At 42.5% G+C, this 57,255-nt stretch overlaps 1 protein-coding gene across 1 annotated transcript; it reads right to left on the reverse strand.

Annotated features, from left to right (window-relative positions):
- Positions 1-400: 400 nt before the first annotated feature.
- On the reverse strand, positions 401-31,008 carry FAM189A2 (family with sequence similarity 189 member A2). The gene is made up of 11 exons (XM_040541491.1): positions 30,589-31,008; positions 29,280-29,336; positions 17,037-17,147; positions 15,126-15,254; positions 14,313-14,420; positions 14,057-14,190; positions 9,517-9,646; positions 8,928-9,003; positions 4,866-5,015; positions 2,710-2,999; positions 401-1,594 (listed from the first exon to the last, which is right to left on the reverse strand). Exons 1-11 carry the CDS (start codon positions 30,991-30,993, stop codon positions 1,388-1,390), a joined length of 1,797 nt encoding a protein of 598 aa, XP_040397425.1. The 5' UTR covers positions 30,994-31,008; the 3' UTR covers positions 401-1,387.
- Positions 31,009-57,255: the final 26,247 nt, after the last annotated feature.

The raw sequence follows: 57,255 nt of genomic DNA on the forward strand, positions 1-57,255 counted from the left end.
TAACACCAGGGTAAGAGCTGTTAAGAGCTGCTGGAAGGAAAATGTGCGTTGATGGAGCATGTAACTCTCTCTTATTCCACAACCTGCTTTTGGAAGGGGAATGTTAACTGGGAAAAGGAAGCTGATACTGAGGCTCCGAAAGAACTCCCACATCAGGTGATGCATATAGGAAGAAAAGTTAGAGTTCTAAATGTAATGGAAATGCAAAATATTTAATACAAGTAAGGTAAAAGCCAGCATGTTCTTGTGATGCTTGCTTTCCTCTACAAGACATGATCCCTCAATTTTGACTTGCTGTGCTCTTATTTCTGAGAGCAAAATGTACCAATAAGCCAGTGATCCAGCAATCCTCAGAGCCCTATTGTATTTCCTCTACCAGACAGTAAAAATAAAACACCAATTCGAGAGTAGAGATGAGCATTTTATTTTACTCAACTTATCTTTCATAAGTGAAACTGCACAGTTTCCACTTCTGAACAAGCTTAATTAAAACTCACTGTAAAGCTTTTTGGTTTTCAGTATGAAAGCTGTTTAATAATTGTTAAATGAAGCATTAACATTAAAATAGCAGCAGGAGTATTTATTCATCCTGCTGAGACACAGAAGGCTGCAACTAGCCTTGCAAATCAAAATTTTGTGCCTGATCCCAGCCTCTGGAAACACTTAGTGTATTCCCAGTTAGCAGCATAGATATAGAACAGAGCTTGACAAACTATCTGCAGTCAACAGCTTGAGCCAACTGGCTTCTACATTCGTTTATTAGCTAAAGAGTGTAAACTCAGGGGTCACTGTGGCCTAGTGGTTAAGGCTGCCAAAACAATATTAGGTAGTCACCTGCAGATCTGCAGAGGATTTGAGATGGCTGCGTAAATGCTTTCAGCATATATGTCAGCTGATACATAAAAAGCACCTCTACGAGGAAGTAAGTTGGAACAGGCCAGCTAAAAATCAATGGAGCTATGGTAATTTACACCAGATAAACACAGGCATTGGCTCTGCCCTGTGTTCTTCACCGAGACATAAAGTGCACACACACGGTAACTGTCCTTGCCTCAGCCCAACGAACCAAGGCACAAAGCTCTTCTGCCGCATCTAAGTTGAGGAAAAAACCAACTCTGTCCTAAGTGGCAGTAGACTACAGAGGTGCAACAGAAGAGTGCTGTTTCACAAACACTAGTTGCACCTGAACAGCCCAATTTGCAGGTCAGCTCACAATCTGCCTCAGAGGGTTTGTAGAAAGAGCTTCCCACTGGGAGTCTGAGCATGAGGGTATAAAAAATAGGCTGGCGACACCCTCTTCCACCTACTTGTCAGAGATGGTTTTCGTGTGCAGCATGAATGCCTGACAGAAACGCTCTCCCGAGGAACAGAGAAGAGAGAAACCACCTCAAAGTACAGTTTCCCTGACAACTCCAATAAGACTGTGAGGCCGCTCGTGCTCTGCTCTCTGGATCCTCCTCTCAGCTGACTGACCTTCACCTGCTGTGAAAGTACTCAGGTCACCACAGCTCTCCAGGTGCAGCAATCCAGGACACTGCCTGAAAGGGAGCACGTGGGCCCGCAGTGACATGGCTTCCTGGGCAGGCGCCATCACCTTTGAAAAGAAAAAAACGTAAATCAGGTTTGTTTTCAGGCTGTTCTTCCATTAAGATGGTTTCTTACCCAACTAGGAAGAAATTGTAGTGTTGCCTGTTTTCAAAAAAAAAAAAAAATTAAAAAAAATATATATATCTGAGAGTGAAACTGGTATTTGTACAAGAGAGACAGGAAAAGTCCCACTGAGAAAAGGTGTGTGTTGTCATCCCTCAACTGTTTTCCGACCCCCCCCCTTTTTTTTTTTTTGTGAAAGCTGCACAAGAATTAGCTCATCCCAAACTATGTCACATCAGGTAGAGTTAATAGGAATCTAAGTGTTACTTCCTGCTGAAGCCACTGGACTGTAACAAGCTCTAGGCCAGTATGAAAAATAAAATTCTCCCAAGTAAAATACTTTTCAGCTCTTTTGTGTCAAATCTGTTGAGGCTTCTGTTGCCTGTAGGCTGCAGTGGGAAAATCTCACTGTATTTCCACAGCCTAAATTAAAATTTTTGAAGTGTTTTGCATGACAATTCAAACCAAAACTAGTTATCACAGCAAATCACTCATGCTGTGCTTGAATCAACTCTTTTTTCCAACTGCTGTATAAGCTGCCGAAACATTTGTTTGATGATGTCTGCAATGTCTGAAATGGCTCAATATTCATTCCACTGATGTAAGCATATCTCTTCTACTTTTTTTCATTTAGTACTAGGTCTTATATTTATTCAGGCCTTATTATGGCAACGAATCACAAAAAGTTGCTGCCAGTGGATTTACATCAAAATTTTCTTGTCATCCTCCATTCATGCCAGTTGCTTCTTTTCCCTCTCACCTGCCACCTTCACTATAAAACATTGCCATGTCATTTACTGTTCATGATTCTACTACAAAAGACCATCGCCTTCAGCTTTACAAAATACAGTGTTCAGCCTTCTGACCTGCCTTGCTCTGTCAACCACAAGGCCAGAGACATCACACATGCACAGCCTTACCACTTTTCGTACATTCCCAATATGAAGCTAAAATACCACAGAATTTAAATTGCGTTCAAAAATTTTGACACACAAAGCAGAGTTGCAAGTGTAAACCTAGACTCCCAAACCAAGGCCAGCTTATACATAACAAAAGTACCTGCTCAAGGAAGGTGGCACTGGTGATAGCTTCAGCCATATGTTCCTCATCTGATTTTAAAACAGACTTGATGTTTTCCACCAATTCATGTATGTCGGGTGTCATGCTGCAGGAGGACTGCTCTAGGAACCGTGCCACGAGCATCTTAGTGTCTATGTAAGACTTGTAGTCTATCAAAGATCGGGGTCTTGATCTCAAAGGTCTTGCTCTCAAGCTCTTCCGCAACGTGACAGTGTCAACTTGTGGTTTTATTTCAGTCTGAGTTGCAGCCTCACAGCTGAGCACTGGGCCTGAAGACAAAGATCAACAGAGCAAACAATGTACTTGCTTCACAGTACTTTTCAACAAGTGTCTTGTGAGATTTCAATACTGATTCAGTGACGATGCAGTGCACAGTTTAACCAACAGTTTAACAGTCTGGCACGGCCAGAATGGCATGCAAGGTTCACCCTGCATTGAATTTACATCGCAGAAAATGCTTGTAAAATAGAGTACATAGCTACGGTTGAGTGCATACCACACATCAAAGGGCTTGGAGGAACATTTCTGTGAATGTTATTTGCCATTTTCTATACACCAGTTACCTTCTCTTCTGCTTCTGCTCTGATTGGTGAGAGCTGGACTGAGCTTTCAGTATTAATGTTAACATACAAAGCAGGCTGAACACAGTTTGCGGAGTTTTATGATCCTTCCTGAAGTTTTTGTAACTCTCAGTTATCACCAGCCAAAAGGTCTGTTTACAAAATATCTGAAAATAATTGCTTCTCAAGCTGGAAGCTAGTAATACCACAAACTGGAAGTTTACTTCAAAAAGCCATTCAAAATGACATTGCAAGGATTAAGCAAAGGTCAGCAGGGCATCGATTCCACTGCCTTTAGCCCAAATAAAAATCCACTGCCTCTGGTCTAAGCAACAATCACTAATTTTTGTCGCTGTTAAAAAGAGGACACCTACGGGTTGTTCAAGCAGCTCTTTAACGATGGCATTATGCCAAGTACAACAATACCAGGAGGAGATCCAAGGCTTTCCAGCAAGAAGAAGCACAAACTAACTTGAAGCAGCTTCCGCTGCTACAGCAGCTGACTTCCCTTTCGGCAGCAGTTGTGTATTTAGCTTTCAGGTCCAATGCTGAGCAGGCCTAACCAATTACACATGGAGCCTGAAGAGCCCAGACACTTCTGGCTGATGGATTCCCTCCACCCCAGAAACACTCTGCTCTGCTTTCCCGGCTCTGAATAGGCTCTGTGTCATTCAACTACCGCTTCAGCAGCAGATTCTCTGGGGTGCTCCAGTGGAAGTTGATAGGCGGAAAAGAGAAAACAGATGATGCAGTGGAGACATGAACACATTCCACAAAATAGTAAGCATAATCCAGCGTTCAAAACAAACAGTTATGGCTAACACGCCCCCTCCCCACCTCTGTTCTGTGAGTGACAATATCTATTAGCAGCTATTACAGGGTTCCAACAGCCTGTAATAAAAACCACAAGACTATTGACTAGTGGATTTTTGAGACTGTCGACAGAATGAAGGGCTGTGCAGCCACACTAGCAGTTTTCCCACAGTGACTGCATTGGATCACCGACACCACAGTATCTGCAACAGACTGCATCAGCTCTCTGCTGTGGGTTTATTTATTTATTGTGCTACAAGGAAGGAGAAAAGGGGGAGGGAGGAGAGTACATTTAGAAGCTAATACCAAATACCCAAGCTAATTTTGCTGTTAATTGCACAATGACATTGCCTCTGCAAGCTTTTAGATGCTACTGTGCGAGTACACTAAGCAATCCTGTGTGTTATCTCCTCCTCTTCCACCATTCTCCCCTCTCCCTGAAATAGCAATGCCTGCTGCTGCAGACCCTGTTCTTAGAGGTGAAAGCCTACAGAGACAGCGAGACTAGGGCGTTACGCAGAGGGGATGTGACAAAGCACAGACTGTTTGCTGTAATCTAGGTACTCTGCTGAGAGGCAGTAGCTGACATTTGCAGGTATTGGGTTCAGGGTACTGACCCTCTCTGACAAACAGAATCACAGAATGGTTTGGGTTGAAGTGACCTTACAGATCATCTTGTTCCAGCCCCCTGCAATGGGCCGTGAGCCCGAATGTTCCCTTAAGGGTTCATTAACTAAGCACGGACAGAGAAAATTAAGTCACCTTGGGGCAACTGGCAGTGCAGCACAGGGTCACTCTTGGAGCGCCTCTGCAAGGGGTTGAAGGCTCTCTTGTACGCTCCTTCTGCAGGCATGGGGCTCGCAGCTGAAGCTGAAAGGCTCACTCTGCTGGAAGACTTAGGAATTTCATCACCTGCGTAACCAGGATTAGTAAAGGAAAAGTCGTTAGAATAAAGCAGATCTGCAGGCATCATTATTTCAGGTTATTACCTTTTTTTTTTTTTTGAGTAATGATTGGACACAAAGGCTTAGAGGTGCTTGTATATGTGCATATGCCTACACTCACCAGAAATACTCATCTAAAGCCTGCTTAACTTTTTACAGAAACCTGTCCAGCCTTGTACAACTGGAGCAGCAGCAAATACAGCTTTGCCTAACAGAAACCTCACCTTGAACCACCTGTTCAGAGAATAAGGTAGCTTCTCAGAGAGAAAACTAAACCTCTCAAGAGATTGAAATGCTTCTGCATACAAGCAGCAGTACCAAGATACAACAGCATCTGGCCACAGAAGTCAGTCACTGTTTGCAATTATGTAGCTCGCGAATCAGTCACCAGTCCCTACACAGGAATTAAAGACCTTGTTTCATAAGATTATTTGTTAAAATAAAGACTTTCCTGAATTCTTGTTATCTGTATCATCTTTCCAGTTAACCAACATTCCTCCCTTGGCTGAAGGAGGGATTATGTGGTGTCACTCCTGCAAAGTGAATAGGACTGGATGAAGATACACGTTTTGCAACTAACCTGGTTCTGTGCCTCCATCTGATGGCACCCGGCATTTTACAAGGAAACAATTTTCTTGCTCACACAAAAGCCAAAACCAAAATGAACGCAGATAGTGTCTTATTATTCAGAACATGGAAAATGTTCATGCTATTACCCTACCAGAAAACTGCCAGTGGCTGAAGCCGTCAAGAAAATTAAGTCTTGGATGATGTGTACTTGTTAAAGATAACACCTTATCTCCCACACGAATACAACCTAGAATCTTCCGAAAAGAAGAAACCGTGGCAGAGCCTATATAAAGCAGCCACCATCCTGACAAGTCAGGAAATAGGACCTAGCAACAGAGCATGGCAGACCAAGAACCAGGCAGGATTAAATCCATCACCAATAAAAACACTAACTCTAGTGGAGCTCTGCTACCAGTCAGTTCTTCAGGTACAGTGGTGCTCGTATTCTGGTGAAGGTTTTTTTTTAAAAAAGTACTAATCAGAAGAATAACCTGATTTCATGATCTTATGATAATTCTTAATAATGTTACAGGTGTTAGAGCCTGTAAGTGGCTTAGAGGTTAAGGTGTGAGTGGTGTAAAGCTGGTGCATACTGGAAATGCATCAACCCAGCACGTGATGACACAGGGCAGCTGCCAAGCATCCCCAGGCACCAGTAGGTTGTCTTCATACTACACTTGGCATGGAAAATACTATTCTGCTGGATAAGAAGGCTTCTGAAGCCAGTAAAACCATTTCAGCTGGCACAAAGAATGTCTCAGGTCCTCCTGCAGCCAGCAGCTAGGTTTCAGGTAGCTAGCATGCAGCCTTCGCTTCCACTGGGAGCTACGCCTTGTCCTCCAGTCCTGATGATGCCAAGGGAATCACGGCGTTGAACACAAATGCCCTGGCACAACAGACCACCGGCATGAACCATAAGTTCAGCACTTATTTATAGACTGTTACTCGACATCAGCTGAGACAGCCGGTGGAGTTACTCTGCCCCACGTGTAACACGCCTGCCTCCTCACTGTGTGCCCCTCCTCTGGTGCCTTACCCCCAGCAGGCAGCCAAGCCCCACACAGCCACCCCCTCTAACCCCCCCAGAGCCAGCAGGCTGGGGACAGGCAAGAGGGGAGGAAGGAACATCAGCAGGGCAGCTGACCTACACCAGCCAAAAGGTTATTCCATACCATGTGGTGTCACAGTCAGCAATAAAAGGTGGTAAAAGGAAGAAGAGGGGAGGGGCAGGCTCTCATTGTGAATACGTCTGTCCTCCCGAACACTGGCTACATGTTGAGGCCCTGCTTCAAGGACGTGGTCAAGCATCACTTGTTGGTGGGAAGTAGAGAGTAGTTTCTCTCCTCTGCACTTCCACACAGCCTATGCTTGTGTTTTGTTTTGTTTTTTTCCTTATTTCCCCTTTTCCCTTTAGTTAAATATTTTAATTAATAATAATTTTCCCTTAATAATTACTTTTCCTTTAATTAAATTATCCTTATCTCAACTCATACGTTGTTTCTTTCCCTTTCTTCCTTCCCTCCTTTTCTGAGGATGGGAAGCGGGAGAGCGGTTGTGGTGGAGTTGAGCTGCTTAGCAAGGTAAAACCACCACACTGACACTGCTCAGCGTGTGTCATCAGCACTGTTTTGGCCACAAATCCAAAGCACAGCACCATTCAGGATGCTACGAAGAAAATTAACTCCATTCCAGCCAGACCAAGTACACCTCCACAAATATAAATAAACAGAGAGATACTGCTCAGTGTATTTTCTTTTCTTAAATTCACTGCCCCTAGAAAGCCTTGGCATCTAGAAGAAACAATGTTAATTTTCTTTACCAAAGTACTCACTTTCTTCTTGCATATGAACATAATAGCCAAGCTGAGAGGTTAAAATCACTTTGCAGGCCAATTAATAAAAACAGGATGGATAAACAAGCTAAAAAGACGGGGAGGAGAGTACAATTTACCACGTGTGATCCAGTCTGCTTGCTTAAAAGGAAGTTTTTAAATACAAACAATGCCTCAAACAATGCCTTATCATGCGTTTTGGGTTTTTGGGTGTTTTTTGTTTGTTTGTTTTTTTGGAAACTTTCCCGACTCTGTTGCCTCTCTATAGTTTTCTTTTCCTGTTTTCTGTTCTCAGAACTTTAAGCAGCCACCATGCAGTCTCACATCTGATATCAGTTTGTATTTAAGGTGCGCGGAGAATGCAACAGCAGCTTTATCTACCAGAAGGCCTTGAGAACTAAGCTTTGTGCTGCCACTCCTCTGAATTTCTTTCTGGCCATCACAACTGATGAGATACCAGAAGCATGCAGGTGTTGGTTTTCAGCAGTTTCAGGCAGACCGCTGGAGTATAAGGGAAGTTTGAAAGAATTGTTATTTGATTAAAGCACAGATCTGTGGGGAAAAAAACAAACAAAAAAAACCCTATTTATTCTCCTGTCATCACTTAGTAGGGACAATTTCAACTGTTTAACTTCACAAACCGAAGTTTTTCCAGCAGGAGTCAGAGTCATTTAAGAAATTTGGGATGTTGTTTGTTTTTTAGTGTTTTTTTTAGGTGTCTTTACTCTCCATATTCTTGTGTTGTAATCACTGTGCGGATAAGCACACAACCATCTGTTGAACTTCAGACAATTTGTGCAGCAATAGCAAGTTAAAATGAAAAGCAGAAAGGCTTTTCACCAGGGCTGTACTGGAAAAGCTGCCTGTTGTTTACCTGGGAGCCTACAATATTTTAACTGCAATTGTACAGCACAGCAAATGGAAAAGCTAGGTTGAAAACAGCCTGGAACAATTTCCATGGTTTTCTGAAACAATGCTGAAAAAAGTCTGATGTAACCTCTACTTGTCATGTAGCCACGTCCTGTACCAGTATGCAGAAACTCATTAGCAATTCTTCCAGTGCAAGCTCAACAATGGAGGAAGTCCCACATTTAGCTCAACACATTATTTTTTTTCATTTTACTCTTTTCATCAGCAATAAATTGTCAAACAGGCACCATTGTCTGTACAAAGCACATGGAGACACTGGAGCTGGAGATCATTTCTTACAATGTATGGATGCAGAGTCAGCAACTTAACTTGTAGATCGCTGAGAAGGGAATATATCTTTCTTTCTGGATCTTAACAGTGAACAACATTTTTTTTTTTTGTATTTTAAAGGTCAATCTCTGTTCCTGCTGCCCAAGACAATTGTAATTCTGCATCTGTGGCTTGAAATATGCTGGGTGGCTTTCAAAGAAATATTAATGCTGCTGCAATATTAAGCCATTTGGATTGGGAAGAACTGCTGTACGGCAAATTCTAAAATGTTCTTTTTACCTTGAGAGGCCTGCCTGCCACTTGTTTCCATTGAATCAGCAACAACTTCCACCACACCTATTTGCAGTGCAGCTTCCTGGAATAAAACAGAGAAGTTGAAAATCAGAAACCATCACCATTTTTTCCAATGTTTTCCAAGAGCTACAACATCCATCTTAGAAAGTGAGCAGTTAACTACATGGTGACTATGCCATAGGGGTTTAATTCCATTGCAAAACCAAGAGTGGTGTATTTCTAAAATTAATTTTCAACATCCACTTCAGACTATTTCATCCTCCCAAGTATTTTTTTGGGGGAAGCATCTGTCTTCAGCAGTGACAAGGGATCAGTGCACATGGTAAAAGTCCCAATGTTGTCCAACATGGGAAGACTACAGGTAGAGAAGGGAAGCAAAGGAGGGAGGCAGCATGACAGCCCTCTAGGACAACTACTGTGCTCCACTGTGTATTCTGCTCCTTCTCCCATACTCAGGTAGTTTTCTCCCGTGACACCCAACTGGGAAGAAGCTGTTAAGCTCTAAAGGTGAGTTGCAGATCTTACCCTTACAGCAGACAGACATATTTCACTTTGAGACCGCTACGGATCATACCTGCTCAGAGCTGATCTGGCTCACCACAGCTTCGTATGGAGGAGGTGGATCCAGGGGGCAGAACACTTCAACTCCTTTAATCCTCGCTCCGTAAATGTGTGGCAGTGGAATCACATCAGAGCCGAGCATCCTGCAACACAGGACACCACGCAGCGCCCTCAGCACGGTGTCCCACTGCCAGGAGGACACAGCCAGACACAGCTCTGCTGGTCTCCCTGTGCCAGCTCTGATTTGGGGATCTCAGCCACAGCTCACAAACTCGACACGAGCTGCCAGATCTCCCCAGAGCAAAGAGGACACTGCTCCTGAGGAGGTGCCTCTCCTGTGCAGCCACCAGAGCTTCAGGCCTCCTCGGACAGTACCGCACCCAGGAACCCGCTGCAGCTGCACAGAGGCTCAGGTTTACCTTGCAGAGACTCAAATACGGGTGGGCGTTGAAAACACTATAACCCAGCTCTGATTTTTATGAACTATTAAATTCCTAATTATAAATGAAATTCAAGATACTTCTGATCTCATGTTTCATGTTTAGTTAGATAACGGCTGCACAGAAAAACAGTAGAGGCTGTGATGATGCTCAGCTACGGATATTACAGCCAATCTGTGTCTGAGGCACATATACCCCATAGATACCTTGCTTCTCAATTTACTATAAAGAAGCCTCAAAGCCTCAAATACAGCTGAAATGCTGAAGATGTTTTCCTGCGTTATCTTCCTCTCAGGTGGCAGAAAGGGAAGAAATCAGAACAGCGTCTGAAGAAACTCTTTTAGGCAAATGTTGCTTTTGGCAATGAGTTTTTACTTTACCTCATTTAACACTGGGGCAGGGTGGTGATGGACTGCCCAGGGAAACTTCCCTATACAACCTTCAACTCTTTGACCCAGGTCAGCTAAGTTTTTCTCTGCTTTACGTTACATTTTAAGCTACTAATTTGGCAGTGAGCAGGCACCTCATGCAACCACAAGTTTTGCTCTCCAGATCCATCTCAGGCTTCTAGCTACCAGGGCTGGATGTGGACTGTCTAAAGAGACACACTGCACAAGAGCAAGACCTTCCCTGCAGAGCTTAGGATTTCTCTGGACAGTGTCTAGAGGGAACAAAGATGGCTGTGAAAAGAATATTTTTTTTTCATGCCATGATCTGAAAGTGCAGAGGGAATGGAACTGTCTACAAAAGGTTGCTAAAACAGGAAAGGAATAAAACTTGCCAAAACAAAAAACAAAACTTTTTGTCAATTGGTCATTATTTTTTTAATTAAAAAAAATGAGAAAATATTTCAGCCTATTTCATCTGTCCCTATAAGCTCCAAAATCATTTTCAAGTACAATGGAAATTGATGTTCAATTTATATTAATTCTTCACTTTTTTTTTTTTTTTTTTTTTAAGTATTCCACATATGTGCTGAGCTTACAGCCACTGCACACCCCAGAATCATACACCTCTTGAACCTTAGTTTGACTTCATTTTTAAATATGCTTGATCTGGTCTACCCAGCTCAGTCACACTGAAAATTAATGCTGCATACAAGAATTATATCACGTTACATCTTATAGAGACTATGCAACTAGAAAAGCATTCCCTTAAGTGCTAGGGCATAAAGCATATAAAACTTTAATGAAAGAACGTGCATGTTTGTCAATCTGTTCTTTATCTCTTAATGTCCACTCTCTCTTTTTACACAAGGGGAGAAATTCATGCATTAGTCCTGCAAACTGCAGTGGACAACAGCGGGCAGTGTTCCTCTAACCTCTTCTCTAGGCAGGTGCTCTCTCTCCAAAGTTGACCCCTGCCACTATCTATCTTTTCCAGCAACCGTAACACAGACTTCACTCAGGATATCAGAAGGCTGTTACTGCACGGGTAGAAAGCAATTACAGATTACATACGCCATATAGTTTTACAGAGATTGTAAGGGTCTAGCTGCAAATGAGCAGCGAACAGCAAGTAGCCTTCTTAATGACAACATGGGGAGGTAGGGAACAGTAACGAAGGCTTTCTCTGGGCAGCCACGGGCTATGCAGAGCGCTCTAGGCACGGGGAAGGCAGGTGCCTGCCAGCACACCGACGGGGAAGGGCTCGTCCTCGCCCATCTCCCACCCTCATGCCTGCTCTGAGCGGCGGCTCAGAGCTCCAGGCTCACAGCATGGCTCATTAGTAGGGGTGTGCTGAGCTGCTAAGGAACAGGTGGCACGTGGGGCCAGTCTGAGACAGGTATCAAACTCTGAGTAACCTGAGCAAACAGATCTGCGTTTTGGTAAATGCCTCTAATTCCCAAATCACAAATACTTTCAACCAGACTAAGGTATATTTCTGGATCCCAGGTAACTGTTTTGCTGCCCTAAACGGATTCCCTCTTCCTAATCTGGAAGATTATTGTATTTCAATTCCTAATCTGGAAGCTCAGCTGTACGTCCTACTGCTGCGCCAGTCCTGAAAAGTAACTGCTCTTCCCTTGTCTGTAAAACAACAAGGTGAGAGGTAGGAGTTGAGCAGACATCTGCAAAGCTAGTTTGTCACTGAGCAGGACAAACACTGAAGGTTTCCTATGAATAAAGGAACATTTCCTATGAACAAAGGAACAGACCACCAATCTGGCTTTGCTGGCAGTGCCTCCAGCTCTGCAACTCAAAGGGTGGCAGAGAAGGGAAGCAGGATCCTAACACGCCCCTAGCATGCATTTCAAAGCCTGCAATGCTTGCTTTCTCATCTGGACACGTCTGTCGGGGAACAGCCCTGGGTGCAGTTGGCAGAGGGTGCCTCTCGACCCTGGACAAGCTCCGCAGCCGCCCTCTCTCCTCAGAAGAGGCCCTCAGCTCAGAAGGCAGGTGACGGGCACAGGGCGCGGAGGCCAGGGGAGAACAGGCCCCCGTCACACCTCAGCCCAGGGTGAGTCAGTTTCCCTGTCTGCCAGGAAGGGAAATGAGGGCTGCCTGCTGCTTTCACTTCTGCCCTCAGCACCTTTAAACGAGCAGGCAGACTTTGGAAAGACGCCGCCTTCGGAAAGACGCCGCCTTCGCTTAGATGTTATTATCAGCGAGTTTCAGCGCAGCAACGGGCGAGGCAGCCACCCTACACTAGGCTGCAGAAGCCTCAAACACTGCCCAGCAGCCCCTGCTGTTCTGAAAATAGACAAAGAGAAACACTGCTGCCGGGAAGGAGATAGCCATCTAGACTGACATGCCAGACAAAGAACGACAGCCCCGCTGCAAAGCAGGGGAACTGTGACAAGCACATTTCAATAAATACCTCATCTGCCAAAGAGATCACTGCGCAGGACGCTCTGTTTTCCTAATGAGCATGTTAGATGCTGGAACCGAGACTTGCATAGCAATGTTTTTTAGTAAAGGCTGGAGTTCTAGATGGCTTTCTCATTCCAAATCTATTCCTGTACCATTTTACTTTTGCAGCCCCACAACAGGAACTGTAATTACCTCAGCAAGGACCACAGGGTCACGCGCTGTGTTCCTGACGAAACATGGAAATAAACAAAAGAGTCCTGCACACAGCAAAAAGCAGGAGTTTTAAACAAGAGTTATATCATTCAAACCGCTTGGGCATCGTGGTATTTTTACCTATAAGCACTGACTGTTCACAGCAGAGTAATGCAGCCCCACCAGAATCATAAACTAATAAACAAAGCTAACCTGCTACCTACTGTGAAGAGTGTGTAACTACCTGGAAAATGATGGGTAACAAACCCCACATAAAAATAATCCCCCTCCCCACCAAATTTACATTTTAATTTTTCATAAGACTAATTATACCACAGAAGGCAGCCCTCTGCAACAGAAAATTTTTCTGCACCTTTTCTGTCACTCACAAGAAGATTAATACAGCTATTATTTTATTAACCTCCAAATCCTTCTTCCCTTATCTTTGTAGTACTGAATCTCCCTGCTCAAAAAAAAGCAGGGAAAAAAAAGAGAGCGACTACAATGACTTGTGACTATCCCGTTTGTACTCTGATATGTTAACTCATCCCTCCCTCCTTGCTCCCACTCCAATTCCATCACATGGCTACAGATGAAGAAAAGCCCAGCAACAGCAACAGGGACAGATCCTGCCCGATTGCTCACATTGTGCAGGGTCTTCCCAGGTATGGAGATAAGGGCAGTGATTACATGGTGTAAGGGCACAATAAAAATATACCCTTTGATCAGCCCTGTCTGCCAAAGAGGAAGGACTGAATTATTCTGGCAATGGGGGCCTCTGGGTCAGGAGTCTCTCTCACACAAATTGTGCCTGGCTTTCAGTCACTGCTGTGCTCTTGACAGCATCGTACAAGTTTTCAGTCATGTCAAATTGCAGCATTTCTCTTACCCAGAAACAGTTCCTACACAATTTGAAGTGAAAACTACAAAATTATAGTCCTACATACCACTGTATTTACACTGCCTCCTAACTCATCAGTTTTTCACCTTTAAAAAAAAAAGCCACCAACATTTTTAAACAAGTAACAGAGAAAATAGTCTTAAACAAATGAAGATTACATAGGTTTCCAAAGACACTAACAGAAAGGAAGAGAGTCTGGGGATTTACCTGCGACTCATTCGTGGAGTATACGAATAAAATGTTGCAAAATACGAAGGAGGTGGCACAGGCGGGACGAAATCTTCAGGATCTGAAATGTGACCTTGTTCTTCAATTTCTTCTGCAGAAATCTGAGATTCATCCTAATCAAATGCAACTTCCGTTAACAAAGCTTCCATCTGCAATCTAACGTTACTGAACCATGTAATCTAATAATACTGTTAGTACCACTGTTTATATTAGGCAGTGCCTTGCACTCACGTACTATGCAGGATCTTCTTGTTGCAAATATCTGTAAGTAACGCAGAGCAGCTGCTACCAAGCAAACTGTGGTGGTGAGAGCATTCAGGGCACAAAGAGCAAAGAGAACTTTCTGAAGAACATGAAGATTATGGAAATTAAAAGATTAAATCAAGGTATTTGTAAATGTCAAAAAAATAAATCAAAAACAAACACAGAAAACACAAAGATGACAATGACAATTAGTTCTTAAAAATGTACGTGATGCAGTCTTCGGGATAGGTAATCTCCGAGACTGGAAGAATTTGCAAAAGCTTGTTTTGCCCTATTATGTGTCTTTGACAGAGAGATCCGGGAGGGTTTAATACTGCTCAGGTGTGATTTATAGGCCATCTATTCTTCCAAGAATTTTAACCTTCCTCTTAGCTTTTCCGTGAAAAACCTGAATCTGAGATAGTTAAAGCACTCTTTTATTTGGAGATGATGCTGTCTTGAAGTTCTATTTTAGCTTCTTTGGAAGCTAAGAAGGGCTGAGTATACCAAGAGAGATGACAAACAGAGGCCTCTAATTATAAGCTTAAATTTACATCATCCTTACCCATGCAGTCTTGTCTGAACTGAACTGTAGCTGTGGTTGTATAAACCATAGAAAGGATGAAAAACACATGCCAGATCAGCAATGCACTGGTCAAGACTCAAAGATGAGCAAAAAATCTTCTGTGCAGAAGACCAGAAGATAACAGAATTTTTCATAGTAAAAACATCGCTTCAGTATTGCCTTTCTACCCAAGTATGGACATTATCCAAGCAGTCATTTTAGGCAGCAAGTGCAGGGTACCTTAAGAAGGAGGTGAACAGCACTGCATGACTTCACTGGGTAGAGCTTCAGTGCATTCTCTTTTTCTGTGCATTTAGTGGGATGAAATTCTTCACAACAGAAACATATCTTGTTTTCACCCACATCCACCTTTAAAAACAAAAAGCACACTTTTAAATTTATTACCTGTTTTACACAACATTTTCAGCTGCATAATACAGAGCCTGTGTTAAAGTTTATCTCAGACAATGCAGACCGGAATACAGGCTTCTAAAATGAAATTTGTACAGTTCAGTATGTCAACAATTCACCCATCATAGAGCTGTATTACACATACCTCTTATTTGAAAGAGCATTACTAATAAGCTCAAGACATTTAAAAACAACTTAAATCTAATCAAAGCTGCAGTGATTACTGAACAATTTTAGTATCCAAGCTCCTGCAATACCTAGCAGCCTGGAAGCTCTTGACCAGTACATAAGCCACATTCTTTGATTCACGGGTATATATTCTGCATCTCTGTGGGACAGAATGGTATCCACAACTGTAATTTCAACCCAATCAAACCAGTAACAGTTACACCTGTACAGCACTGTTTGCAACTTTTGGAGTAATGTCGTTATCTTGGTTTTCAAGTAGAAATTCAACATTGGTGTGCCTTGAGGTAATTGTTTTATTAGCTGTCGAATTCTCTAGAGTCATTGCATCAAAGGTTTTCCACTTACACAAGTCACTTCATGGAGTAATTCATGATTTTCGGAACATCTTTTCACTGTACCCTATGTTTCCAGCCACAGAATGCTCTGAAATTCCTGAAATGTTTAACCACCTTGTCTTGAAGAACACTAACAGTTCTCCATGCTGCTTCAGTAGGTTGATATTGATTCAGTGCTTGTAATCTTGGACTCTCACTGCACTTGGCTGACTGGCATGTTAAGGAACCAACAATAGCTTTCAGTGAAGCAGCAAGTGGATCAAAATAAATAATCAAAAATCTTTCCATTAACCCTTAAGATTTCCTCTGGCCCTTACACATGATCATCTTTATTACTAAGTGATCCTGTATCTTTAAATTTAAATTACTCCACTGTTTCTCATTCAAAAATTCTTCTGCTTCTTATGACACCCATTTGACAAAAATCCTTTGCAATCTGTCCTTTCCTGTGCAGATAGCTTTTTCCTCCAGTAGAAGTGTTCTGAGAACAAAGAATGGTTTATCTACCTTATTTTTTTTCTCATGCCTCTTTCTGTAAGTAACAAACATATATTGTTCTGAACCGGTATGGCAAAACTGCATAAACTCTCACCCACAAATTATACTGACTGGGCTTTTTCAGTTAGCTCATCAGTACCTAGTCATGCTTTTACCAATGATTTATCTTTGTCAGATGACTATAAAAATCCTTTCTGCTAATTCTTAAGTGACTGTTATATTAAAATTTGTGAACAACGCTGGCAAGAGGAATTTTCTAAATATGCCTTTGGGATTTACCTTGCACAGAATCAGCTGTGTCTTCAGATGCTGAAGACAGAGCCCAGCTATCAATGAAGTCAAACAAAACCATTTCTGGGCCAATTATGCTTTCTTAAAACCCTCACAACATACTCTTTTGGGGTCTTTACCCTAGAGAGATTAACAGCTTATGAAGGCTCCAACCACCCCAAAAGCAAATGTTTATAAACACAGATAATAAAAGCACTGTTGTGGATTTCAGTGAGTGTGTTCACAATTCGAGTTGAGTCTAGGCTTGAAAGAGCAAGCTTTTTTTTGTTTGTTTATTTGTTTTTTTACCCCCAACACACTGTAGCTGTATTTTTACCCCCTGACATGCATTACTTGCACCTCAACATTAGCACATTTTGTGAGCCCAACTTGACAGCTGATGCAGCATGCTATGAAGAAATATGTGTAAATCTCTACGTCTGCTCACCAGATCACATCTAGGAACGCTGGACACAAACTGAGCACCTTGACATCCTAGTATAAATCCAGCCAGGTTCAGCAGCACACAGATGACGGACAGCAGAACGAATAGGTTAACCTGAAACAGCAAAGTTAACAGCTGATGGAACAGGATCACAAAACTGATACAAGAAACCTATGGCAGTGCAAATCCCATTCCCAAACTCAAGACTCTCTCCTTCTGGGCAATTTCCAAAACTCCCTGGGACTTCACTGAAGTGCCCCTGGGTGTCTAATCTTAAACCAGATCAATCTTAAAGCAGATTATTACTTTGAACACATTTACTCTCTCTCTCTCAGCTTATCCTGCACTAACTGTGCAGTAATAAAATGCATGCAACTACTGAAAAGCACAGGTAGCTAAAGATTTTCCGGAACCCTCAAAAAAGTTCTATTTCTGATCCAATCAATTTTTAAAAACGCTTTTCTACCCAGACTGTTTTCCAAAAGGTCCTCAAAATTGTCCAACTGCCACGTAACCAGCACCCCAATGAACTAGGGCAAGGCACATAGAAAAGTGCAAAGCATCTTAAAAAGTTTGCAAAACTTCTGAAATCCACGATACAGTAGAATCATTTCATGTCATAGAAATCGTATCATGAAATGGCTTGGGTTGGAAGGGACCTCAAAGATCATCCAGTTCCAACCCCCCTGCCATGGGCAGGGACACCACCCACTAGATCAGGTTGCTCAAAGCCCCATCCAACCCAGTCTTGAACATCTACAAGGGATGGGGCATCCACAGCTTCTCTGGGCAGCCTGTGCCAGGGCCTCACCACTCTCTGAGTGAAGAGTTTTCTCCTAACATCTAATCTAAATTTTCCCCTTTTAGTTTTAAACCATTCCCCCTTGCCCTGTCATTACCTGCCCGTACAAAAAGTTCCTCTCCACCTTTTTCATATGCTCCCTTTAAGTACTGAAAATCTGCAATAAGTTCACCTTAGAGTCTTCTCTTTTCCAGGCTGAACAGCCCCAGCTCTCTCAGCCTTTCTTCATAGGAGAGGTGCTCCATTGCTCTGATCAATTTCATGGGCCTCTTCTGGACCCACTCTACCACCCCCATGTCCTTCTTGTGCTGGGGGCCCAGCCCTGGACGCAGCACTCCAGGTGGGGCCTCACAAGGGCAGAGCAGAGGGGGACAATCACCTCCCTCCACCTGCTGCCCACCCCTCTGTTGATGCAGCCCAGGATGCAGTTGGCCTGCTGGGCTGCAAGCAGGCACTGCTGGCTCATGTCAAGTTTTTTGTCCACCAGAACCCCCAGGTCCTTCTCTGCAGGGCTGCTCTGTGTGAGTTCTTCTCCCAGTCTGCAATCTGTGCTTACATGAGACTGTGTTGATATGGATTTTAAACATATGCAAGAACTTCTCCTGTCCCGATTCATACATGCAAATGTTTTTCCATACTTCTTGAGAGAGACAAGGAAGTTCTTACTATAGGCGAGAAGAATACGTCAGAGATAAATAAAAATAACAGATTCACGCCCCAACACATTTAAATTTTAAGCACTCAGTCCTACAAAGCAAGCATCAGGTCTTTTATGTCCAGAAGAGTCCTTGTTAATAATGATCTGCTCACTCAGATTCCTTTGCATTAGGAAGGGCTTAACTAAAAATGCAAGAGATGACAAAAAGCTGTGGAAGAAAAAGGAGATCGTGATGGACACGGGCTCAGTTCTGCTCCAGGTAATTTTACAGTAGGTCCACCAACAAGACCTCCCCAAACATTCACAAAAACAGTGATACCATTCCAAATAAATTTAGCTGATGTATCATGGTTAGCTACCTAGACATCTGGACCAAAAATAAATCAGAGCCATTGTACCAATTTATGATCCCGTTTACTTAATTTCAGGGAAAAATAACCACTCCTGAATGGCTAAGAGCTGAAGAGCTTTACTGTTCATGCTCATTCCTTAAATTACAACATGTCATCTCTGTACGTTTTACAGAATTGTAACACTACCACATAAGGTAAGTTTCAACCTCAGAAAAAACAACAAACAAAGTAGCTTTTAGTACTTCTCTGAAGTGAATTGTGACTATTGTGTTCTAGACATACTGAGAACAATCAATATTAAGGGGAACAGCATTTTTTTTAAGGGGAACATCTAGTTCTATAAATACGATAAAACCACAGATAAGAGGTTTTTAATGACATGAAGCACTTTGAGTGTCATTTGTCTTTATGTACAGACATTTAAACCACAGACTTTAATCTCTATTTTTAAATTAACTCTCTTCTCAGCACTCAAGTGAATCAATACCTTTTCTTACACTTTTGTCTAGATTATCCAAGTTACCCAAGTCTGTCAGAGTAGTTCTAAGGGTATCTCATGCAAAGAATGTTTTTAATCTACTTTCAACACAAGGCACTGTAAACCAGAAATTAGTCGGTTTCAAAAATAAAAACACAATCTGTTTTTTATTATATGCATAGCCTATTTGTGACTGCAAAATTTAATATACAGAACTTCCCATTAAAGATGCAGAAGATAAAAATAATTCTTCCACATACAACCTAAAACATTACCAGGATCTGAACCATAGTTGATAATACATTTACATCCCTTAGTGGACAGGAATGAGCATTCAGCTCATTTGTCAAGATCTTGTCAAGAGAAAAGACCCTTTTTCTTTCTGCCCCATCACTGGTTAGTATTTTTACAGAATGGCTGAGGTTGGAAGGGACCTCTGGAGGTCATCTGGTACAAGCCTCCTGTTCAAGCAGGGCCACCTACAGATGGCTGCACAGGACCATGTCCAGCTGGGTCTTGAGAGCCTCCATGGATGAACACAACCCCTTCGGGTAACCCGTGTCTGTGTCTGACTATCCTCATAGTACAAAAACATTTGTCCTACATTCTGATGGAATTTCGTATATTGTGACCACTGCCTCAAGTCCTGTCAATGGGCACTACTGAGAAGGGTCTGGCTCCCTTTTCTTTATTCCCTTCCATCAGGTATTTATGCAGATGGAAGCCTCCTCTTCTCCATGCTGAACTGTCCCAGCCCTCTCGGCCTTTCCTCACAGGAGAGGCGCTCCAGTCCCTTCATCTCTTGCTGGCCCTGTGCTGGACATGCTCCGGGATGTCCATGTCTTTCCTGTACTGGGGAGCCCAGAACTGAACCCAGCACTCCAGACAGGTCTCACCAGTGCTGAGTAGAGAGGAAAGATCACCTCCCTTGGACTTGCTGGCAAGTCTCTGACTAACGCAGTCCAGGCTGCCATTGGCCTTCTTTGCCACAACAGCACTTTGCTGGCTCATGGTCAGCTTGTTGTCTGCCAGGACCCCTGGGGATATTCTGCAGAAGGGCTTTCCAGCAGTTCATTCCCCAGCATGTACTGGTGCCTGGGGTCTCTGCAGGGGCAGAACTCTGCATTTTCCCTTGCTAAACTTCGAGATTCCTCTCCACCCATTTCTCCAGCTCTCCAGGTCACTGTTTGGGACGCACCAACACTTGGTGTATCAGACATTCCTCCCCGTTTTGTATAATCTGTGAACTTGCTGAGAGTGCACTCTGTCCCGCTGTCTAGATCATTCATTAAGATATTAAATAGCATTGTTCCCAGTAACCACCCCTAGGGTGCAATGCTGCTGACTGGCCCCTGGCCAGCCTTTGTGTCACTGATCACCACCCTTTGGATCCAGTCATTCATCTAGGTTTCAACCCATCTGGCCGTCTGCGTAACTAACCTGCACCTTGTCAGCTTGCTTTGTAAGATATATTCTCCTGCAGATGCAAATTTAAACACCTTCTCCATCGCTACTCACCTACAAGTAAAAGCAGGTGGTCCACTTTATCCCAGTAAAAGAAGAACCCCTCCATATGTGAATGAGGAGAAAAATATTGCTTCCCTTAGAACGAGCAGTCAAAGGCAGGCAGGCTATTTTAAAAGTTAAAATAGAGGTAACTAGTCTTAACTGCAGTGATAAAAATAGAAACAACTCAAACTATGAGCTTAGTTTGGCCCACTGCCCTTCATCTTTTGAGCATTAGATAGACATGGACTGTGAACAGCTGCAGAAAGTCTTGATGAACATTTATATGAATTAAACTATAGGAAAGCAAAGTGTATTCTAATGTCAGAGACAGTATTTGCTAATCTCTTGCATGCGTGATCTTTTCCACTATCCTGGTTTCAGTTAGGACAGAGTTAATTTTCCTCCTAGTAGCTGGCAGGGTGCTATGTTTTGGATTAGGATGAGAAGAGCGCTGATAACACGCTGATGTTTTAATTGTTGTAGAGCAGTGCTTACACCAAGCCAAGGACTTTTCAGCCTCTCTCTGTCCTGCTAGCGAGCAGGCTAGGGATGCAGCAGGAGCTGGGAGGGGACAGACCCAGGACAGCTGACCCAAACTGGCCAAAGGGGTATTCCATACCATCTGACGTCATGCTGAACAATAGATAGGGGTGGCTAGCCGGGGTGGAGAGGGGGGCCGGCTGCTCGGGGATAGGCTGGGCATCGGTCAACGGGTGGTGAGCAATCACATTGTGCATCACTTATTTCGTACACATTATTACTATTAATACTATTATTATTATTATTATTGTTGTTATTCTTTTCCCTGTCTTAATAAACTGTCTTTATCTCAACTCACAGGCTTCACTTTCCCGTTTCTCTCCCCCATCCCGGAGAGGGAGGGGGGAGGGTGAGTGAACAGCTGTGTGGTGTTTGACTGCCAGCCCGGCTAAACCACAACATCCACCTAAAAAAATCCTCGTGCCTTTTGAGGACCCAGTCTAAATAGTGTCAGCCAACCAACCTAACTCTGCTGAAGTCAGTGGAGTTTTCTCATTAGAGTCAATGGGAGCTCCAGCAGCAGCAGGACAAACTTACACGGTAAGGCCCTGACCTTATAACTCATTCTGTACAGCCAGACTGTGTGCTGTCCTGCTGCTGCCACTGTTGAAGCCAGTATCTAACGCCAGGAGGAATTGCTTTAACATGCACTCACATGACTCACGCATAAGCACGCACTTAAAAAGCGAGTGAAAGAAAAACACTTGCTCTGCACTCATTAACTCTTATACCTGTTTACGTTCTACGTATAGTCTTTATAAGCATCCTTCTAGGAAAAGATAATCCAGTGTATTGATTTTCCATACACACAGCAGTAATAGCAATAACTAGGCATTAATTATATGACCTTACTAATTTTCTATCAGTTTATTTATTGTGCCATGTAGAAACCTGTAATATACCTGTGAACAAAAAAATGACACAGAAGTAGAAGACAAACTACCTCATTTAACAAAAAATTGCCTCATACTTTTAACGCAGCATTAAAACATCCCATATGACTAAGTAAAAGGCTTTTTCAGCATCAAAATAAATGATAACAAAATGAGAAGAAACCTGACTTATGCTACACATAAGGCTTTTTATAGAGTCTCACAACTAAAAGTGTATTTTTTTTCACTGGTGTAGACAGACTTTAAAACCTTTATATGAATGCCATTTCTTGAATTAATGGTGAAGACCTACATGTGGGTCACGACATTAACACTGAGCTGTTTTACTTCTAAAATGCAGAGAAACACGCACCACTACAGTAATTCTCACTGAAACCAAATGACTTTGCCTATTACAAAGCTCATGGCTAGAGACAGATTGTTGTGTTGTTAGGGTCATGATCTGCAGCTTCTGTTCACAGTACTTTCTATTGTTGCTAGCAGAGCTAAAATTTAAGAGTGACAGCTCATGAGGAAGTAAATATATATTTTGGCATAGACATTAAATCTTAGTTAAATCTATGCAATTCAGTCAGTGTGCAGATGTCAAGAAGACAGTAGTTAGCCTTAAAAATCTTGTTTTTTAAAACTGGTTGGGAAACATTTTTCTTCTAATAAAATTTTTCAATTAAATAAAAGGTTTACTAGAAATTTATTCTTCACAATATTTCAAGGTTTTAAATATATACTTGAGTTCCATAAGCTCTTCTGTTTTGCAGTAAAGACCCATCCATTTTTGCCATAAAAATAGAAATATTAACACCTTTGAGCAAAGGAATGTTTCAAACAGAAATTCCAAACCCCCGTGATTACCACAGTTAGGACAGCAGAAGAATACTGAATCACACAGAGCACACAACCTGTACTTTCCAAGTCAAAACCCTACTGTCTTTCATGCAACAGCTGACCACGTCTGTAACAGTGACATAAAAAGAAGAGCTTGCCCACTGTCTGACCAAGGAACCATAAAGTGCTTGAAGCCACTGAAAGCCAGACACACTCACCCCACCTCCATCCACCATGTTAATGTCTGGATGGTGGAGGAAGGGCTCCAGAGCACAGGCAGCCACCACCGAAGCTCTCTGCCCCATGAGCAGCCTGCTTGATTGCTCCGTGCCATGCTCCCCACGGTGCTCCTGCCTCCCATGGGCGACCACAGCCGAACCTTCCTCCAGCAACAGAAACCCAGTACAGAGCAGCTGGAAGAGATGTCCTTAATTCAAAGTCGGCATTAGTTATCTGGGCACAGCGTCAAATCCAAGTGAGTTGGTGTATTGGGTTTACATGGCAAGGTTGTAGTAGCAGGGAGCTGCAAGGGTGGCCTCTGTGAGAAGAATCCAGCAGCTGCCCCATGTCAGATAAGGGCCAGCATCAGCCAGCTCCAAAAGGACTTGTCACTGTCCAGAGCTGAGCCAGTAAGCGATGTTTGTGCTTCCATGAAAGCAGATTGAAGAAAGGGAAAAAACTGCTGGACAACAGCAGCTGGGAGAGAGAAGAGTGAGAAGCAACCCTGCAGACCCCAAGGTCAGTGCAGCAGGAGGGCAGGAGGTGCTCCAGGCACTGCAGCAGAAATTCCCCTGCAGCCTGTGGAGAGGCCCCTGGTGGAGCAGGCTGTCCCCCTGCAGCCCACGGGTCCCACATGGAGCAGATCTCCACGCTGCAGCCCATGGGTGGAGGAGCCCCCGGTGGAGCAGGTGGATGTGGCCTGGAGGAGGCTGCGGCCCATGGAGAGCCCCCGCAGGAGCAGGCCCCGGGCTGGAGCTGCAGCCCGTGGAGAGGAGCCCCCGCAGGAGCAGGGGCTCTGGGGGGAGCTGCCGCCCACTCGTGGGGGACCCGTGCTGGAGCAGTTTGCTCCTGGGGGATGGATGGACCCTGTGGTATGGAGCCATGTGGGAGCAGGGGCAGAGAGTGACCATGAAGGAGCGGCAGAGACAAAGCGTTAGGGACTGACCGCAGACCCCATTCCCCCATTCCGCTGCGCTGCTTGGGGGCAGGATATACAAGAAGGTGGATGGGTGGAAGGTGGTTTTAGTCTGTTTTTATTTATTCACTGCTCTGGCTTGTCAGTAATAGGCAATCAATTTTATTAATCTCCCTATGCTGAGTCTGTTTTGCCCATGACGATAACAGTTGAGTGATCTGCCTGTCTGTGGTGGTGTTACTCAGGTGGGCAGCCGAGTTCTGCCATGGCTGCTCTCTCACTCCCCCTCCTCAAAGGGGAGGGGGGAGAAAATACGATGAAAAGGGCTCAAGGATTGAGATAAGGATGGCGAGATCACTCAGTGATTATTGTCACAGGCAAAACAGAGTAGGGAGACAGTAAGATTTATTGCCTACTACTAACAAGCCAGAGAAGCGAGAAACAAAGGAAAGAAACCAAAAGTACCTTCCCCCCATCTGCCCTCTTCCACCTCCTCCCCCGGAGCGGCGCAGGGGAAAGGGGAATGGGGGCTGCAGTCAGTCCCTAAGACTCCTTCACGGTCACTCTGTGCCCCTGCTCCACATGGGGTCCCTCCCACGGGATGCCGTCCTTCCCGAACTGAGCCTGCGGGGGCTGCCCACAGGCAGCAGCTCTTCAAGACCTGCTCCCACATGGCTCCGTACCACGGGGTCCATCCCCCAGGAGCAAACTGCTCCAGCACGGGTCCCCCACGAGTGGGCGGCAGCTCCCCCCAGAGCCCCTGCTCCTGCGTGGGCTCCTCTCCACGGGCTGCAGCTCCGGCCCGGGGCCTGCTCCTGTGGGGGCTCTCCATGGGCCGCAGCCTCCTCCAGGCCACATCCACCTGCTCCACCGGGGGCTCCTCCACCCATGGGCTGCAGCGTGGAGCTCTGCTCCATGTGGGACCCGTGGGCTGCAGGGGGACAGCCTGCTCCACCAGGGGCCTCTCCCTTCACAGGCCGCAGGGGAACTGCTGCTGTGTGCCTGGAGCACCTCCTGCCCTCCTGCTGCACTGACCTTGGTGCCTGCAGGGCTGGTGCTCACTCCTCTCACTCTCCCAGCTGCTGTTCTGCAGCAGGTTTTTTTTTCCCCTTCTTCAATCTGCTCTCACAGAGGCGCAAACAACATCACTTACTGGCTTGGCTCTGGCCATCGGCAAGGCCCTGATCTAACACGGGGCAGCTTCTAGATTCTTCTCACAGAAGTCACCCCTATGGCCCCCTGCTGCCAAAACCCTGCCTCATAAATCCACTACACTGTCCTTACCTGAACCCTTTCCATCACATTTTCTCCCCCTGTACCTTTGAGGAGGGGACATTAGAGGGTGGTTGTGGTGGAGGTCAGCTGCCCAGCTGGCTAAAACCACCACCACAGTTGGCTTGGTGTGAACCAGTGCAGCAGCAAGGACCGAGGTTACCACAGCGAGCACGGCCTGTCAGAGACGTGAGCTGCTCTTAATGTGTATGCAAATAAACAAGCAACGAGGAATCAGTATGCTTTTTGAAAAAAGCTAGGTTCCTTCAGTTGAAAGTAAGATTTACAGGCGTGATGATGGAAGGATTTTCGGAGTAGACGGGAAGAAACCAGCTTCTCTGCAGGCAGAAAATTGCATGCAGCCCTGAACCACTGACAGCCAATATCCAAACAACTTAAGGAAGAAAAAAAAAATCCCTTTCCCCATAAACACATTCAGGCAGGCACACACAGGAGAAAGCTTCTCCTCAAGAAGAAAAATCCGCTTCAGAGCACAAGTGCAATAAGCTGACTTCCGCAGTGGCTTGACAACTGATACCCAGGAGAGAAAACCCTCAGACAACCACAGGCAAGGTAAGATTTCAGAGCCAGGGCTTCTCAGCTGCTCTGCCACTGAAAGCCATGCTGGCCCTGCAAGAATGTCCTTCGAAGGAGCCGATTACAATGCAATTTTGCCTCACAGCACCCTGACTCTGCAACCTGTTATTCACTCCTCACCTTCCATTGCTCTGCTACAGCCACCCCTCTCTGGACTGACTGGAGGCCCACCATCGCCTGCAACTGACAGCTTTCTCCACCCTCTTCCAAGCACAGCAGTGACCGATACACAGCCACCCCCTCTGCCACCTCCTCTCCCAGCACCCCTGCCAAGCCTTCGCGGGGAGACAGAGGGGAAATCTTTGTAAGCAAAGGCACTGCCTTTTCATCGGAGGAACCAGACAGCAAAGGAGATGTAGGCAAATGGATGCACTCCCACAGGTTTTTCAGGCTCTGAAATCCCTTGTCAGAATAGCAAACAGGCTCCTTCTAGAAAGGCTTGGTATGCTTTAAAGGGGGTGAAGAAAAGTGTGAATTCCATCATAAAGTCCCTTAAAAACTGCAAACTGACAATAAAAATAAGGTAACATGAGAAGTCTCAAGAAACACCCTGTTCCTACTGCAAGCTCATCTGAGGAACGACACCTCCTTAAAGACATTCTGCAGCACCCACCCGGCATTCAGCTTAAGTGTCAGCTCCAGAAATGAGGGAGGGATAAATGATGGAGCTCAACTGCAGCCTCATCTGAGGCTCTCAGAGCACACAAAGACAAATTAAAATCTGTATGTAATTACTCAACTTGGGCTAGAAACAAAATGATTTTGGGGGGTTGAATGCATATGAAGGATTCTAGAGGGTACTTGGAATGCGTAGTTATACGAAATTATGAAAGCTAGTTGAGCAACTGACAACAGCTCTGCATAAGAAGAAAGAGGCCTGTCCTTATGAACAGAAGAGCATTTGTAGATTAAGACATAACCAGAGATGAAAAAGGATAATGACCACTGCTAGTCCCACAAACTTTATGCTGTAACTGTTGAGCACAGTCCAAAGGCTCTTCATGAACGCATCCAAACGCTAATATAAATTGCAGCACTGCAAAACATGGTAATTCATACCACATGCCCAGAATAATCCTCACCTCCTCAGATTTCAGGCATGGGGCTAGCACAGGTACCCAATATGCCCAATATCCAGGTTCTGCTGGATTTTGTAAAACCACCTTCATGTGAAATCAATCCTTTCTGCATTGCTTATTTGCCGCATAAAGTTATTTCTATACCTGGCACCTGCCTAAGTTAAGGCCTGTCAGGAGGACAGACGTGTGATCACTGCAGCCTTCGCGCCTGGGACACGGCTCTGGGCTATTTCTGAACAGGCAAAGAGATCAGGGACCCAGTCCAAGCCTGGTGAGAGGAACCCATGACAAGTGTATTTGCAAGGCGTAAGTACAAGAGGCTTGCGTAAGGAGCAAAAAGGAGAGGGCAGTCACTGCTGGAAACAAAATCTGTTTTAGCTCTGAATGCATTTTCTGGTCTTATTTATGAATGTTCTAACTCTAAGCCATTCTGTACAATGACTGTCATTACTTAGGTCTTTAGGAAACCTGCTTTTACAACTTACACAGCAACTCAAAACTCCCAAGAGAAAATGTTCAGGTTACAAGAGGATGGGTATATTAGAAATTTAGCCCAAAATGAGTTTGCTCATAGAAACTAATATTCTTTACTTGATAGGCCATAGCTAGTTCATTCAATGCAAGACTCCCTTTGAAAGTTAGTTTCTTCTTGTTAATTTTTATTTTTACTGAAGCCCTGTGAACTGTTTAGTGCTGGTTTCCCTTTTTTGTATTTTATTATCTGACTTTCAAAAATCTTCTACAAAACATACATAAAATTAAGGGCAAAAAATAGGTTCACAATATCATATACTCATAGAACAATTGCAATTGAAGGGACATCTGGAAGTCTCCAGCATATCCTCCTGCTCAGCACAGGGTCAGCTATGAGATCAGAGCAGGTTGCTCAAGGCTTTAATCGGTCTCATCTCAGAAACTCCCCATCTGCTGCACAACATCCCCGGGCAATTTGTTCTTGCCTGCTCGACCTTCCTAAGATCAGTGGAAACAAATGAAAGGATCAGAAAGAGTTTGCTACTTCTGTATTTCAGTAAGACGAGAAGGGCCCACAAAGTTTATACTAAGAAGGCCTTAAAGAAAAAAAGGAAACTACAGCAACAAGAAACAGCACAGAACACATGTAATATAGAAAAAGGTGACACCCTGCAAGCCTCAGGCATTTTGAGAGAGATGGCGCTTACATTTATTTTCATAAAAGCATGGTTCTTCCAGACTGGGTGCCCCAGAGACCAGGCTCCTCCTTGTATCCACAGGACCAGCATAAAGACTTGTTCTGCTCCTGTTGTGCTAAATAATGCATCACTAAGACACCACAGTTCGTCCACAGCTCGCTTCTCTGATCCTTGGTACCTCCTACCGATGACAATGTGGATACCTCACACATCCCAAAGAAGAGTTGCATAAAAACAAAACAATTGCTTTGTCCTGGAAACAGTCTTGAGAAGTGACGATATGGTTTAAAAAAAAAAAAAAAAAAAGGAAAAGAAAGAAGAAAAAGCACCTTCAAATGCTTTTTTCAAATCCCATCTCTGAAATGTTGAGAGCTACAGAGCTTTAGATTTCACTTACAAATAGAAACAGCTTGCACACCCTGCACATTGATTTACTTCTCTCAGAACATTGTAATGTCAACTGTATTTGAAACAGTAACGCTGGATACTACAAGGCACCAATGCTTAGGTTAGACCTCAAACCTGCTATCAGACACTGGCAAAGGACAAATGAGCAAAGCTTTCAAACCAACTGCCTTATTTCAGCTCAAGCAGCACTGCCTCAGAGAGCTGAATTATTTATACTAAACTAGTATTTTCTTATACCTACAGAAACACAGAAAGTGCTTTGTAAACAACACGAGCACATCCTCCAGACATGGTCTACTCCTGCCCGTAACAGAGACTCCTAGAGGGAACTTAGCCTTTTGCGGGCTTTGACTTCTCCCTCAATAATTATGGCTCTACAATCTGAAAAAAGAGACTCAATAGTATAGTCTATGTTTTCAAGGAGAAAGAAGTGGATTTTTTTTTAAACTAATGACTATTAAATCCCAAGTATCTTCTGATGCTTAGGTCTTTATACCCTTACAACAAGTTTTAATCCGTGCTTACCAGAAGTATCATTGGCCTCTTCCATGTTGTTAAGCCTATGATTCCAGATAAGATTACCTATAACATTAAAAAAACAGTATTACCAAGAAGTCTACAACTGTTCAGAAAATGCCATTTATGTATTCATTGCTGCTCTGACGAAAGGTCCTTTGGAGTGCTAGAGCAATGCTGGGATGATGTGAAGATGCACTTTAAAGCAGAGACTCAGAGCCTGTGCTGATGAGGTTCTTCACTCCTAAGTTTATCCTGTGAAATAATACAATCAGAACTGACACTTTCATCTACTACTTTCTTGTGTTTTCCACCCAGAAAACATCCACGGTGGCAAAAAGTTACAGCAGCAACTCCCACCTCATCAACTGCCAAAATATTGCTTTCAGCCGAGGACGTGTTTTCCTGAAACATGGCACAGCAAATCTAAAAACTGTCTACGCTGTCCCCGTCCATGGTCACCCACTTCCATCAGCTCATGAGGTGTCCACAACAGCCCCTTCATGCCGCTTCCCTCCTGCTGCTCTGCCCGCTTCTGACCTTTCCAGTGAACCTTTGGTTACCCCATTAACTTGATGTGACCGATCTGATCTAGCGTAACACTCATATATGACTTAGCTGAAACACCTCGTGTTATCACTGCCAGTGTTGCAAAACCACATACATAACTCTGCAGTTTCATAACTATTTTTTGAATTCTCTGAGTGCACAATAGTCACATAGTTTTAAAACTGAGCGCATCAATACTGATGCGAATTGGGGCTTTGGCTTAAGGACAGCAAGGCTGATTTCAGTACACTTGTTAAAGCTTTACGGTGCACGAAAACAAAGCCTTCCTCAAAGTTTTCCTGACCTGCACTTAACCAGTGCATCGCAATCAGGATGTCGCATCTGAAAAGGAAAAAGCAGACACATCCTCAATTCCAGCTCTCAGCTGCCTCCTACCTTTCCAACTTGCTGCTGGGCTAAATTTTTTCACTCATGCTGTTGCACCTGAAAGGCATTCCCGGTAATTTTTCGAGACCGAACACGTTATTCTTTCAGAGCATTAAGAAAGCGAAGTTTGTTGCTGTTATTAAAGCAATTGGACTTTCCCACTCCGCGCGTGTGTTTTTAAAACCCTTTGAGAGCACGAGCATAGGTTAAACAGCTTACACAGACGTGAATAGGCTCGTTTGGAAACCAGGTAACTGTCCGGAGAGACACCAAACCGGCACCGGGACGGGCTGGGTCCCCGTCCCCCGGTTAGGGCTGCCACGCTTCAGGGACGAGCACGGCACCTCGCTCAGGAGCTCCCCAGCCCACCCCCGGCACTTACCGAGGAGCCGGCCCAGAAGGGGCAGGCGTTCTTCACCTGCGGGGCGCCGCTCAGCGACAGCGCCCCGAAGCTCAGCGCCACCATGCAGCAGCCCAGGACGAGCTGCAGCAGCCCCAGCGACAGCAGCGGCCGGGCCGGCAGCAGCTCGGAGCCCGGCGCCGGGGCCGGTGCCTGGACCGGGGCCGGGGGGCGGCGGGCGGGCGGTGAGCGGGCGGCGGGGCGCGGCGGGGGGCCGCCGACGCCGGGCCGGCAGCAGCGGGAGCGGAGCGGCGGCAGCGAGGGGTCGGCGGCGGGCAGCGAGCCCGGCACCGGAGCCGCCGCCGAGGCGGCCGCCGCTGCTGGAGGGGCGGCGGAGAGCCCCGGCACCGGGCAGCAGGAGCCCGGCAGCACCACCGGCAGCGACATCGGGCACAGCCGCCCCCCGCCGCCGCCTGGGCCGAGCCGAGCCGAGCCGGGCCGGGCCGGGCCGGCGCCCGCCCCCCTGTGCCAGCCCACCCGGGCGCCGACTTCCTGTGGCTCTGCCCGGCCCGCCCCGGGCCGCGGGGTGTCGGTGGTGGCCTCCGTCCTGTCCCCGCCTGGTTCCCCCCGGGGGTGGGGAGCTGGGTGCGGCGGGGGCTTGTCGTTGTGCTCCGCGGCTGGAAGTGGGCCGGGAGAGGAAGCTCCGGGGTTTCGTTCAGCCGGGTGTGCTGCTGCTTTCCTTATCGGCCCGTGTGGTTGTGTACCTGTTGGGCTTGTCTGGACATGAACTCAAAAAAAAACAAAACACGGAGAATCTCAGTTGTGAAAAACAGCTTTTAGTACTGCAGGAAAATAAGCCGTGTTAAAGGGGTCGGCTCATACGACATAGGCAACGTATGTTGTGGTAATCACAGAAACAGGGTTGGAAAAGACCTCCAAGATCATCTGGTCCAACCATCGCCCTACCACCACTGTCACCCACTAAACCATGTCCCTAAGCAACACGTCCAACCTTTCCTTGAACACCCCCAGGGACGGTGACTCCACCACCTCCCTGGGCAACCCGTCCCAATGCCTGACTGCTCTTTCTGAGAAGAAACGTCTCCTAATTTCTAACCTGAACCTCCCCTGGCATAACTTGAGGCCATTCCCTCTAGTCCTATCACGAGTTACCCGCGAGAAGAAGCCGACCCCCAGCTCCCCATGCCTTCCTGCACATTAGAGATGGTGCTTTTGGAATTAAACACTTTGTACATTTCTGTTGATTTTCTACCTAAATATTCAGGACTAGGAGAACTCCTTACCAAGAAGAGTCACCCACCACCCCGGACCACCCTCTTCCCATGAAGACCTCACAAATAAACTTATACACCAGGCTTTATGGACCAGGGTTTGGAGCAATAGGTTTTAGTGCCCAAGACTGTGTAAGTGGGCTGTCTGAGTGCTACTGCCATCATGTATGATTATATGCCCTTTCACTCTGTCATTAGTCAGTAAACGTATAATTTCAGTCATCTATGTGAGACTAAAGGCTATCATAGAGACGCTTACTGCTAACTTACCTGACTGTTTATAAGATTTTGCCTTTTATGTGGTTAAATGAAAACAGAATTACACATAGCGTATGTTGAAGGCTTACTAATACTGAGCCCCTGGTAAATGCTACATCCATGCATTTCAGGGCTTCAGAGTAGATGCCCTAATGCTACCGTGTCAAACCCACGAAACACAGTCAAAAATAAAAGATGCTGCAGCAGGAGAGAGACCTTAGCCTTATCCAATGAGCATCTTACTTAAAAAAATAAAATCAGTATCCGCAGTTCATCATGTGAATGGAATCTTGTACATCTTGCCATTTATTTCCAGTTTGTTTAAACATGCTTTTCTTTTTAAGTTTCATAAGTTCAGGCTGGAAAAGGCACTTACAACAAAAAGTTATTTTCCGTCTAAACCAAGAAGTTATTACTTCATGTCTCAAAAATGCAAACCTAGAATGTTTTCATCCACCTCACGTGCTATAGGGTCTCTGTCTTCTCGATGTGCACATTGTTTTCTTTGTAGACTTTTACTGTCTTAAGTTGGGAAATAGAAAAGAATATGTAGATCCTTTTTCATCATGTTCCGTGCCACTCCAAGTAGCTGAAACTCCAAAGAAGAAGAGGGCTGAACTAAAACAGACACATTTTACATGGTGGTCACATTTTAATCCAAATCAGGAATGTCTGTGTTTATTGCTGAGATGTGGTGGGACAGCTTGCACAACTAAGTTATCCAAATAAATACTGGATGGGCCAACCAGGGGGTACGCACAGCGGGTGATATGCAGCGGAACCTGCTGCTCTCTGGCAAGGAAGAACTGTCTGGGAATGCATTAGCAATGACAGATTTTGTAGTAGTGGAGGTCAGGTTCCTCAGGAGAATGCAGGAGGCAGGAAGTATCAAAGCACAGACCCTGGGCAGTAGGAGAGTAGATTGGCAATCTATCTTTGACCTTGACCATGAGTTTTTTTATATGTCCATCTCAAGCATCTGGCAGTGTCTGCTGATAAACGACAGGCTCTTCTGCATCAGAGCTCATCTGCCATGTCACCTCCTAAATTCTTATCATCATTAATTAAGTATTGGTAGCATTTCTTATAACTAGGACATTATGTGTGATAACTTTGCTTCTTTTATTTATTTTGAAGCAAGAACATTTTCTACCAGGACACCTGTAACAAGGCTATTTTTTCTGCCTGGTGTTTCTGAAGAAAATTGTCTGCTTTTCTGTAGAGTTGATCTTTTTACTCATTGTAGCCTGGCACATACTATTCTGAGGAAGTAATGTGTGTCATCAACCCCAAGACATAAAACGATGTCTAGTATAATGCACTGTACCAGCCTTTGTGCTTTTAATAGTGAGAGTCCATGGCAATGTTTATTTCTGCTTACACACAGGCAAACAGAGATGTTCAAATGAGATGGAGAAATCATCTTCATGCCATATAAAAAATAAGAATTTTATTAAATAAAAAGAGTGGAAAGAAGTCATACAGCTATAAAATAAATTTCTATAAAGTTTTTGTTTTTCTTTAAATAACACATCTAAGCAAGAATTTGCTGACTTTATTCATAAGCAGATGATAAACATGCAGATAAACTGACTTTTATAAAATCATAATGTGCCCCACAGTTGTCCCTTCTTTGTTTAGTTAATGCACTATTTTAAGATCCCATATATTTTTCAAAAATAAACACAGTCAAGTAAAGTTACAAAGTATATTTGAGTTCATGAGATTTTATACTTCAAGTGTCTGAAAAACAGTAAGCTTTTGTTTATAACCTGTCATGGATGAATGTATCCCTGAGTATGCCACATTAGAACACAGTTCACTGAAAATGATTTTAGAGATAACAGATTATTTTATATGATTTATAATCTTTAAAATCCATCCCTTTAACAATGGCAAAAAAAGAAAAAAAAAAAAAAAGATGCTATCTTCAATAATGCTGAAGTATCTAAAAGAAAGTTAATAACCATGTATAAAGATCATATGTTAGATTTGAAATGGTTCTGCTTGCCAGCCCTTCAAGGGTCTTCACCAAAGATCTTACAAATCTGTTTGAAATGCGTAAATATTTTACATACACTTCAATAGGGGTCCATGCTAGCTGCTTTTAAAATTATGACTGTTGCACCCAGTTTTCAGCATTGTAGCTTCTCTGGGTCTCTGTTGAGGATTGCACTGACAAGTAGTGACGTTCGGGTTGTTATATTATTAGACAAGGAAATCCGGATGCTTCTTCAGAAAAGCCATGAAGACAGAGCACTACTAATTTTGGAGGACCACATTCAGAAGAAGAGACCCAAACTTTCTGAAATGTAGAAATAAGAAAACTCAAAAACGGCAAGCAGCAAAACCAGGAGCATGTCTTTGTCTTTAAATACTGAAACATCCTTTTGAATACCTTAGCAGTTGTTTTCTGTTGTTGCCTCAGCCACATGGTAATAACAGTTAACAGCAACCTGCGTGTGGCAGCAATACGGGATTTCAGATGCTAAGAGTTTTCTGCAGAAGACTGTATCAGGACCTTGGTCTTTGCTGTCTGCATTAAGCATCCCTGAAAGCCATTATCAAAAGGCGCATTGTATATCTTACTCTTCTGATCTCTCGACTGAGAAAAACCTTCAGAAATTCATGCCTTTATTAAAAAATAAATAAAAATAAATGCATCAGTAGCTCTTCCCAGCTCTGGTTTGTTGTTTTTTTTTGGGGGGGTAGGGGCAGATGGGAAAGGAAGCAAAACAACTCAGAGGTCAGTTTTATGAAAACAACTCAGAAGCCAGAGAAAATGGAGTTGTCCTATTCTTATGATTCAGGATAAGATTTAAACCTCTTTTATAGCCATCAAGGAGTTGGAGACAATTATTGTGATGACTTTTTTCAGGGTAATTAAAGAAGTTTCCCATATTCACCCCAGGTTCTGATCTTGCTGCTTCCTGGATTGAATAACTGCTACCTGCATGCTAAATTTCGGAGAATGCAGTCATTGAAATTATCCATCAGTGAGAAGATGCCATCTGAGTCTGACCTTCACAGAAACCAAAAGGGGCATACACAGTCCCAAGCTGTAACTTGGTAGGTTTGGAGAGAGAGCAACTGTCACCTGCTAACTAGGCTGGTTATCCATCTTTCTTCTCAGTGCAACTTAAACACTCTGAGTCTTCGAAAATATTTGTATTGTGCTTCATGAGACACAAGGAGCATGTTATTCAAATACAGACATCAAGACAAGGTGCTTTGCGAGTGCAGCGTAAGAGCTGCAGCCAGATTTCATCCACTGAACAGAGAGAAAACAAGCTGTATTTAAAATGACCCTTTCTGCTAACGGGGTTTCTATATCCATGAAGTATAGTTGTCACAGGAAGGGAAAGAAGAGCTTCTTCCACAACTGAACCAGGAGCTTGATCAGTTGGACCTTTTTGCCCTGATCTCCCTTTTCTCTGTTGACAGAGTCACCTTGATCCCCCTGTCCTACACACTCAAATAGCAGTGCTGGGCTAAAAATAGAGGGCAGCTTTTCTGTCTTTTCCCAGAGAGGACTCCGCTGGGTCTCCTGTCTCTGCAGAGGCTCTGGGGCATTCCTGCCACACACTCAGCCCAGGGTCGATGTTTTCACAATCAGGGAAAGCAACTAAGAGCTGTTCTATGAAGTGGTAAAAAAGCACAGTGCTAAATCTTCTACCTCCTACCACAACAAAGCATTTCAACGTCTTTTGTTAAGTGCACCATCAACTTGTTTAATCTTTTCTTCAAGCTAATGTTCTGTGACTAGGCAGAACATTACAAATGAGGTCACAGCTAGAAGAATCGTAACATGTTTGGTATGTTTTTGTTCTGTTTTCATACACCCTAATATTGTCTGTTTGTGTGATGCATCAGATGCAAACTTCTGCATCATCAGGCATTCTGTATTATGGGGGAAAAAAAATCTAATTAAGTTGAGGAAACAGCAATTTCTTATCAAACATAAAATCCCTCTTTCCTTATCACTTTGTCCAGACTATCACTGATCTTGTTGCAGCTGCTGCTGCAGAAGAGATGCAGTACTAGTTGAGATACAATCTCTGCCCAAATATTTCTCTGAGCAACTGTCTCCAGAGGACAAACATTATGCAGCTCCACCGTTCAGATGACAAGAACACATTACTATCATAAAATTAAGGACATTCTTAGGACTTACATGAGAACAGATGGATGCTTCCTTTTGGAATAAATTGTATCAGATATCAGTTATTGATTATACTGTATTGATAATCCTAAACTTCACTGTAAAACTGATTTGTTGATTACGGATAAGGAGGATATCTCAGCATTTCTCCATTCAGAGATTAATGTTCAAACATTATTTGACTGGTGGACAATTTGGTGGATAAGGAATTGTCTAAATGGCTCCACCCAGAAAATGGTGGTCAATGGCTCCGTGGAGCCGTGGTGGAGTCGTGGTGGAGGACGGTGATGAACTGCATCCCGGGCTGCATCAAAAGTGACCAGCAGGTGGAGGGAGGTGATTGTGCCCCTCTGCTCTGCCCTCGTGAGGCCCCACCAGGAGTGCTGCATCCAGGGGCCCCCAGCACAAGAAGGATGTGGGGCTGTTAGAGTGGGTCCAGAGGAGGGCCATGAAAGTCATCAGAGGGCTGGAGCACCTCTCCTGTGAAGAACAGTTCAGAGAGCTGGGGATGTTCAGAGAAAACCTGGAGATGGGTTGAAGAGAAGGCTTCAGGGAGATCACATTGTGGCCTTCCAGTACCTAAAAGGAGGCTTGTAGAAAGATGTAGAGCAACTTTTTGTTCAGGCAGATAATGACAGGACAAGGGGGAATGGTTTTAAACTAAAAGAGATGAGATTCAGATTAGGTGTTTGAGGAAATTCTTCACTCGGAGGGTGGTGAGGCACTGGCACAGGTTGTCCAGAGAAGCTGTGGATGCCCCATCCCTGGAGGTGTTCAAGGCCAGGCTGGATGGGGCTTTGGGCAGCCTGGTCTGGTGGGAGGTGTCCCTGCCCATGACAGGGGGTTGGAACTCTTTTTAAGGTCCCTTCGAAACCAAGCCATTCTATGATCATCTATTATGTGTTAATTGCTTCATATTTAATATACATATTCCTCAAATACAGTTTTAATTGCAGTGCAAGTTAAACATTTAGTTTCTAGTGTAACTTTGCAATGAGATTTATGACCTTGAACAAACTATGAGCAGCTAATTCATCTTACTTTAAATAATAGTACTGAACATAATCCATTCATGCCAATTAAATACCCGTCAATACCAATTAAAACCATACAAAATAAATATTTCTAAAGCAAGAGCAATCTATCCAATGACATGTTGAGACACATATGATAGAAAACATCAATACATTCTTCAAAGTCTTTCAAAGTCTGTCTTCAACTCAAACATAAGCTTATGCCAGCTTAAAAGAGACCATGGCCTCTACCAGTGTTTCTCTAGAAGCAGAAACAAACAAACAAACAAAAAAATGCATTATGCATATCATATAAGCATTTTCTAGCCACTCAGAAATGATACTTGAAACCAGCTCTCTCGCTTCCTTTTCCTAGTTTAGGTAAATATCCACAAGTCAGCTCAACATCTGTACTGTTTCTTTGTCTAGACAAGGCCTGGCTGCTCCGTGCTGGGGGGGGGGGGGAGGTGGCTGATGTCCTGTGGCCACCTGCTCAGCAGTGACAGAGCAGTCTCAGTTCCTCAGCAGTCTGGCACAGGTGGAAATGGGAATCTGGGCACTCCTGAGCAGAGGAGAAGCACACTCAGGGATGACAGCTGAAGAAGTAAAGTCAGCAAAAATTGCATGTGCTGTTCCTGTGAGGGATTACAGTCCCAGTCATACTCACCTAGCCTTAGATAAATCATACGAGTAAGCATTCAGAGAATTTATATCCCTCATAGCTGGGTGAAAGGAGTGCAGGCTCTGTGGTGTGAGGGGATGGCCGCTTTGTGGTGGGGATGAGTAGAGAATAGTCAGAGAGCAGTGAGTGACTTTTTATGGCCTTAAGATAGTGTCATATGAAGTTTGCTAATGCTGTTTACTACTAGTATCAATAGTATTAGTAGTAATAGTACTATTTGTTAGTACGATTATAGTTTATTTATTAATTAGATCATATTAAACAACTCATTTACATAAGCATAATTGTCTGGTGGTATGTGTGCTTAATGGGAGGATTATAAAGAACTGTGTTCCTACACAGGTGTGGTTAGCTGGATCCCTCTGTTAGACAACTGCAGCTCATAACTAAGTGCGTTTAGAGTGACTCATTAGGTGAAATAGTTATCAGCTACTGATGTCTGTATCTCCAGATACTGAATCTCCATTATTACTGGGACCCCTACAAAGAGGTGGAAGTGTAGAGTATGTGGTAGATAGAAAGATCTAGGACAATGGTTTATAAAGGAGGGATATGACATTCTGCACTAGGGTATTGAATGTGTAGAAGAAAACTGTACTGACCCCATGGCAATTTGGTCAGAGTTTGAGAGATGGAAAAATCAGACTAAGCTGAAGAAAGGAAAAGGCAAGTTGGGAGTACATTGTTTACTTGGAAGTTGCCCATGCTCAGTGGTAGATTAAGAGACAAACCAGGTAAAATCTTGTTGTTAGAAGCTGAGAAAGAATATCTTAGCCAAAGCAATGCAACTCATACAAGCAGAAATAGCCAACTGGAAGCACAATATTAATAGAGTAAATTAAATTACAACCTAAAGTCTTTGCCAAAGTTCTGCAGTGATGGTGGTCCTACTGAAGAGCCACTCCTGAAGAGAACAGAGGCCATGTGGACTACAGATTGTGGGGTCTTCGCTGTCCATACAGGGGAAACCCTTCTGGGGCCACTCCTGAGAGCCTGGAGATGATCACATCTGAGCAGTTCATTACCACTACAAGGGTACACAGTGGGTATTAGGCACACACTACTTATGAAGCCCTGGACCCTAGCTTGTCTCTCATGGCAGGGTTTGAGGAATTGAGACTCTGGGTGCAGGGGATGCTGACACAACCTGCAGGGCTGTAGTCTGCCTCTGCAGGACACCTTGCCCTCATATAATTCCTTATTTTCAATTTCTTATCAGTTGAAGAAATTGAATGCTTCTCACCCCATTCCTGTTTTGTCATGAAAATAATTGCTAATAAACTCCTATAGTTCATAAGAAATCATCATCAAGAGCACTAGTCCATCTCATGTCTTTGGATTCCTATTGTTCTTCTCAAACTGTGTGTTTTGACTAGTCTTAGTTTCAGCAGAACGTCTTTGGGCAGCATACCAGGTTTACAGAAGTCGCTGTCACCTGGATCTGCTAATCTGGGCTGCTGGCTGCTCACCAATGCAGACATCCCATTTTGCAGGCATAATATATATGATGCTGCGAGTTAATATGACCGTTACTGTATCAGCTGCAAAACAAACCCCAACAAACACCCACCCACACAGCAGGCACGCTCCATTGCTTCCTGCTTCTGCTGTGTTTGTAAAACAGGATGCGAGAATTTGTTGGTGGATTCATCAGCTGTGCCTGAGTGAGTATAACCTCACAACGAGGCAATAAACTGAGCCAAAAGGGAGTAGAAAAGCTCTTCCACAGTTCTGGGGACATGAAGGGCTCCCAGCATTATTTTAGAGCAGTGGTGGCCTTGCAGAAGCCTCACTCAGCACAGATCTATAGCAACTTTATCCAAATGTCTGGATCCTGCTGTAATGGTACTGCAAGGCTGCATCCTAACACTAAAAGTGGGAGGGAAAAAAGAAAAGAAAAAAAAATAAGGAAGAGGGATACAAACGGTGAAAGCATAATATCCATCTGTAACTTCAACACTGTTAAGGAAGCTAATTTGGTGAAATTCCCCAGAGATTTCATGCAGGCTGCCCGTCTCAGCTCACAGCTCAGTTCTCAGCTCACAGTCCATCGGGGCAGCAGATTTCTCTCTGGAGTCCCCAGGCCGAAAACGGCGACACGGTTATTTCCAGGAGCAGAGGTCTCCGCAGAGTAGCTGGCACCCTCTTGTGTTCACGGTGAGCAGAGCCATGGCCTTGGCGTGCATTTTCTCTTCTATTCAAAAAGCCTCTCTATGAGAGAAGTCGGTCCCACTATTTTGCACGAGTGTAACCATCTCTTAATAATTTTGTACTAATGCAAAATTAATAATTGCATTTAAATATTTAACTTCTAATTAAATTTGATAATGTATTATATATATATATATTATCGATTTCACTAAGTTTCAGGTAACCTTTCAGTAAAGTAGAATGAGTATAATGAAGTAAATCTATACAAAGCTTAAAATCATGAGATGTCATTTCAGACGTAAAAAACAAGTTTGTAATAGGGGAGTTCTGCATGGAGAATTCTGAACAGATGTTGAGTAAACATATTCAGAAGAATACAACCATAATGCTGAATACACTTGTGGAGAGCTACATGTATGATTAATTCATCATGATGAAAAAGACTTTTCTGAACCTGGCACTGTCTCCTGATCACCATCAAAAATAATGGAAGCATCTAAAAAAAATAAAATTTTGGGGGTTTATAAAACTGTGCTGGTGATGATCTCCATGCTACCAGGGTAAGATCCATGCCTGTCCTGTGAAGAACAGAATTGTGACAAGATTTGTTTTCTGCTCAGAGAAAGAATAAATAACATGGCCCTGTGCCTGGTCCCAAAACTGCCAAAGTCCTTCAGGGGCTGCATGCAGGATGGTATGGCCACAGCATAGCTGGCTGAGTCACAGAACCTGCAGAAAGGCTGAAACAATGACTGGTTTTGACCATGTTGGTAAAATTTTGATATTTCTGCATGAAATTGAATGGCCATGGTCAGGGGAGAGCAAGGAGAGGGAAAGAGGTTTTGGTTTTATTTTGTAGCACTTTCTTTCTCTTTACCCTTTATTCTGCTAGATAGTATAGAAACTCTTGAATGGAATGGTAATGTTTTTTGTTTTGGTTTGTTCAGGTTTTTGTGCTAATGTAATAGAAAATACATTGATCTTCTAATTTACTCTTAAAAAAATAATATACAAAAGGTAGAATTTCCTTGTTGGAACCAAGGGAAAGATACATTTCAGATGAGGAAACTTGTGCTGCTCACCATAGATTACTTTCATTGAGCATTTCTACCCTCCACCGAAAATAATTTGTTGGCATTAAAACTTTTGTGTTCCTCCTATATGTTGTTACATGTGGGTCCTTCTGAATTTCAGTACTACAAATCTTAACTCTAGAACAGTCAAGTACTGCATACATTAGAATGTAGTTTAAGTACAGTTGTGCAACGAGAAAGCAAAACTAAGAGATAGTCACAACCAACAGCTCTTTCATGTAATTTCCCCCCACCCAGGATCCTTGTGCCATTCAGTCCATGGACCATTCTCGTTTAGTGGGTAATTGTTTGGATCTTTTTTATTCTGGTATCCAGTATCTGGCTCTACCCTTTATCCCAGTCAATAAGTAGTTGGAAAACATGCATTTATTTACTCCATAATTTCAGACAAAACACTCAGTGCACTCTAATGGCCTTAATTATCTCTGGAAATCTAGAGAGAAGCACCTATTGAAATACAGTGCTTCCCAATCAAGCTGCTTTGGCTTGCTTGCTTCTGAGTGTCTCTACACACATTAGACACTAGACTTTCCAGGTGGATTTGTAGCATGGGTGAGACACAAAACTAAGTCTTGGGAGTTCAAACCAGTTGGTGGCTGGTCACAAGTAGCATCCCCCAGAGCTCAGTAGTGGGGACAGTTTTGTTTAATATCTTTATCAATGATCTGGATGAGTGGATTGAGTGCACCCTCAGTACGTTCGTGGATGACACCAAGTTGGGCACGAGTGTTGATCTGCTCAAGAGTAGGAGGGCTCTACAGAGTGAAATGGCTATATTAAAAGACTGGATTAACAGGCTGAGGCCAACTGTATGAGGTTCAACAAAGCTGAGCGTTGGGTCCTGCACTTGGGGCACAACAACCCAATGCAAACTTACAGGCTGGGGAAAGAGTGGCTGGAAAGCTGCACCATGGAAAGGGACCTGAGGCTATTGGTCAATAGCCAGCTGAACATGAGCTAGCAGTGTGCTCAGGTGTACAAGAAGGCCAACAGCATCCTGGCTTGTGTCAGAAATAGCATGACCAGCAGCACTAGGGAAGTGATTATCCCTTTATACTCAGCTCTGGCGAGGCTACACCTCAAATACTGTGATCAATATTGGGCCCCTCACTAGACATGTAGATGTGGTGCTTAGGGATGTGGTTTAGTGGTAGACTTGGCAGTGCTAGGTTAATGGTTGGACCAGATAATCTTAGAGGTATTTTCCAAACTATGGAAACTATTTCTATGATCCTATCATATACTGTAGTCAGAGACTAAATTAGAAAATCTAAAGCCTTTGAGGGTATGTATACTTACTTCTTATTTTCAAAGACATTTTTATCTCACCATTTGTTCTAAAATATCAGAATTTTAACAAAATGAAAAATTGGGTGAGAAATATCATCCCGTTTGATGGGTTCATCATCCCAGCTGATGAACTGGAACATAGAAAATCCTTCAAGATATGAAACTAGTGACTTGAGATGACTTTGTTTTGCCATACTGCTTGACTCTATCTCCACTTCTCTACTAGCTACGTTATTGCATTGCTGGATTGTTGGCTATCTGAAATATTCCTTTTATTTATGTGACCTAATATTTGCATATTTGTGCATTCTGTCATTAATCAGTGTAGGTACATACCTACAACTGCTGCATGTAGAAGATTGTGTTGACTTCTGAGGTAATTATCACAAAGAGGAGTCAGAAGCAGAAATGTAAACTGTGGATACCCATATTTTTTCCTCAAACAAGTTAGATTATTTTTTATTTTTTATTTTTCTGTAAGGCTGTAACCACACACCCTTGTTTTAGACATGTGTCAGCTGCATTTTATGTGTGGCCTGATTTTTTGTGGCTTCAAAAAAAAAATATTTAAACAGTCATGTGCTGATCTGAAAGACTGTGCTTCCAGCCTTGTGATATCTACTAGGGATTGAGATAACCTTGGAGGTAAGTCAGTAGGGTATGATATACCTCCTTCTTTTACTTAGCTGTCACTGGAAGCTGTACGGAAGATTAAGTTCAAATCCCATTTTGTTCTCCCCACCTAAACGCATACATTTTCTCGTGTAACATGTAATGAACACCTAATAGAAAGTAAAAGTCACAGTGAGGAGAGCAGCATGGGGAAGTATCCTTAAACTGTGGCATTAGCAGCTTACTAGTAAAGATACTAAATCTTTCTAGAGCTCTTCAACACACAACACATTTACTTGTGCTAGCAAGACAGATTAGCAAATGATAAATAATTTAAACTCACAACAGCAGTGGACTCCAGAGACCTCTGCTGTCTCAAAGCTATTAAAACTTGTAGGAAAAAATGGCTTCACCTGTTTTTCAGGGCAGTGGAAATTGTATTTAAATTGGATTCTGATAATAACTAGACATACTATCTTGAAGACAAAACTGAGTCTTCCTTTTAAAAGTTTCTGGGGCTTCTTGCATCACCTAAAAAGTGAAGTATAGGTTTTCAGCATTAAAAATAAAATGAAGTTTTATTTTTCTATACTAAAAGCCAAATATTATATGACAGTGTTACAGGAAAGCCAAAAGCTAACTTCACCTGTTCCATTTTCACATGTTGAGTTTAATGCTAGTCTCATCATTAACAAGCTAGAAAAGGTGGTCTAACCTCACAGCCACCTGCAAACACTGCATTTCTTATTACCATCTGGAGGTCAGGCTGCAACTGACATGTATAGGTGTTCATAGAAAGCTCACGTGCTGAGTTAAAAAACATCACAACAGTTAGGACTGATTTATTTTTTATTTTTATTTTTTTAGAAAGCTCAGTATGTAAAGTATTACCAAGTCCCACAGAACTGGTTGATAAAGAAGAAAGAGCAATTTTTAGTCAGTGGGAGTTAAATTCTGCCCTAAATAGTTGCTAATTTTGGTAATAGATTGTTTTATCTCCTAATACACAAGTACAAGGCACTTTTTCCCATGCAAGCATTTTGCAGTAGTATCAGATGTGCGTTCTGATGGGGAACAGCTGAAATAAACATTAACTGCATAATATCTAGACTGCATCTCAATACCTAAAAAGTGATATTTTACTTTATTTTCAGGTGTATGTATTACAGTGACTAAGGAAAACTCTTCTTAGAGTATATAGGTGCTGTTCTAGATATTGTCTGGAAATCATTGTGGATTCTTATAAAGCTTCAAACTAAAGTTAAATAAATTCTAGTAAAATAACTCGTTCCCTGAAAAACAATTGCAAGATTATTTGGTAAGTGATGTTGGCCCGGTCCACAAGTAGATTTCCAAATATATAAGGTAAAAGTAGAGTGGAAGATATTCCTGGTCCCTCAGATATATTGTGAATATATATCCCAGATGAAAGAAATTTGGTTTGATTTGTTAAAAAATCTGTAACATTTTTGTTCTTCTGAAATTAAAATCTAATTAGCTCCAAGTCAGGCAGAGATTTGGTATTAGGAGATAATGTTTACTGAGATCTTTTGTATATAGAAGGCACGGTATTGTTTTCCCCCCATATGGGCTCCAGGCCAATCCAACTGGTATTAAAGCAGACATACCAGAGCACACCATAAGGATGTCTGATACTGCCTTATTTTTTCCATCACATGATTTTTTGGCTTTTAGTGTAGAAATCTCATCTCAGTAGTACTGTTGCATATATTTGGGGCATGGGGTTGGGGTCCAATCACCCATTGGTTTTGGGTCTGATTAATGGGTGAAATGTTGGAGCATGGCATAGATTTGACTTTCACTATAAATTAATGGAGAACTCCCAGAAAACACACTAAATTAATTAATTACAGGAAGAAAAGGAGATGGTGGGTTTGTTGTGAGTGTGTCTGCTAGTTTGAAAAATTGGCATTCCCTCTCCCATTTCAATTTTTTTTATGCCTCTGCCATTTCATATTGATTCCTGTAATGATGAAAACAAGTCTTGGTCTTGGAGTTTACCCAAAACTCATCTTTTAATAATTATTTCCCATTAATTTTATTCAAAGCTCCTTTCCCTGTTTGCAAAATAAGGTAACTCCATGGGCTCCTAGTGCTCCTAGGGTGGATGGCTACCATTTTGTCTCCTGTCCTCCATGTAGATTGGAGCTGGTGTAAAGGACTTGGGTAGCTATTTGAAAAAGTGAGAAAAATCTCAATAATTTTCTTCAGACAGGATCTTCTGTGAAGCTATTTTATTTGCAAAATTTGCGATATTTTCTTTGTTGGGCGCCCTGCAAGCAGAAGCACACAGTAAAAGAGTATCATAACCTTGTGTTCTCTATTACCCAACACCTGATTTCTCCCCCGTGGTTCACAACCTACTCGACGCACTTCTATACCATAAATGTACAATTTTATTTGACTGACCGTTAATTTCTCCTTTTCCTTTTTTTTTTTTTTCTTTCCTTCTTCTCTCGTGACTAGAGGGCCCGTGATTTTTGTTCTTACTGATTTCATACTGCTCATCCTGTTTTTCTTAGCTATCCTCCTTATTTTGGGACAGTGGGACCTTCCCCTTATCTGCTTAACATACTCCCCACTGCTATGCCACACAATCACTTTTTAATATGCAAGGTTAGTGGAATTTTCCACTGCAAAAACACCTGCTATTGCAAAGACACAACTTTGTTTCTCACAAAAATTCAGATGTTTGATTAGGGAAGCTTCTCCTGGATGATCATTCAAATGGCTTTAAATTTTCCGTAGGAGTTTTCCCAGCTTGGGTTATCTTGTCTGTGATTATTTATTTAAAAGTTTTAATAGACTGTTCTGTCTTTATACAGCACCATTACTCTGCAGCTGCTATGGTAGACAGAGAGTCCATCACAGCCCTCTTGATAGACACTGTCCATGCACCTCTTTGTTTTTAAAATGGAATCCATTATCAGATTGTGTTTCTTGAGTCAATGGGAGTGTAGCAAGCCATTAATTTAATGCTATTACTGGGGACAGTGCTGTGTAACTCCATACTGGGTATGCATTTCCCAAACCACTTATTATCATTCAGGATATGCTGCCATCACTTGACAGTTCTCTGCATAGGGCCTATGCAATCTCTTTGCCAGGTTTCCCATAACACTTTTGCTTTTCTCAGGTTAACATATTGTTGGCCCTGGGAGATGTAACAAGCCACAGTTTAGCAAAATTGGCAAGATTATACTTACTATTCTTTTAGCTAGAGCATGTGTTCAAGGCCATGCTGGTTTGTCTGCACGTGGGAACAGGTCCAAGCTCCCATCATGTCTTAACCATTTATGTAGCTGCCTTCCCAACCTCTCCTCACAGGCTTATTGCACAGTATTACTTTTAGCCAAATTGTTGGTGTCACAAGCAACATGGAATTTCGCTTAATATAATTTATGGCTAATTAAGAAACTTTTAATTGTGGATTCTGTTTTTGAGAAAAAAAGAAAAAAAAAAGAAAAAAAAAAGAAAAAAAAAAAAAGAAGCAATTAAACAAGAACTTAGGAAAACACACCTCAACTTCCCTCTCCTTGCCCCTCTCTTCATTTTCCTTTCCTCTCTCCCTGCTGGTCTCCCATCCCCTTGCTGCATACTGCATTTCCCCCCGTGGATGACAAGATGGTGGTGCAGGAGGATGAGGCTGGGCTAGTGGTGTGCTTTGCTTTTGCTGCTCCTCATTTCCTACTTAGCTGCCCTTGCACAGGCTGCTGCACAGGCTGCAGGCCCTCAGGGGTACACCACCTTTGTCTTCTTTTGTGCTGCATTGCTTGGGTGGCTCTGCCCTGTGACTTGCTCATGTGTCTCTTTCCTCCAGCCTGTGCTCAGGCATCTCTTTCCTCTTTCCCTGCTCAGGTGTTTCTTTGCTCTGCCCCAGTTCAGGCCTCTCTTTGCCTTGCCCCTGCTCAGGTATCTATTTGCAGCAATGTCTCTCTTGCCCCTGCCTGAGTGTCTGCTCCTTTCCTCACCACCTCTTTCCCTTAGCAGCTACCGTCATTCCTTAAATATGTGCACTGGCAGGTTTTCTGCTGCTAACTGACTGAGAGCAGCCATGGGCATACCCTGCAGCTGCCATCACTTGAAGCCTTTTTCTCAGCCTTTCTGGTTTCAGGCCTTGTTGACAGATGTTTTTTGTATTTTTACTTCACTCAAGCCTTTCCTGTGGTGGTGCTGGTGTGACAGGCTGGGGTGGGGGCAGATCTTTTCTGGGTTTACATTATTTGGATCTCAGGTGTCATTTTTGGTCTGTAATATAATGATAACACAATCAGCATCTGCTGCAGGACTCCTGGCAACTGACAACCATGCCTGCCATGCTCAGCAGTGCTGGGGGTTAGCATCTGGGGCAGCCCCTTCTGCCATGGGACAGAGTCCTTCTGTGGTGGCATCCTGCTGCCCTGGGTTATTCACAGCAGGCTGTCCACCACCCTACTGCATTCCTCTTTTTAGAAAGTCTAAGAGGGCATTTGTTTTACTTTGGATTTGACAGACTTTGTAAGGATCAGAAAAAAATCCCTTAGCTAATCAGAATTTAAAGTACAGCCTTCAAACACCTTTCCATGATTATTTCCATATCCAAGCAAACAACAACAACAAAAAAACGTAAGAGGCAGTCTGAGGCTCTGTTTGGGAGGCTTACATCTTACTGACAATAATCATTAGAAAAGCTGCAATGCTGAGAAATGCTTCTGCTTTGCAGCCATTGTCCAGGAACGTGGTGGCAGGTTATTGCGTTAACAACTCCACCTTCTCTTCCCTGCTGTTTGCAGGATCTCTGTTTTGAACCATCCGCATGGTCACTGCAATGCAGACAAGAAACTCTAAATGCTCACCCAATTGTGAAAACTGTGCTGGAGGCCATGGTGACTAGTGCATGACCTGTATATCTGGATACCACCTGAATAAAGGAATCAATAGATATATTACCGACTGCTCTGATGGGATTTACCTGGGTAAAAGTTAGTATTTCTTATTGTTTCTTTATAAAGGGCTTCAGTATGAGGTTCAAGGATGCTGCTGGAATACTCACAAGCAAGTATAGGGTATGTTGATACACACCTCTCTTCTCTTACTCCTCTTATTAAATTATTAGGTGGCAAGTGTGATCAAGAATGTCCTCAAAAATGGAGCTGGGAGTCTGACCTGATTTTATAAATTAGTCTTTGCAGCAAGATTTCTTTTCTGCTTAACAATAACACTAGCAGAAGGAGGGCAGTACAAGCAGGATGCAGGACAGAACGGGTTACCACTACTCCAGAAAAAGATGGGCAGTATGCAAAGTCTGAACACGAAACATTCCCCCAAATGCAAATGTCATGGGAGCGTCATGACCATGTGTGCATAGAAAAGACAGCTGAGAAATCCCGCATGGCTGATGGATTTTTCCTAGACCTAGTGGTCTATTTTTCCTAGATTCTAGGTGCAGAAAGTGGTTGTAATTATGTTTCTGACAGACTTAAGTACCTGCAATGATGTGATGATTCAAGATCAGTAATTCTCTGCCATGAGAGACACCTGGCTTCAATTTCCTCCTGTGATTGGCAAGTACAGTGCCCACATTTAATTTCCAACTTTGGCTAGCAAGAATACATGGACATATGTTCAAGCATGTGGCATGTGCTTAAACTGCACTGACTTAAGTATGCTTAAAAGATAAATATTTGCTCATGAGCTTTGTTCTGACAGATTCCTTACTTCTTGCTCTTTGTTTCATGAAGCTGTGTGTTCATTTCAAGAGCAAGTAGTAGGTTTACTTTTTCATTTTCACTTTACGAAAATGATAGTGAAGGGAATTATTTTCTACTCAGTCAAGGTGGATAGATGGAAATTTAGGAATAAACGAGAGTGCCAGGTTGTTCTTCTCAGAGAAGTACATGGCACTGCATCTAACAAGACAGGAAATTTGATGAGAGAAGGAGAGAGAATTTTAGAGATGAAAAGGCAGGTGTTAAGTAATTTATCTGTTGATTTTGTTAAGAGCATAAGTGTTCATGCAGGTGTGTCCTTGAACACAAAATCAGCTAAGATAGAACAGGCTGCTTGTATGGAAGGCATAAAAGGTAAATTGCAGGATGGCCACAGGAGTACATTGTTGATATAAGGAAAGATCATTTATGTCCGTGTCAGAGATAGGTAATACGAATTAAAAATATCTGAAGAAGTTTTAGCAACTTCTATGCATGGTCATATTCTAAGGGTTCAACTATTATTTCAAATGTTTAGAAACAGTTTAAATGATTTGTTGATTGATGGAAAAATGTATCAGTATGCAGAAACTTGCAGTTGTAGTCCAGCTTGCTGCTTCCATTCCTGATATTAAACTAGAAATTGGTAATAGTATAATGTAATAATACAGCCATGTAATTTTCTTAAACACAGTTGACTAGGGTTCTCTGGGATGTTTTCTTTCATTCCTTTGTAGATAATATCATTTTCCAAAAATGCAGTGAAAGCTGTAAGATGTGTTGAATTCCAAATCAGCATGAAATGCTGATGAGATACACCCTGTTCTTCTCCAGGCTGAACAGTCCCAGCTGTCTCAGCCCTTCCTCACAGGAGAGATGCTGCACTCCCTTCACCATTTTCTTGGCACTTCGTTGGACTCTTTCCAGTAGCTCCATGTCCCTTTTGTACTGGGGGGGCCCAGAACTGGATGCAATACTCCAGGTGTGGCCTCACCAGGGCTGAGTAGAGGGGAAAGGTCACCTCCCTCGACCTGCTGGCAACACTCTTCCTAGCGCAGCCAAAAATACTGTTAGCCTTCATAGCGGCACTATCAGATTGCTGACTCATGTTCAACTTGGTGTCCACAAGGACAAAACCAAGAGTGGATGTGTTTTGTTGATAGAGGAACTCATCTGTTCTTGAAACTGATGGGTAAAACCCACAAAGCAGCAGCAGGCATTTCAAACTCCTTTATGAATGAATGAATGACTTTTTATCCAAGAAGCAAAGGCCAAAAATCTTATAAAATTTGTAAAGGATTGAATGTTTGGTTTATGCCGCAAAAAATATGTAAGTGCTCAATATCAGTAGGCATTCTTCTTTCAGGACACAGGTCTTCCATAAATGTGGCAACAGTTAACTTCTACCCTCCATCAAAGTGGATTTTCTTCTTCCATTTGGTAGAAGCTGCATGTTGTTTGTTTCCAGGACAAAATAGATAGATTCCTTTACATTTTGTAACTTTTATTTTTTTGTATATTTATGTTGCATTAATTATGTTGCATTTATTTCAAGTGCCTGCATAATTCTTACTGCCAGTGACCTTTTCATTGAGGTTGTATGTTCTATGATGGAAAGAACAAAAACTTCCTGTTTTCTTGGGTAATATTAGTAAGCTGAGACAATTTCTGATAATGTTTTGAAAGAACACCATCTGTGCAGGGGTGCCAAGTAAATGGAGCCTTTCAGGACACGTGTTTCATAGGCATCATTTCAGTACATGCTGCATTTTCTTGGCAGTGTTATATCTATGGGCAGGGGCCTAGGTGGGACTTGGGAGACAGGGATTTGAGTTTGGATCCTATTACTGACCTTTTTTTAATAAACTTGGGGAAACGAATAGGTCTCCTATGTGTAAAAACATGATAATGCTACCTGCCTTTTAAAGCTCTTTGAGAAATATAGCTGAGGAAAAATAATAAGCAAGTAGGTATTGTTACTTTTGATGAATTACTAATTTCAGCTTTTTTTTTTTTTTTTTTTTTTTTCCCCAAACAGCAATTGTGTGCATTCTTGAAAATAAATACTGGTGCTGATCACATGTGAGGTTTAGTGGATTTGATCTGTAAAAGAGGATTAACACATGCTTTGAGTGGTACTCCCTAGAGCTGAAGAGCATTTTTTTGAGAAACAGCTAAATTGGTTGAAAGCAGAGGTTCCACAGAAGATGCAACATGGCAGAGAAGTCTTAGCTGGGGAAAACAAAACAAAACAAACAAACAAACAAAAATCTAAAACAAAACAACATACACCCTCCTCTAGGCACCTTACAATGTGAAAGCGTAAAGAACTACTTATAGAGAAACATGAAAATGTGATTATGCTATTTCTGTTTCTTCTGTTACTCACTATTTTCTGCTATCACGTGCAAATGCCTGCAGGCAGAATACCTCTGGCTGCAGTCTAGGCAAATCTCCCAAGCCATGCAGAACTGGCATTCGGTTAGGAGATTTCAAAGGAAACTGCCACTGGAGAAAGAGGTGGTGTTTTCCTTTGTAAATCTGTTCTTAGCCTGGGGTATAGCATAGTACCAGGGGAAGCTGGCCTTTCAAGAGAAGCATGAGGTCTTCTTAACAAGACTCTTAGCTTGTTCTTAATGCAAGGGTGCTGACCCACTGCCAAATTCCTCACTGGCAAATGTAAACGTACCTGATTTTTTCAATACCCTTTGGCGATGTTCCTTTGTAGTATTTGCTATAAGTTCATAAACAGCTGCTATTTCCCCATGGGCAAAACTGCGTTTCATTTTCCCTTGAAGTTACTACTCTCTCTAAATGTGCAAAATTAGATCAGCAAAGAAAGCTGATGAGCCCTAAAATTTTAGCCATTCCTTTATTGAAACAGAACATGGGTTTGTGAATGACTTCATTGTCCTCTGTTGCTGTTATCTGCTCAGAGATGAACCTGCACTTTTTTCCATTTTATAGTAGTTTGCATGGCACCAAATGTGTGATTCACTGTGAAAAAGTAAAATACCATACAGAATGTGAATCAAGCTACTGATCCTGTGCAACATGCATGCAGACACCTCACTGACATTTATCTGGATCTTTTTCTTTCCTTTGTACTTTATCTCTGATTTTACATTGCTATATCGAATTTCCAGTGGAACATGGTTGCTGACATGTAAAACCTTAATTTTCTTAGGAGTTCTTTAATGCATTTCTGATATGGCAGACTTCTTTCACCTGACATGAAAAACTGAAAAAAACAAATATACTGATTTATTTTCTTTTAATGGAACTAGTAATTTTTTATCATGCCCTCCATTTTCTTTCCAGAAAGGGGGAATGACTGACAGATTTTGTGGCAGATTTACAACTACCAATATCCACATCCTTCAGAAAAATAAATAAATAAATAAATAAATAAATAAGATATACTGAAATTACACAGTGTAGTTTATTAACCATGTACCTTTGTTGCTTGATATTACTCTTCACATATATAGCAGCTGAAGGGAATAAAAGCACATGAAATGTGGCCCCTAAATTAATGATAATCTTATATTACAGTTAGAGCTAGTAGGCAATAGTAGGATAGTAGGAATAGTAGCCAGTAATACAGTGTATTTTCTCTCTGTTTTGAGGAGCTGGAGCATATACTTGTACAAACTGTGTACAGGGATATTTTGTGAAAGGTGGAGGATGCATGCAATCCTGTCAGAGTGGTCATTACCTTGATCATGCTACTAATTTGGATGCAGAAGTTGCTAAAGGTATGATCTGTTCTTCTGTGACTAATGTATCTGTTGTGGCATTTGGCAGCTTACTAGTTATTGTGCAAGAAAAGTAGCTATGATAACATAAAATACTGCTGACTTCAAAAAAATCAGGGAAAATATATTGCAAGCTAAGCTAATGAAAGAAAAAGATATTTTACTTTAATGTGAGTTGTATTCATACAAGTATCTATTTTCTTCTTGTGCACATTTGTGTCTTTTGCTTTAAAGTGCTTGTATTGAGAAAGTGATTAGATAGATATAAAAATGTAGAATTTACAAATCTAGCGGAAAAGCTCTTTCTCAATAACAAAATGAAAAAGGCCAAACCAGGATTTTTAATTGCAAACTAATTCCTACGCACAGGGACTGCTTCAATTCTTCATCGGCAGACAGAGTCATGGTATAAATACAACCTCAGACTGCTTTCTAGAATGGTTCCAGAGTGGATAGATGTTGAACAAGTTCATCCTGTATGAGGAAGGCACTATTTTTTTCCATTCCATTTTTTTATTAAGCAAACACCACAGATGCTTTGGAATCATCTATCACTGGCTCACATTGGGTTCAGGCCAGGAAATGAATCAGCATACATTACAGTTTTCCACATAAAAAAACAATCAATACAGAAAACATGATGGAGCCAGAAGGGTGATGAAAGGAATGGGCAGTAGGTCAGAATTTCTATCCTGTGGCTTTGAGTTCATTGATGTAACCTTGATAGTGCACGGATACATAGTCCATGTAATACCTTCATTGATTATTTCTCCATTGTTATAAAATAACAATGTTATGTGGTTATATAATAAAAATACTGGGAAGAAAGGGTCGTCAGAGGCAGGAATCAAGACTGGGTTGTAGGGAGAGGCAAATTTTGTTACCATTGTTATTAGAGCATCAGATATGGCTGGAAACAGCAAACAAGCCCTTTACAGTACACAAGAGGTCTCTTGGGAACTCTTGCATTTGTTGAGTGGCCGGGGCACCTTCTGCTGCTCTTTTAGATGCGATGCCTACTATGTGGATTGTAGCAGTCAAGGAGACAAAACCCTACAAGTTGACCAAGCCGCTATAACCTAGGCTCTGGTGTCTGCATAGTGGGGAGAGTCTGCAAGGGTGGTGAGTGCAATTCTCTGAAAAGATGTGTTTTACTGCTGCCAGCTATTTATTTTATATGCATTGAGTTTGGTCAGTATCTTTCTTGTCTTTTGTTATATCCTTCATCTGAAGTCAACACTATTTCTTAATGTTTTCAGGTTCGTGAAAGAAGGAAAACCAATGTTAGCATGTATTAGCAGGATTAGCCCCATTCACTTTATATGAATTTTCCTAAAATAACTTCCTTGCCAACAACTGACTTTTTCTTTCTTATCTGTTTTTCAAAAGCCTTTGCTTTCAGAAGAACTTTATATGAAGACCCTCGTGTAGTTAATAGGATCACATTTGTCTATTTCGACACTTCAAACTGTGAAAATGCTGATAAGTACCAATGTATATTGGTAAAAAATGCCAGTTTGGATTATCTACAGTACTACCTGAATTATGTTAAAGGGTAGCAAGTTTTAAAAAAGGTATTATGAAGGACATCATTTAAGAGTCCATTGGTTTTATTTAAGAGGTTACTGATGTAGGTGACTCCCTTCTGAGGGAAACAGAGGGCCCAATCTGCTAATCAAACCCACCATTTTGGGAAGTTTGCTTGAAATGATCTTGGAGGTCTTTTCCAACATTAATGATTCTATGACTATTACCCGTTCTTGCTTTTTCATATGGGTAATGATGAAGTTGTAAAGAGAGGTCCAAAAAAAAATAGTAGCAACCCAAACAAGAGTCACTCTCCACAGAATAAAAACAAACAAATAAACAAAACAATTAAAAGCAAATTAACAAATAAATAAGAACAGAAAATTCATAATTCTAATTTTTGCATTTCCCCTAGGGAGCAAGCCCAGGTTTTCTTGACACCACAGTGAAACTTCTTAATTTCATGAATTCAGAATAGATCCTTAAATCATTAAATTAAATCTAAACAGATCTTTAAATCATTAAATTTGCCAGCATGGTTTGGTGCTTTGTAATTTATTTTTTATTATTTTAATACAGAATATTTTTCTGAAATACTTTTTATGCCTGGGGAATATCTTCACTGTCAGTTGTGTGAAGCATACTGCCAGAAGTGCACTGGATCTGAATCAGACAGCTGCATCAGCTGCCCAGCCACAAGACTTCCTTTGTCAGGGTGTGTAGTGACAGGACAAGCGGAAATGGCTTTAAACTAAAAGAGAGGAGATTTAGATTAGATATTAGGAAGAAACTCTTCACTGTGAGGGTGGTGAGGCACTGGCACAGGTTGCCCAGAGAAGCTGTGGATGCCCCATCCCTGGAGGTGTTCAAGGCCAGGCTGGATGGGGCTTTGGGCAACCTGGTCTACTGGGAGGTGTCCCTGCCCATGGCAGGGGGCTGGAACTGGACCATCTTTAATGTCCCTTCCAACCCAAGCCATTCCATGATTCTAAGAGACGTCTCCTAGCACCATCTGCATTTAGGGAAGCGCCTGTACAGTTTTCAGCACCAGGTTGCAGAGCTGAACAAAGAAGCAACAAATGATTATGGCAAACAAAAGCAAGACAGAAAAGTGTTACCTGAACAAGACAGTTGGTTACACAGATAGTTGATGATTAACCATGTGACTCCTAAAGACACAGAAACATTTATTTGAGAACGTGGCATACACTTTCCTTCACTCTCTTGCATTCGAAATCGTAACTGCTGGAGCCACCACAGGGATGAATCCAATGACAAGAGTCCAGACTGTCTGAAGCTTTGCATTTAGGCCATCTTGCACCTGATGCAGTGGTTTATTGCTTTTAATCCCATGTCTTATCAATGGTTTTATTCTCACACCAATATCTCTGGTTCAGTTGCATTGAATTGCATAGTACCAAGCTGACATTCACACTGGTAAGAAAATGGAATAAGGTCCTGAAAGACATTTTCCTGTATATAAAAAAAAAAAAATCCAAAAAAAACCCCTACGCTTCTATGCTTTACAATTCAAATGTCTATGATAAGACAATGTCATACCCTAGTGGAGTCCAAAAAAATTAATAGCTGAGGAAAACAGTACTGATTTAGTATGTGTTATATCTGCAGTGGAATGATCACAGGAAGTCTGGACAGAATTTTGGGCAGGGAACTGAATTTTTCCAGTTCTGATTGCATTAAATCGGACTGCGTTCCTTGTCCCCTGTTTTGTGTGTTTGACACAGGAATATCTGCACGACAGAGATGGTGCAGAACAATCTGTCACTGTAGTTACAATGCCATTGGGCAACACCATTAGACGTTTGCAGCAATAAAATCTTTGTGACCTTTTGGAAGGGTGCTGCTGTCTCAGCTGTAACAAATCCTCCAGCAGTTGTATCAAAGCTTTCCAAGGAATTCCCATGGTCCTGCATTTTATGAGAGACTTTTAGGAAAGCTCATAATAGTTCAGTCATTATCAAGAGAAATAATAATAAAGAAAAAGTCAGAAGCTAAAGAATAAACCCTTCCAATGGACATTATTTATTAAGTACTAAAATAGACCTATTTAAATGACAGGGACTCCTAAAACCTATAGCTCTTGGGAGCTTTAAATGATGCCTATGATGACAATAATGAGTGGCATTAAAATTTGGAAGTGCTGCTTTCCAAGAGGGGAACACTGTTGGCACAGCCTCTTCATAAAGGATGAAAAGATTGGTGTGAGAGTATTAGTGAAAATCTTGTGAAAGTGAAAACATTGAGCAATATCTGCTTTTTCTGTGAGAATTCAGTACCAGCCACCACCTGATTTCATAGTAAACCAACAGACAGCCCAAAGAGGATGCATATGTATTAATAGGAACTCTAATAATGCAGTTGCAGGATTAAAAATTGTAAAGGAAGGATTATAAACTACCTCCAATACCACAAATTATGTATAAAATCATGTCTCTTTAGTTATGTCCTTTGCTCTACCAATATATCTTCAGGCTTGAGAGGTCTTTTTTTTTTTTTTTTTTTTTTTTTTTTTTAACAAACAAACAAAGAAAAACAAAACAAACAGAAAAAAAGCAGGGGGCATGTGAAGAGGACCACAACTTTTTGCATCTGAATTTCTCATCCTAAATATTTTGGGGACTCATTTAATCTGTTTAAAAACCCATACAAAGAAACTCTGGAAGATGGTTCAAATTAAATTCACCTCAGTAAAAAAAAGATAAAATATTGGGAAATTGTTTTAAGTGAAGCAAGAATTTTGTTCATCTTCTTAATTCTGTTTTGGGATCACAGCTGAAGTCTTAGAGCACTAGTTTTCAAGGAACTTTGCCATTGTCTGATTCATGTTGAACAACTCCAGATGAGAAAAAAAAAAAAAAAACAGAAAAAAAGATATTTTTCAGTCTTTCTCGGTCTTTCAGTTTTTTAAGTGCTGGAATAGACTGCGTTGTCAAAGCACTATTTTACTTCAGAGCTACACAAAACCTTAACTCAGGAAAGGGCAAAATATGATTCAGTTTCTCAGTTTCTGGAAAAGAATAGGTGAGATTGAGCTGGGTGTCTGTTGAAGTTGTTACTCGTTCTGATAGAGGCAAGAATCAATGTGACATTGAGTCAGATTCTGGTCTGAATAGAAGCTTAAATAGAAGGCATTTTAGTTTG

Source organism: Cygnus olor, chromosome Z (genome assembly GCF_009769625.2).
Source record: "Cygnus olor isolate bCygOlo1 chromosome Z, bCygOlo1.pri.v2, whole genome shotgun sequence".
Lineage (NCBI taxonomy): Eukaryota > Metazoa > Chordata > Aves > Anseriformes > Anatidae > Cygnus > Cygnus olor.

Excerpts from the sequence above, each read along its gene's own strand:
- FAM189A2 (XM_040541491.1), bottom strand. The coding sequence starts at position 30,993 with ATGTCGCTGCCGGTGGTGCTGCCGGGCTCCTGCTGCCCGGTGCCGGGG. Across the intron at positions 9,647-14,056 it reads ACTCCACGAATGAGTCGCAG|GATGCTCGGCTCTGATGTGA; the intron begins GTAAATCCCCAG and ends CCTGTGTTGCAG. Across the intron at positions 3,000-4,865 it reads GCACTGCCAGTTGCCCCAAG|GCCCAGTGCTCAGCTGTGAG; the intron begins GTGACTTAATTT and ends CTTTGTCTTCAG.